The 72,089-nt window shown below is 35.3% G+C and overlaps 3 protein-coding genes and 1 long non-coding RNA gene across 7 annotated transcripts; 1 reads left to right on the forward strand and 3 right to left on the reverse strand.

Annotated features, from left to right (window-relative positions):
* Positions 1-6,565: 6,565 nt before the first annotated feature.
* LOC147530719 (O-Glycosyl hydrolases family 17 protein) lies at positions 6,566-8,751 on the forward strand. 4 transcript variants are annotated; one of them, XM_086650232.1, is made up of 4 exons: positions 6,855-7,290; positions 7,561-7,859; positions 7,989-8,135; positions 8,526-8,751. In XM_086650232.1, exons 1-4 carry the CDS (start codon positions 6,947-6,949, stop codon positions 8,675-8,677), a joined length of 942 nt encoding a protein of 313 aa, XP_086506358.1. In that variant the 5' UTR covers positions 6,855-6,946; the 3' UTR covers positions 8,678-8,751. The 4 variants fall into 4 exon arrangements, with proteins under 4 accessions (XP_086506355.1, XP_086506357.1, XP_086506356.1 ...); XM_086650231.1 differs by having other exon boundaries at positions 6,583-7,290; positions 7,561-8,135; XM_086650230.1 differs by having other exon boundaries at positions 6,821-7,290; positions 7,989-8,751.
* Positions 8,752-9,323: 572 nt separating this feature from the next.
* On the reverse strand, positions 9,324-11,449 carry LOC147530720 (stress enhanced protein 2, chloroplastic-like). Its single transcript, XM_086650233.1, has 2 exons — positions 11,069-11,449; positions 9,324-9,844 (listed from the first exon to the last, which is right to left on the reverse strand). Exons 1-2 carry the CDS (start codon positions 11,372-11,374, stop codon positions 9,575-9,577), a joined length of 576 nt encoding a protein of 191 aa, XP_086506359.1. The 5' UTR covers positions 11,375-11,449; the 3' UTR covers positions 9,324-9,574.
* A 3,429-nt stretch (positions 11,450-14,878) lies between these two features.
* LOC147530721 (protein MIZU-KUSSEI 1-like) lies at positions 14,879-16,044 on the reverse strand. The gene has a single exon (XM_086651042.1). The coding sequence runs from the start codon at positions 16,013-16,015 to the stop codon at positions 15,251-15,253; it is 765 nt and encodes a 254-aa protein (XP_086507168.1). The 5' UTR covers positions 16,016-16,044; the 3' UTR covers positions 14,879-15,250.
* A 27,869-nt stretch (positions 16,045-43,913) lies between these two features.
* On the reverse strand, positions 43,914-44,554 carry LOC147530722 (uncharacterized). The gene is made up of 2 exons (XR_015228329.1): positions 44,280-44,554; positions 43,914-44,193 (listed from the first exon to the last, which is right to left on the reverse strand). It is a non-coding gene; the product is annotated as an uncharacterized LOC147530722 (long non-coding RNA).
* Positions 44,555-72,089: the final 27,535 nt, after the last annotated feature.

Consider the following 72,089-nt stretch of genomic DNA (forward strand, 5'->3'; position numbering starts at 1 on the left):
CGCTTTTAGCTTAAATTTAAGCACTTGTTGTATTAGGGTACCGTTTGGCAAAATTAAGCTGGTGCTTATTTTAAGCCATATTGGGCTTTTTGTATGGAAAAGCTAAAGCTACATGTTGTAGCTTTAGCTCATAACTTTTTCGGGAAGCGCACGCCTTAAAAGGCGGAGTGATGGTACGTAGGTTTAAAAAAAAATAGGGTTTTGGTTGTAGTCCAAAAGGTGAGTTTTTCACTGCCTTCGTCCTCTCTTCATCTCCTTAGTTGTGCAGAGAAAGTACTATCTTCTTTGTCTTTAATTAATGACTTTCTCTCTCACTTGTACTTTTTGTATTATTAATTGATTTCTATTTTGTTTTTTCTCTATCTTGCTTTCCACAACAGCATAAAGAGCACAAGGGTGAAAGGTACTATTATTTTCTCTCTCTTGTTCTATATCTCTCATTAATTAATAGGTAGTGTTCTCTATCTGGATGAATGATTTTTAAGTTTAGGTTGCACATCACCATTGAAACTAAAAGTTTAAACCTCCAATTTTATCAGAAAATTCTAAAGCCTAGAGCTTTTTTTTGTTGAACTAAAGAAAACAAACCCTCAATTTCTCCACCTTTTTACCACATGTAGCACAAACCCATGTTGAATCAACAAAAAAGTAACCAAATTTCAGTTCTAACAAGAAAGTAGAACAAACCCATAAACCCAATTCTTGTAGAAATAGCAAAAAATGAACCAACTCTTGTATTTACTTCTTTTTTTTTACAAGATCAAGTTCTTTAAAGAACTACCCACAAAAGGATTTTAAGAGATCTGAGCTTTGAAGATGAACCAAGCTAGAAAGGGAGAGAAATATACCCAACACCCATAAACCCATAAGTTAAAGTGATGATTTTAGCCTCTCTCTTTCCTTCCTCTCTCTCTCTCTCTTAAGAGAAAGGAATAGACTACTAGACTAGTACAGTGATGGATAAAGATGGGAGAGGGGGTGTCCCATATCTCATTAATATATTTATATAAATTCTAGTGGTATAATACAAAATATATTTACTGCATATTTTTTTTTTGTGTTAAACTTATTCATTGCCTACTTGTTCTAACATGGTTGTTTCAACATGTATTCATACGACTATGTCACACGCTTAGAGAACAAGGATTTTTGAAGAGCACCAGACATGTGTCCATTGAAGAGCAACTGGCAATATTTCTCATGACCATTGGGCATGTATGAAATTTCATTTAATATGTAATTGTTATAAAAGCCTTTTCAGCTTATTTTTGCCAAATGCGTCATAAAAAACTTATGTAACAAAAAATGCTTTTGTATAACATTGCCAAACGATCAAATATAACTTTTTTAAAGCGCTCAAACTTTAAGCGCTAAAAGAAAACCAGCTGCAGAAAAATTCCGCTTATCCAAATGAGGCCTTAGTTACATTATTAGCTTATGCATGAGATCTTTGGGATACTAGTGTTAGACATATTAGATGTCTGAGATTCCGCTAACAACACTAGGGGACATCATAACCCGACATTAAGATCATACAAGAATGACCTAGACTCGTAAAATTGAGTGCGTAAAAGAGTTTACGTGGGAACTCACTTGTACAAACTCTTGTTATTAGAAAAAAATAGTTTATTTCGCCGTCTAAATTTTAGTTTAATGTTTAAACGACAGTCCAAAATTATGGAATGTTCCAAGTAGCATTATTAGATGCGTGATCTAATAAATGAAACCCTTCTAAGTGAACGTGGAACCATTTCATTATATCATCCCTAGTCCAGGTCATCAAAATGGACAATAACGACTCACGAAGACTAGCATGAGAGATTGACAGATACCGCTGTTTATTTGGGTTATAGGAATAATGAGCATTCAAGTCAACTGCATGGGTGTATAGTATGGTACACTGGCAATCCACAAATGAGAGTACTTCAAAAGTTCAACGTCAGGACTCTCGTTAGGAAATTGGAGGGATTCCTTAAAACATGAGTGCTCCACTCATCTTATGTAAGGAATGTGGAACTCTGGTCTCGTTAAATGTCACGCCGTAAAAGGAGGTTATAAAGGCAGAAACCGGGTGAGGCATGATAGACATGAAGCTGAGTGGGAGTACAAGAATGAAATATGTCCTCCTAAGTAAATTAGGATTAGTATCTCAAGGCCACTGGAGGAGCAACAACTGAAAATGCATGGTCGTGCTCAGATGGATTAAAAGTTAATCATTTATTTTGACAGTTTATTCTCTAGATCAAAAAAGTCTGAAAGGTAAGGCGTATCAGATGAAATACGAAGTGACATGGGAATCGAGCATTGCACTTGTTCTAAGTACAAGTGGGAGACTGAAGGATATGTCCTTTCGGTTTCAAGTAGATGTCCTTTCGGTCTGAAGGATATGTCCTTTCGGTCTGAAGGAGATTTCCTTCTGAAGGAGTATCCTTCGACTAAGATGACAATGCGCCCAATTTTTCGAATAGGACAACGATGACCTTATGTAACACCCCTATTTTCTTGATATACCAAATTGGGTGGAAATAATAAAAGTCTAGGTCAGTTTTGTTTAGATGAAATACTGGTGGGTTTAAAAACCCTATTTCTCTTCACTTTTAAGGAAACCCTATAGAAAAGAAAGAGGGTGCAGCCGCTCCTTAGTGATGGGAGAAGGAATAAAGAAGAAAAGTGATGGAAATAGAGTTCTCTAGTGAGAGAACAAGCCATGGTTGTGGTCTTAAAGTCATCTAACGCGAAAAGAGGTAGATTTCCTATCTCCTAATTTTTTGTAGGCTCTTTCAATTTATTCCATGATAGTTATAGTATTGTTAATCACATGAAAGAACGATTAAATGGCTTAGAGACTAGTTTTATCTTGAATTTCATAAAACATATAGAGAGGACAGTATTTTGGTCTAAATTCAACTTACATCTGGTATTGATATATGAAGAATCTCGGTGTGATTCTTATATTTTTGGAAAGGTCTGTTTGTCTACTTTCTAGTAGTTCAAACGGTTTGTTAATCCGAGTTCCGAGTGAAGAGTTACGATAGTTTTCGTACAAGGTGTCAGAACAGTGTCTACTGCAGTCGGTTTATATTAAAATTAAATCTGGTGTAGATATATAATGAATCTAAGTGTTATTATTATATGTTTGGAAAGGTATGTTTGTCTACTTTCTATTAATTCAAACGGTTCGTTAATCCGAGTTCCGAGTGAAGAGTTACGATAGTTTTCGTAAAGGTGTCAGAATAGTGTCTACTGCACGTCGGTTTATATTAAAATTAAATCTGGTGTAGATATAGAATTAATCTAAGTTTGATTATTATATGGTTGGAAAGGTCTGTTCGTATAATTTTTAGTAGTTTAAACGGTTCATTAATCCGATTTTCGAGTGAGAAGTTATGATTGTTTTCGTACAAGGTGTCAGAACAGTCTCCGATGGACGAATTTATTGAGATAATTCACATGGTTTCTGTTCTTTAGACAATGTATCTCCTAGGTAGATACCTTCTAGTGGTGAGCCTATGTTTGTTAATTAATATTTTTATTTGCTTGTTTGAGATTGCGATCCACGTGAGGATCTACTATAAACATCATCCGTCATGTGTTGTTGACTTGAATTGTTTGGTGAGTTTGTTTGTAAGTCTTGATAAGAGTCAATGTTTGTTGTGTATTGGTCTGAGATACCTGAACAAGAGTTTGATGATTGTGTCTTTCGACATAATGTGGTTGTCGACGTACATGTCAAGTTTGTGACCATAAAGGTTTACCTTAGTTAAAGGCATGATATTTTCTATCTGCTGAAAAAAAAAAAGATCGTTGTATTATCAGGGTTAGTATTAGATTAAAATAATACGAGAACCGGAAAACCTAATAATTAATCAAATGACATAAATTATTAGTTTCGAGAGGGATTGGATAAATCTGATATATTATGTTAGTATTCACCGTTAAATTTCAGATAATGTCAATAATGAATATGAATGCAATGCTTCCTTGATTGGGGATTGAACTTGCCTACCCGAGACTTAGGTTTGAGGAAATCTACTGCAGTTGGGTTTTAACCCAGCTATTTTGTTTTTCAGGTAATTATTGTGCACTCATGGTAGGTGTTGCTCGTGGATCCAGGTTGAAGGTCTCAAATCTTTGATTTCAAGGCGGTTAGCTTGAGATTTGGGATTTGGGGCGCTACAAAGTGGTATCAAAGCCGAGGACGGCTCTTCGCTGAGGGTGGGGGATTGTAATAGTCCCACATTGCTTACAAGAGTGTCCAGAGACTGGGCTATATGTGTAAGCTCAAGCTTAGTAAGTACTAAGGCCTTTTGGGTAGGCTTGTGGTGCCTTCGCCAAGGACAAAACCCTGTACCTGTGTGAGGTGGTTAAAGCGGGGACAATATCGGCAACTGCTAAGGCTTGGGGCGTTACAAAGTGGTATCAGAGCCGAGGACGACTCTTCGCTGAGGGTGGGGGATTGTAATAGTCCCACATTGCTCACAAGAGTGTCCAGAGACTGGGTTATATGTGTAAGCTCAAGCTTAGTAAGTACCGAGGCCTTTTGGGTGGGCTTGTGGTGCCTTCGCCAAGGACAAAACCCTGTACCTGTGTGAGGTGGTTAAAGCGGGGACAATATCGACAACTGCTAAGGCTTGGGGCGTTACACCTTATCCGGAAGATCAACTAGCTTGGTCGAATTAGGGGTAATAATGCTTAGCTAGAAGCCAACTACGATCGTCGGATCACTTCGGTGATTCGTGGCTAACATAGACCCGATTCTACAACGGATACACCAAAGAGTGGTGACTTGATCGGAGAGAATTGACTAGAGGGAACTAGGCAAATAGATGGACTAGTACCAGTTTGATAAGCCCAAAAGATTCGAAAAAAGTCCAAACAAACATTTTTTCCCTTCACGAGACACTTTACATTTAAATGTATATAACTATCATTAAATTTTTAGAGGAGAGAAATAAGAATTATCATACATGTAACATTGTGATTTAATCACTTATGAATGAAAATGGTTCGCTTGGTTTCAAAAAAAAAAACAAGTACTTAGAAAAAAAACAGATATTTCTGGTAACATTTAAAGTGACATAAAAATAAGGGTTATTTAGGCCAAGACCCCCATTTATTTAGCTATATTAGGGGGACACCCCTAAAAACATTTTCGTTTAGGCGTTAACCCCCAAAGCTCATTTTCCGTCCAAATAGCCGTGAAGTAGTGGCCGTGCGAATCACATGCTCGCCTACTGACCAAAATACCCCCGTTCTAATTCTTAGTATATGTCCCCCATTTATTTAGCTATATTAGGACTACACCCCCAACCAAAATACCACTTGGAGCTTCACAACCACCTATTTCTCAAGTATCTTCTTCCTCTCAACCATCAACTTCACAACCCGTAGTATCTTCTTCCGAAAGAATAAGTGATGCTTCCAATATTAAAATTTTAGCTATAAAATCCAGATTTTTCTTCAGTTTGTGGATCTGTTGAATCTAAGCAAATAAGTTCTGGTTTCAATCTGGAGTTCACCAATTTCTTGTTTTTGCTTTATTGTCAACTTGGGTTCTGTTTTTTGCTCTGAATCTTGGTTAGTTGTTGAAGGACAATCTGAAAACCGATTTAACATGGATGAATTTCTTCCTCGGTTTCTTTTTCTTTGACTGTTTCTCCTTCTTCTTCAATTTCTTCTACTTCTATTCTAGATTTCAATTCTTCTCTAGCAAAATCTTCTAAAATTTCATCTTTTCTTCGAAACACATGTCTAAGAAATGGATACCAACTCCTTAAAACATGACTAAAAGATTCAAGATCAGGTTTTTGTGAGAAATAATAATAAAACAGAGACTTTTGAAACCAATTACACCATTTTGCGGTACAAACACTACTAGTTGTTCTTCCATTCTTTTTTGGGTTCTGTTTAGTGGATATTATAGCTTGAACTTGACCCATACAAGTAATTTTTGGGTACAACTACCTCGGACTGGTAAAGACACGATCCACCCAATCATCGGAGTACAAGTGACACCTCGGCCAGAGTCACTCGCTGATTGGCTCTAGCTCGGAGAGAGTATGACCCAGTCTATAGCCGAACCTAAGACTTATGAGACAGAGAATGTAACATGGGTGAACCAACCGGAGTCACTCGTGGATTGGATCTAGCTCTGGCCTCTATCTAGGGGTGATCATGACCCTGTCTATGGGCGAACCTCGAAGTTAGTGGCTTGACATGTAACTAGGGTGATTCAACCGATCGTGAGATGAGAAAGTATTGGCTCGGGATAAACTATTCGAGCGGACAAAGTATTTTGGTTAGGGGTGTAGTCCTAATATAGCAAAATAAATGGGGGTCATATACTAAAAATTAGGACGGGGGTATTTTGGTCAGAGGTCGAGCATGTGATTCGCACGACCACTACTTCACGACTATTTGAACGGAAAATGAGCTTTGGAGGTTAACGCCTAAACGAAAATGTTTTTAGGGGTGTCCCCCTAATATAGCTAAATAAATGGGGGTCATTCTCTAAAAAAACCCTAAAAATAAACATTATTGCGCTAACAAGTACTTAAAAAATCAAAATCTAGCCAACGAAGTGTCACAACAAACAGAACCTCTGCGAAACCCACCAAGCTTTCTGACCATCTCTACTTCTTTTTTGTTGCAACATCTCCTTTACTTGGTTTGTGCTCGCAATCTGTTCGATCAAATGTCTAACCTAATTATTAACAGGCCCCACCTATAGGCTATAGTCACTCACCTTCTGATCAATTAATCAAAGGATGAAGAAGCACAAAAGGAAAAAACGGTTACGCCATTCAACTGATTTTGGCGCTCGACTTAAAACAGATAACTGAACTTTAATAAACAGACATCACACAGAGAGAGAGAGAGAGATTTCTAGAGAGAGAGAGATTTCTAGAGAGAGAAAGTGTCGATCTTGTATCACTTAAGAGGAGAAATGGGAGAAGTAAGAAAAGGGTTATTGATGATTGTTATTCTTGAGTTGATGATGGAAATGGTTTTGGGAGTAACAAGTTTTGGAGTAAACTGGGGAACAATGGCGACTCATCAACTTCCACCAGAGATGGTTGTTGACATTCTTACAAGAAATGGGTTCAAGAAACTAAAGTTATTTGAAGCAGAGGAAAGGATTATGAGAGCTCTGATTGGCAAAGATATTGAAGTTATGGTGGCTATACCTAATCATATGTTGGATTTCATTGGTAAAGATTTTAGGGCTGCTTCTGATTGGGTTCAACAGAATGTCACAATTTACACCTACAATGGTGGAGTCAATATCAAGTAATCTCTCTCTCTCTCTTCTTTGTTTTCTGATTACCTTTCTTCAGTTTTTTTTGTAATTCTTCTTTGATTTGATTGTGTTAATCTGCAAGATTTTAATTTCTAGGTCATATTTCATTAGGATATCAAAAAACACAAAATGGGTTTCCTCTGCTATGCCTGATTCTTGAAAATTATAGGTTTCAGATTGTTTGTGTTTTAGGGTTTTTCTTTGAAGTCTTTAGAATTAGAAATCTAACAGATTGCTTGTCAAAAATAACTTTTCGGCAGGTATGTTGCTGTAGGAAATGAACCATTCCTCAAGACCTACAATGATACCTTCTCGAAAGCAACAATGCCGGCATTACAGAACATTCAGAGAGCCCTCTATGATGCTGGTCTAGGGTTCAGAATCAAAGCAACTGTTCCTTTCAATGCAGATATATACAACTCTCCTGATTCAAATCCAGTCCCATCTGCTGGGGATTTCCGTCCAGAAATACGTGAACTGACTATCGAAATTATTCAATTCCTCTACGAAAATGATGCACCTTTCACTGTTAATATATATCCTTTCCTCAGTCTTTACGGTAATGACTACTTTCCAATTGATTTTGCCTTCTTCGATGGAACAAAAGAGCCTGTAAAAGATGGAAACTTCACTTACACTAATGTTTTTGATGCAAATCTGGATACTCTCATATGGGCATTGGATAAAGCTGGTTTTCCTGATATGCCGATAATCATAGGAGAAGTTGGATGGCCTACTGATGGTCATAAGTACGCTAATGTAGCTAATGCCAAGAGATTTAACCAAGGATTGCTTAAACATATATCGAAAAACAAAGGAACTCCGGCTCGAAAAGGTAAGATTGATGTTTATCTCTTTAGTCTGATCGACGAGAGTGCTAAGAGTATAGCACCAGGTAGCTTTGAAAGACACTGGGGAATTTTCGAGTTTGATGGGAAGGGAAAATATGAATTAGATTTGTCAGGAAACCAACAGAATTTGGAACTAATTGGAGCTAAGAACGTCAAGTATTTACCAAAGACTTGGTGTGTTTTTAATGACGATTATGATGACAAGATCTTGAACTTAGCCGATAGTGTTGATTATGCTTGTGCATTATCTGACTGTACTGCTCTTGGTTATGGGTCTTCTTGTAATGGATTAGATAATCGTGGGAATGCTTCTTATGCGTTCAATATGTATTATCAGGTGGGGAATCAGAAGAATTCTGACTGTGATTTTTCAGGTTTAGCAATAATAACCGATGAAGACCCATCTAATGGAACCTGCGTTTTTCCTGTCATGATCGCATATAGTTCATCGCTTTCATTGCAGAGTCGGGCACTTGGTATCTTTCTACTCCTTGTCTTCTTTGTAATTTTTTCCTTTATTGGTTAAATCGTAAGATGATATCCCAATTTGTACAGCAGGGAATCCATTTTACACAATAGAATTTAAGCATTCTTGTTGAATGTCTGTCTTCTGTTTGAGCCTAGAAAGGTTGCATATATTTTTCTGCTGGAAATTGTGCATCTGAACTACACATGTTGATATTGAAAGTGCATCGCCTTTTATAGCTAACTTCCTCGACAATCAACACTATCGCCATTGGTTGATGATAAACCTTTCATTAGGTGGCTTCATTTATCAACCAGTATCTTTCGAGTAGTACTATATCTATACCTAATACTAGTACGTACCTAAAGGTAGCCCCTTTTGTGACTCAAATCTAAAATATGGGGCGGCTCTGATACAAAATATTATGCACTCTTAACATATATAACCTAGATAAAAGCTTAAGGAACAAAAGGATTATTTACTTAGTGATCTGAAACAGAAGATTTTATCTGCTTAGTCGCATGTCGCTTAGGATGACTTTCTGTTCCGGGATTAAAAGATATATTAGCTGGGTCTTTTAGTGGGTTTGGCGTCTAGACTGGTTACAAGGAGAAGCCTAGGATGGAACTAGGTTAGTGAACCGAGATACTGATGAATAAAGAACAATCCGAGAGATGGGTATTGTATCACTTTATCTTTGCAAGTATAACAACAATACAACATCATATATTACTCGAATTACTACCATCCCAATTTTTCATAAAGATGCAACGAAATATCGTTTTCTAATTAGTACTACACGACACCTATTACTTGTATGATTTGTATATAATATGTTACATTATGACCTCACTAGCAACTAGGCGATTTCTCAAGTATCATATACATGTATAGCTACTGGAAAGCTTTCGGTGTATAGACAACATAAGTTTTTGTATCTCGATCTCTGTTAATGATTTAGAGATCATTAGACCAATCACTGAGATCAGTTTCGAAGAACAAGCTCTCTATGAGGTTATCGATAAAAAGATCGATGAATGTATTACATCCGATGTTGAAGATTCGGTTGACTCTAGTTCGAGCACTTGAGAAATAAGCAAAAAGAGCAGAAAATACTATTGCAGCAAAACATACCCCTGCTGTTTCAGCCATCTCTTCTAAATCCATTTTCTGGAATAATGAGTTCCCTGTTATTAGTTCCATTGTCACTGTTCCGGCTATCACAACCTGAAATGAAGCAGATTGAGTAAAAACTGAGTTAAGAAAAAACTGTTGAGAAAATCACATCTTATTTATATTTGGCGAGTGTTACCACGTTATATTGTCTGAATCCGACTGATCTGAATCACGGGACTCAAGTGCACCAAAATTAGTTATTCAAACAAGTTAAGAAGTAAAAAATGTCACCAAATTAATTTAATAACTTTTTTTATTTACGAGTAACTATTTGTTAAATATAGTTACTAATAATCTTTAGGGGTGAACATCGGTTGGGAAACCGACTTTTTGCATCTATACATAGTCCGATCCAAAAGGTTCGGTTATTGTAAATCTCAATCCGAACCAAACTATGCATGAACGATTTGGTTCGGTTGGATAACTGAACCAAATGTTTAAATTTTACCAAGAGCAAAATTTCGAGTTTTCAACATTAAAAGTTACTACAATTATACTTATAACGTGATAAAAATTAGTATTATCTCACAAACCATTAAGTCTACATGTACGTGATTAATTCGACATAGTTTATCAACATTTGAGAAAGATAAAAAAAACAATAAACAATTGAATCTCCACCATCTATCATGTCCAATCATATATTCTTACAAATATAATGTATATAAAAGATTGTAATAAATAGTTTAGTTCGGTTTTTCGGTTTCCGTCAAAAAAATTCATAGACCGGACCAAATCACTCGATTTTGACATTTTTAGTATCCAAACCAATCCGGATAACCATTAGGTCGGTCCTCAAATCGCCCAAATCTGTTTGGGAGATTGGTTTGGTATGTTCGGATACTAAATATACTAACCTAATAATTTTCTTTACTTTACTAAAATAGGGAGATGCTAGAGTGTCCAGCTCGGTGACCAGTAAAATGTCCATATTTCCTCATTTAGCAACAAAAGATGCCAGCACCGTAGTCAAACTTTGAAAAAATTTTGTCTTCTAGTGAATTCCACGTCATATTGGCATTTTACTGGTCACCGAGCTGGGCATTCTATCATTTCCCATCAAAATAACTACTGCTAACATTAAAATAATTTCTACTCTTAATCACCTAAAGAAAGAAAATCATTTGTTTTAAATTGTTAAATTGATACGAGGCCCATAGGAATATAAGTTGATAAAATTTCTTCCCTGATTCTACCATTAGACCCAAAAACAAAAAAAAAAGTTATCCAAGATAAAATCACATAGAAAATTAAGATTATATATTATAGGATTACCATTGAGAGACGACCAGAGAGGATTTCGATGTCATGACTTCTTTTCGAGCTGTCGATGTATTCAGACAAAGAATCAAAGAACGACGACACGTTATACTTTCTACCATGATCAAGATCTTGAAGAAATTTTGGTGATTTGATGACTCCAGAACGATCTGAACCGTAAGATCTGAGTGTACAAACACGAGGCTGAAGCAATACCTTCACACTATCAGGCTGAGAATCAACATCAACTGGTTTCAGATTCAGAACTGCTGGTTTCAACTGTTTCAGTTCACTGTAGATAACCCGACCCGCCGAACCCATTCCGACGATTCTGGAAATTGGATCAAAGGAGAAGGGATTTCTAGAGAGAGAAAGTAAAAGAATCAATCAAGGTTGGGTTTGTTTAGGTACATAGTTTTATTACTTGTTAAATAAGATTCCACGTCTATCACTCCGTTTGATGATGTAATTTTGTGGGGTCCATGTATTATGTGGCACTAGATTAGGCGCTGCCGTCTTTTTCTTTACTTTGTTTGGGTAGGCGGGTAGCCCGGGATATTTGGAGCAATTAATTGACTAGTATCCGTTTCAATTTATATTTGGATCCAAATTTGTGACCATTTCTCCTTTTTGACCTCCATTTCTTAACTACCTCGGAATTCGGCTTCCTTTCAAGGTCGGCACAATTGTTTGGGAGGCCCTAAGCGAAGTTAAAATTCGGGGCCTAATATAAGTACATATTCGAAAAAATAAATAAAATGTTTGATGATGTTTAGATGAGGAATCGAACACTTGACTCTTACTTATCCACTAAGCTACAACTTAACTCATGTCTTAAATTTATTTGAAATATGGTCATTATTTCGAAAATAACATTTAAAATTCGAAATATAAGACCCTTAACTTTGTAAAAAAAAATCTAAAAAGAATACTTTTGGGTGAGAAAATAACCATTGCAAGACGACCAGCTAGCATTTCCATGTTGTGTCTATTCCTTGAATTCTCAATAAACTCGTGTAATAAATAACCCACGTCATACTCCTCATCTACCACGTCATCATCAAGAACAATCCTACGTGGCTGTATCACTTCCGGACGATCTGAACCATAAGAAGATCTAAGGTTATTATAAGCATCTCGAGGTTGTTGAATCAAGAACTTCAAGTTCTCATGTCGTGATGACTCAACTCTTTTCACCTTTTGAATCCCTAATTTCTTCTGTCTCTTAAACCCACAAAAGATAACCCTTGCTTCCAAAGCCATTAGAACTCGATCACAAAATGATATAGATAGAAAGAGAAAGTAATGAGAGAAACCCAACCCAAGAAGGCAAGAACCAAGGATATTTCTCAAAGAGGAAGGCTACACAAAATATAAACAAAATGATTATGACGAATGCAGTGGGACTCGTATGTACACGTGTCACTTGCTTTTAGTTAAGGGTTTCTTTCCTTTAAGGTGACTCTAACAAAGAAGTGTACACAAGAGTGTTTATCAAGTGTGTCAATATAAAGCTTTTCAACAAAATAAAAAATAAAAAAAAGTGTGTCAATATATAAGTGGGGTGGTATTTCTTACCTACCAAATATTTGGGTGGTGGAAATTGTAAGTGGATATTAAGAACTTGCACGCCACTCACTCTCTCCGGTTCTTTCTTGCCGCAGTACTGTCTAATTTAAGGATTTTTCAACAAAAAAAAAATCTAATTTACGGATTGCTAAGTTACAAAATGGTAAAAGAATAAGAAATTTGAAACAAGAAATAAATGAAATTATTAAAGAATAGATTTATTAAGATGATTAAGATGTTGAATAAGAAATACTTCATAAAGGAAGAGGTGAAGTGAAATTGAAGAGAGAGAGAGAGGCCGAGAGAGAGGAAAGGTAAGAATTCAAAAATTGATGAAGGGGAAGTGGGTATCAATGAATACTATCTTCTCGACACTCTTTTCCATCAGACGGGCTTGAGAAATTGATTGAATACTATCAATTTTGTTCGTTTACTAGAAATTAAGTCTATCATCTTCTTGTATGAGATATTGGATATATCTAGACGGTTGAAATTGATGATGTTGAAATGGGTTTCCAAGATGGAGAAGTCGAAGAGAAAGAAACATCGGATATTGGAGAGCAACTGGTCGTGAATGAGGACATGGCATCGAATGGGGGAGGAGAAAGTTTTTGGGTGTCAATGTATCGTCGATTGAATTGGAAGGCCCCGACTAAAAGATAAATAGTCATATTACACTTGAGATTCATTTAAATGATCCACATAAAAACAGGATGTTGTCTTTGTGGTTTCCAAAGTCAACAATAAGAGCATTAATTTTGTTTCGATCATAACCTTTCTGTTTTGTAATATATTCTTCTCTATGACGTACGAGTGATGACCTCAAGAGATTAGTTTTTGGTATGGTGCCTCTAAATGCGGTCTGCCTTTTTGCCCTTCACTCTTGGCACTCTCTGTGGGCCTCAGACTGATCTGAGTTTGTTTGTTCAAATCTAACACGGATTAAGTCCAACTTGTGTCCTCAGACTTGCCTCGTTTATAGGGGCATCAAGAGAGAAGGCAGAATAAAAAGGTGGGGCGTTTATAGACGCTTCCTTTATAGTAAAATATGACACGGACTGTACACAAAAATTTATGAAGCAATGGAAACAACCAAACTGGACCGTTTTGGAGAGTAAAAAAAATTCTCCAGAGAATAAAGATTTTAGTCAAAAAATATTGACTCGAGGGCATATTTTGTTTAGTCCAAAAATTGACCTGATCAAACACTGCCCCCTAATCTTCATCTTCTCTCTCCATATCTCTCTCTCTTTCTTTCTCCCTCTCTATATCTCTCTCTCTCCCCTATTGTTCTCTCTCTCTCCCCTATTGTTCTCTCTCTCCCATTGTTTCGCACCATCTCTTTCTCGTTCTCTTATTATTTCCCTCTTCTTCTCTTAGTCTCTCTCCCTATTCCTCATTGTCTATCTCTTACTATCTTTCTCTTTTGCTGCAACACCTAGACTTTTGAGGGGTGCCACTAGCAAATTATAAGGGCCCAAATAGCAAGACCCTTATAAACGTAAAACCTTTTTGTTTGCAACTCACGTCTTCTCCTTTGTCTAGCCGCGAGAAAGAATGAAAGAGGGCAACATGAGGTTTAGGAGTGGAGGAACCGGAACCGAAAACAAAGGAAATCTAAAGAGAGAAAGTGGGAAAGAGAAAAAAAAATTCAAGGGAGTTGCTAAAGGGTTTGGTTTCTTCGTCTTTGTGCTACAATATCAAGTAGGTTTCTTCTTCCCTAGGGTTTACATACCCCTCTTTAATTTCAAACTTAGATTTGAATGGTTAGAACTATAATATCTTTAAACTATGAATTTTTGCTAGGTCATCATCAAATTAGAACCAATTAGTGACACAATAGACATCTACTATGAATATAAACTATTCTAACAACAATATAGTAACCCTAGACCATTATAGTTGTATTAATGGAGTATATATACACCCGGATAACAACCTAGGCTATTAGGGTTATATAAATAGAGTATATATACACGCGGACAGCAACCTAGGCTATTAGGGTTGTATAAATAGAATGTAAATACACCCGGACAACAACCTAGATGCTAAGAATTGTTTTTGTATATATTATTGATGTTGACAATTGATGTTTGAGATATATATGATGTATTAATTTGCATCTCTAAGCGTATTTATGAAAGTAATCTCAAAACGCTGCCATTGGATTTTATGTGCATTTGGAGTCCGGAAGTTTTAAAGGCACGTCTATAAATTGTTATTGGGGCCTCCCTACACTATCTTGACACCATTAAATACCAAGAATAAAAGGAAATTACACTTCATATAACACAAATAGGCAAACATTTTCTGTCTACTATCAACCTTCAAATACAAGCCTACTAGGTTCTGAAAGGATTCTTCTTTAACTCTTTTCACCTCCCAAATTTACACCTGTCAAACCTACTCGATCAAATTTACTGGACCCATTCCCTAGTTAAGCCCTTTTCATGTCTAATTGGGCCTAACCAAATTACTAGCGCTCTATGGGCCTCTCGGATCAAGTATGCAGAACTTAAGCCCATAAATTCCATTGGTACGTACTGCTTGTACAAGGCCCATCTCTTCACTTCAGAACAAGTAGATAGGAATAATCACAAGTAATCATCCGTTTGTTAATTAGGCTCATCAAATCCTTACGAAAAATATACTAAGCTCAGGCCCATTATTCCCGTCCGGGCCCAACATGTATAGAGTCTCGGAATCTTTTGAACCTGTAACACGTTCGAAATGGGCCCTCATGTATGCTAGTTCCCCGTCCGCCGCTTCATTGTCTGAATTCCCTGGAAGGACACCGGCACCCATTGAAGTAGCCTTCAAAAGCTCCATAATATTGAGATCCTCTTGGGTTGCATCTCTCTTAACACCATAACCATTCTTCTTTCCATTACAATACATTGTCCATAATGGTTCATCAAGAAGCTTTATTCTATCTTTTTCGGCTCTTTTTTCACATTCAAGGGCTATTCTTACCATTCCTGCACTCATTTCCTTTTGCAAAACAAAAGTTTGAATGGCTAATTCTAACACCAATGTAGGTAAACATTTTGGAGTTTCTTGTATTGACAAGCTTACCCTACCTTTACGATACCCGAATAGTGTGCCAGTGATCCGTGAGCCCGTGACGGCTCGATGCCCATCGGGTAGTGTACTGTGTATCATTGGAAGTTTACAAACTGGTGTCATAATGGGAAATGACCGAAAAACGGATCGAAAAACACGGAAAACTCTTTTGTGTTTCTTCTTATGATGATGATTAGGTTCAACTAGAGAGACAGGCTGACTAGACGGCGGTAGCGGTGGTGGTGGAGGAGGGGGCGGTGACGAAGGATCTTCAAATTCCAATGGGCCAGAAGATGTAGGAGTAGTAGTAGAAGGGTTTGCCTCCCCCATGAATGGTTACCTCAAAAGACAGAAGAAACAAAGAGAAGGCATGAGAGATAGAGATGAGACCTAGTTTAGTTAAGTTAGGTATATTTTTTGTGCTTAGGCTGGATTTCCGGGACCCCAGCTGTAAGAAAATTTTAGAGAGATGTATTAGGTCCTAGAAATTCGGTAGACATAGTCAAAGCTCCTCCACCTTGTCCTTCTATATGAACTACATAAACATCTCTGCAAATCTTGATTGCACATTTTTTCCATCAATCTGGACCCTCTTTAAAAACAACACAATAACAATAAGTGGGTTATCTAGATGTTAACATTTGGGCTACTCTGACAAGGGTCGTGGCAGGCAATTTAGAAGACGCCTGTGGTATTTAAATTCGGTCCTTGTAATTTGCAGTGAAAATATGGGAAGTGAAATAACATTTTTACATGGAAGTAATAAACATAGATTTGAAATTATCTACTAGTAAAAAATTATACTAAATTATTGATGAGTTTAAACTCAATGAATGATGTTTCTTTATCATTTGATAAAATTCTTGATTATGTGATAGTCAGAGAACTAACTTGAAATAGCCGACCAAATAATTTACCGTGGTTGGTTCACGACCTCCCTCCATGGAGAAACCAATAATGAATTTATTAATATGCAACACAATCGTGGGGTTTGATTCATTTCATTAGTCAGACGTAACCAACATCATATTCAGTTTTAACACCCTAAATAATGATCTCGAAGAAGTCCCTCCAAAGAGGAGTTTAACACAAAAACATTATATTTTCATTCGGTGGATTTGCCGATTACTAGGTGATATTTTCATTATTCTGGCTATGAGCTTTCTTGGACAAAACTTCAAGAATGCATTTCAGAGAAAAAATTTATGAGCTAAAGTTAAATTGTAATGTTGTTTGATCTCAAGTTTAATAGAATACAAGATACAAGATATAAGACGGTTCTTAAATAAGAGACCCGGCGGTCAAGATGAGTTGCAGAAATAATATACGTGTGTAACACGTGTATGTACGTGACGGATCGAGAAGACGAGATCCGACGATCAAGAAGCATTCAGAATATATTTGAAGATATGTGAAGATATTTGAAGATATGTAATATTAGTATAATATATTCCGAATATCTCTTGTAACTATCTAATGGTAATATTAGATAGATTTTGTATTATTTCCTAGTTTAGTAATCAGAAACTAGGAAACCCTAAACCCTAAGTCATCTATAAATAGGAGAGGGTTCTAGGCTTCAAACTCATCGAGTTATGTCTGACCAATGTAACCGATCAACTCCCACATACAATTGTATGTGGTGAATTATAATAAAGAATTATTTCTCCGTGGATGTAGGTCTTGAGTAATCGACCGAATCACGTTAAATTATCGTGTCTTTACATTATGTCCATATCTAAGATTATAATATGATCGTGAATTTAACATGGTATCAGAGCAGGTTAATTGATCCTGATTTATGCTTCCGCAAATTCCAACTTTTCTTTTAGTTGTGATTATATTATATTTCAATCGTGTATACGATTTGTTTTCCAAGATTAGTCTTGTGATTATGACGAGAAAATCAAGTAGAAGTAGAAAAAAAAAATCAACCAAGAATAGGAGATTCAAAATTTTTATGAGATTATTAAAGTTTATCGAAGACGTAGTTCCTCTCCAGCAAAGGTATGATTCTACATTTATTTTCGATTTTTTTCAGATTTTTTTTCATTTTTTCGAATTTTTAGACCTAAAATAGGTCTGAAATTAAAAATTGAAGTTTCGGAACCAAAATCACGGATCTGGTTCACTTTCAACAACCAGAACCAAATATTCTCCGTTCCGGAATAATTACCCAATTTTGTTAAAACCTGCGACCAAACAACCCCTTAAGAACATGTTGACCAGTCCACTGTCTCTGACTCGTGTTTCTTTACGCACGATGACGTCAGCATGACGTCATCTTTCGCGACTTCCTTTTACCGCGAACTTGAGTCTTCTTCTCCGACGACTGCATCTAGGGCATTAAGCCGATTACTTTTCCGGCTTCATTCCTTCACTAGACGAATACTTCCCACGTCTTGGACCATCCTCAACCTTCACAAACTGTTTTCCCTTTCCATTTTGTGACAAATCCAGCGATCTTCTTTGGTTCAAATCACTCTCTCTCTAGAATATTTCTGTCGGCTGCAACGAGTATGCTTAGATCGACTGTTTCCTCTCTTCGCAACCACTTCTCGACGAACCCTAGAGCTATTATGTCCCTTTTTCCCTTCGATCGACATCATCATGAACTCATTCAAACCCTAGAGTAACCGGAACTCCATGTCTCACCGGAACCCTAGTTTAGTGATCATGAGATACAACTCACTATTAACCGAGTCAACTTAGTTGACCTGTGACTCAGTCAACGGTTCTAACTTGACCACTATTAGACTTGGGGTGCGTTTAGAAATTAGTTAGGCCCGTCTATAACCCGGTCTATTAAGCCCACTTTAGTCGTCTAAAGGCGCTCTTTCCATTTTCCAGTCGAGTAGGTTTGACCCGGCTTTAATCCGTGACTTAACCCGTGACCCGGACCTACCCCTTTCTTCTTCTTCCTTCTTTCCCGCGAGATAAAAACACTAGGAATTGAGAGGGTTCGATTTCCGGCAACATTTTCCGGCGTTTTTTCGTCACCAATCGACTTCTATCATCGATTTGGACATCATATACTAACAACCGACGATTCCCTTTTGATTTGGTGAAGAATCGAGAATTTTATAACCCGAAAATTCATAACTTTTTGGAACTTTCTCTCTCTAAAGACTAAACAATCTATTGAAGGTCGTTTTTGACCGAATTTGATAGCTATGGTCTATATCAATCATCGATTTAGAGTTTCTTACAAATCACAGATGACTTTATTGTGAATTTCTGATTCGGGAAATCCAAATTTTGAGAAATTTCTCAATTTTGATAAACCCTAATATAGAAGTTCCTAAATTTCCCCAAATTAAGTATTTGTGACAGTTTCTCATCCCATTGTTTTGTGACAGCCTTTTTTGCCACAGTTTATCTGTCGGAAATTTATTTTGTGATAGACTTCTAATGTCACCTATAACCAATTTTGTCTAGTTGTGACACAATTTTTCTGTCACTTTCTCTTCTATTTGTAACACTAAAAATAGATTAATTTCATCTAATTTTCTTTCCGGATATCTCGTGATATTTCCAAAGTTTCCAAAGTCATACTTTCTTTATGACGACTTTATTTCTCTACCAAAATTTTGGACTTTCTCTTCAACGGAGAAAGAATTTCTATTTTGGATTTTAATTCCGGAATTCAACCCACGAAATTTTCATAATCATATATTTCTCATGATTATTTTCTTTCTTCCAATTATATTTTGGACTTTTACTTACCACAAATAGAATATATCTATTTTGACCTATATTTCCGGATTCTCCTGTGACATTTTCCAACTCATACTTTCTCTATGATGACTTGTCTTTCATACCAAATTACATTTTGGACACTTCCTTTCACCTAATAGAATATCTCTTCCACGGATAGAATATCTCTATCTTTAATTCCGGAATTATATTCGCGAGCTTGCCTTTTTTGGCAATGAATTTCATGTCGACCATCATTTTGGTTGTTACTTTCTAATATTTTTTGGTATTCCGACAATGATTTCTTGTCGATTTTAAACAAAACAACATTATTTTTTTGTCACTCCTAAAGTTCATACTTGACGTTTTTATACGACAAGATATTGATCATCACAACTTTTTAGTTGTTGACATTTTCTTCATACAATGACCAACTTTACATACATGAGAAAAATAAATGTAATTTTGTTGTCATTGATTTTCGCTCAATTTTTTGACCGTAATTACCAACTTTTAGTTGTGACTTAATCCTTCAATCAGCTTCCAACGCATCCACAATGTAAAGGTTGCAAGAAGACGAATACGATGAATCGACAAGTATTTTTTTCTCACTCCAAGTCGGACACTTCAAAAATTACGTGCTCCAACTTGCGGGGGGGTAATAGAATACAAGATACAAGATATAAGACGGTTCTTAAATAAGAGACCCGGCGGTCAAGATGAGTTGCAGAAATAATATACGTGTGTAACACGTGTATGTACGTGACGGATCGAGAAGACGAGATCCGACGATCAAGAGGCATTCAGAATATATTTGAAGATATGTGAAGATATTTGAAGATATGTAATATTAGTATAATATATTCAGAATATCTCTTGTAACTATCTAATGGTAATATTAGATAGATTTTGTATTATTTCCTAGTTTAGTAATCAGAAACTAGGAAACTCTAAACCCTAAATCATCTATAAATAGGAGAGGGTTCTAGGCTTCAAACTCATCGAGTTATGTCTAACCAATGTAACCGATCAACTCCCACATACAATTGTATGTGGTGAATTATAATAAAGAATTATTTCTCCGTGGATGTAGGTCTTGAGTAATCGACCGAATCACGTTAAATTATCGTGTCTTTACATTATGTCCATATCTAAGATTATAATATGATCGTGAATTTAACATGGTATCAGAGCAGGTTAATTGATCCTGATTTATGCTTCCGCAAATTCCAACTTTTCTTTTAGTTGTGATTATATTATATTTCAATCGTGTATACGATTTGTTTTCCAAGATTAGTCTTGTGATTATGACGAGAAAATCAAGTAGAAGTAGAAAAAAAAAATCAACCAAGAATAGGAGATTCAAAATTTTTATGAGATTATTAAAGTTTATCGAAGACGTAGTTCCTCTCCAACAAAGGTATGATTCTACATTTATTTTCGATTTTTTTCAGATTTTTTTTCATTTTTTCGAATTTTTAGACCTAAAATAGGTCTGAAATTAAAAATTGAAGTTTCGGAACCAAAATCACGGATCTGGTTCACTTTCAACAACCAGAACCAAATATTCTCCGTTCCGGAACAATTACCCAATTTTGTTAAAACCTGCGACCAAACAACCCCTTAAGAACATGTTGACCAGTCCACTGTCTCTGACTCGTGTTTCTTTACGCACGATGACGTCAGCATGACGTCATCTTTCGCGACTTCCTTTTACCGCGAACTTGAGTCTTCTTCTCCGACGACTGCATCTAGGGCATTAAGCCGATTACTTTTCCGGCTTCATTCCTTCACTAGACGAATACTTCCCACGTCTTGGACCATCCTCAACCTTCACAAACTGTTTTCCCTTTCCATTTTGTGACAAATCCAGCGATCTTCTTTGGTTCAAATCACTCTCTCTCTAGAATATTTCTGTCGGCTGCAACGAGTATGCTTAGATCGACTGTTTCCTCTCTTCGCAACCACTTCTCGACGAACCCTAGAGCTATTATGTCCCTTTTTCCCTTCGATCGACATCATCATGAACTCATTCAAACCCTAGAGTAACCGGAACTCCATGTCTCACCGGAACCCTAGTTTAGTGATCATGAGATACAACTCACTATTAACCGAGTCAACTTAGTTGACCTGTGACTCAGTCAACGGTTCTAACTTGACCACTATTAGACTTGGGGTGCGTTTAGAAATTAGTTAGGCCCGTCTATAACCCGGTCTATTAAGCCCACTTTAGTCGTCTAAAGGCGCTCTTTCCATTTTCCAGTCGAGTAGGTTTGACCCGGCTTTAATCCGTGACTTAACCCGTGACCCGGACCTACCCCTTTCTTCTTCTTCCTTCTTTCCCGCGAGATAAAAACACTAGGAATTGAGAGGGTTCGATTTCCGGCAACATTTTCCGGCGTTTTTTCGTCACCAATCGACTTCTATCATCGATTTGGACATCATATACTAACAACCGACGATTCCCTTTTGATTTGGTGAAGAATCGAGAATTTTATAACCCGAAAATTCATAACTTTTTGGAACTTTCTCTCTCTAAAGACTAAACAATCTATTGAAGGTCGTTTTTGACCGAATTTGATAGCTATGGTCTATATCAATCATCGATTTAGAGTTTCTTACAAATCACAGATGACTTTATTGTGAATTTCTGATTCGGGAAATCCAAATTTTGAGAAATTTCTCAATTTTGATAAACCCTAATATAGAAGTTCCTAAATTTCCCCAAATTAAGTATTTGTGACAGTTTCTCATCCCATTGTTTTGTGACAGCCTTTTTTGCCACAGTTTATCTGTCGGAAATTTATTTTGTGATAGACTTCTAATGTCACCTATAACCAATTTTGTCTAGTTGTGACACAATTTTTCTGTCACTTTCTCTTCTATTTGTAACACTAAAAATAGATTAATTTCATCTAATTTTCTTTCCGGATATCTCGTGATATTTCCAAAGTTTCCAAAGTCATACTTTCTTTATGACGACTTTATTTCTCTACCAAAATTTTGGACTTTCTCTTCAACGGAGAAAGAATTTCTATTTTGGATTTTAATTCCGGAATTCAACCCACGAAATTTTCATAATCATATATTTCTCATGATTATTTTCTTTCTTCCAATTATATTTTGGACTTTTACTTACCACAAATAGAATATATCTATTTTGACCTATATTTCCGGATTCTCCTGTGACATTTTCCAACTCATACTTTCTCTATGATGACTTGTCTTTCATACCAAATTACATTTTGGACACTTCCTTTCACCTAATAGAATATCTCTTCCACGGATAGAATATCTCTATCTTTAATTCCGGAATTATATTCGCGAGCTTGCCTTTTTTGGCAATGAATTTCATGTCGACCATCATTTTGGTTGTTACTTTCTAATATTTTTTGGTATTCCGACAATGATTTCTTGTCGATTTTAAACAAAACAACATTATTTTTTTGTCACTCCTAAAGTTCATACTTGACGTTTTTATACGACAAGATATTGATCATCACAACTTTTTAGTTGTTGACATTTTCTTCATACAATGACCAACTTTACATACATGAGAAAAATAAATGTAATTTTGTTGTCATTGATTTTCGCTCAATTTTTTGACCGTAATTACCAACTTTTAGTTGTGACTTAATCCTTCAATCAGCTTCCAACGCATCCACAATGTAAAGGTTGCAAGAAGACGAATACGATGAATCGACAAGTATTTTTTTCTCACTCCAAGTCGGACACTTCAAAAATTACGTGCTCCAACTTGCGGGGGGGTAATAGAATACAAGATACAAGATATAAGACGGTTCTTAAATAAGAGACCCGGCGGTCAAGATGAGTTGCAGAAATAATATACGTGTGTAACACGTGTATGTACGTGACGGATCGAGAAGACGAGATCCGACGATCAAGAGGCATTCAGAATATATTTGAAGATATGTGAAGATATTTGAAGATATGTAATATTAGTATAATATATTCAGAATATCTCTTGTAACTATCTAATGGTAATATTAGATAGATTTTGTATTATTTCCTAGTTTAGTAATCAGAAACTAGGAAACTCTAAACCCTAAATCATCTATAAATAGGAGAGGGTTCTAGGCTTCAAACTCATCGAGTTATGTCTAACCAATGTAACCGATCAACTCCCACATACAATTGTATGTGGTGAATTATAATAAAGAATTATTTCTCCGTGGATGTAGGTCTTGAGTAATCGACCGAATCACGTTAAATTATCGTGTCTTTACATTATGTCCATATCTAAGATTATAATATGATCGTGAATTTAACATGGTATCAGAGCAGGTTAATTGATCCTGATTTATGCTTCCGCAAATTCCAACTTTTCTTTTAGTTGTGATTATATTATATTTCAATCGTGTATACGATTTGTTTTCCAAGATTAGTCTTGTGATTATGACGAGAAAATCAAGTAGAAGTAGAAAAAAAAAATCAACCAAGAATAGGAGATTCAAAATTTTTATGAGATTATTAAAGTTTATCGAAGACGTAGTTCCTCTCCAACAAAGGTATGATTCTACATTTATTTTCGATTTTTTTCAGATTTTTTTTCATTTTTTCGAATTTTTAGACCTAAAATAGGTCTGAAATTAAAAATTGAAGTTTCGGAACCAAAATCACGGATCTGGTTCACTTTCAACAACCAGAACCAAATATTCTCCGTTCCGGAACAATTACCCAATTTTGTTAAAACCTGCGACCAAACAACCCCTTAAGAACATGTTGACCAGTCCACTGTCTCTGACTCGTGTTTCTTTACGCACGATGACGTCAGCATGACGTCATCTTTCGCGACTTCCTTTTACCGCGAACTTGAGTCTTCTTCTCCGACGACTGCATCTAGGGCATTAAGCCGATTACTTTTCCGGCTTCATTCCTTCACTAGACGAATACTTCCCACGTCTTGGACCATCCTCAACCTTCACAAACTGTTTTCCCTTTCCATTTTGTGACAAATCCAGCGATCTTCTTTGGTTCAAATCACTCTCTCTCTAGAATATTTCTGTCGGCTGCAACGAGTATGCTTAGATCGACTGTTTCCTCTCTTCGCAACCACTTCTCGACGAACCCTAGAGCTATTATGTCCCTTTTTCCCTTCGATCGACATCATCATGAACTCATTCAAACCCTAGAGTAACCGGAACTCCATGTCTCACCGGAACCCTAGTTTAGTGATCATGAGATACAACTCACTATTAACCGAGTCAACTTAGTTGACCTGTGACTCAGTCAACGGTTCTAACTTGACCACTATTAGACTTGGGGTGCGTTTAGAAATTAGTTAGGCCCGTCTATAACCCGGTCTATTAAGCCCACTTTAGTCGTCTAAAGGCGCTCTTTCCATTTTCCAGTCGAGTAGGTTTGACCCGGCTTTAATCCGTGACTTAACCCGTGACCCGGACCTACCCCTTTCTTCTTCTTCCTTCTTTCCCGCGAGATAAAAACACTAGGAATTGAGAGGGTTCGATTTCCGGCAACATTTTCCGGCGTTTTTTCGTCACCAATCGACTTCTATCATCGATTTGGACATCATATACTAACAACCGACGATTCCCTTTTGATTTGGTGAAGAATCGAGAATTTTATAACCCGAAAATTCATAACTTTTTGGAACTTTCTCTCTCTAAAGACTAAACAATCTATTGAAGGTCGTTTTTGACCGAATTTGATAGCTATGGTCTATATCAATCATCGATTTAGAGTTTCTTACAAATCACAGATGACTTTATTGTGAATTTCTGATTCGGGAAATCCAAATTTTGAGAAATTTCTCAATTTTGATAAACCCTAATATAGAAGTTCCTAAATTTCCCCAAATTAAGTATTTGTGACAGTTTCTCATCCCATTGTTTTGTGACAGCCTTTTTTGCCACAGTTTATCTGTCGGAAATTTATTTTGTGATAGACTTCTAATGTCACCTATAACCAATTTTGTCTAGTTGTGACACAATTTTTCTGTCACTTTCTCTTCTATTTGTAACACTAAAAATAGATTAATTTCATCTAATTTTCTTTCCGGATATCTCGTGATATTTCCAAAGTTTCCAAAGTCATACTTTCTTTATGACGACTTTATTTCTCTACCAAAATTTTGGACTTTCTCTTCAACGGAGAAAGAATTTCTATTTTGGATTTTAATTCCGGAATTCAACCCACGAAATTTTCATAATCATATATTTCTCATGATTATTTTCTTTCTTCCAATTATATTTTGGACTTTTACTTACCACAAATAGAATATATCTATTTTGACCTATATTTCCGGATTCTCCTGTGACATTTTCCAACTCATACTTTCTCTATGATGACTTGTCTTTCATACCAAATTACATTTTGGACACTTCCTTTCACCTAATAGAATATCTCTTCCACGGATAGAATATCTCTATCTTTAATTCCGGAATTATATTCGCGAGCTTGCCTTTTTTGGCAATGAATTTCATGTCGACCATCATTTTGGTTGTTACTTTCTAATATTTTTTGGTATTCCGACAATGATTTCTTGTCGATTTTAAACAAAACAACATTATTTTTTTGTCACTCCTAAAGTTCATACTTGACGTTTTTATACGACAAGATATTGATCATCACAACTTTTTAGTTGTTGACATTTTCTTCATACAATGACCAACTTTACATACATGAGAAAAATAAATGTAATTTTGTTGTCATTGATTTTCGCTCAATTTTTTGACCGTAATTACCAACTTTTAGTTGTGACTTAATCCTTCAATCAGCTTCCAACGCATCCACAATGTAAAGGTTGCAAGAAGACGAATACGATGAATCGACAAGTATTTTTTTCTCACTCCAAGTCGGACACTTCAAAAATTACGTGCTCCAACTTGCGGGGGGGTAATAGAATACAAGATACAAGATATAAGACGGTTCTTAAATAAGAGACCCGGCGGTCAAGATGAGTTGCAGAAATAATATACGTGTGTAACACGTGTATGTACGTGACGGATCGAGAAGACGAGATCCGACGATCAAGAGGCATTCAGAATATATTTGAAGATATGTGAAGATATTTGAAGATATGTAATATTAGTATAATATATTCAGAATATCTCTTGTAACTATCTAATGGTAATATTAGATAGATTTTGTATTATTTCCTAGTTTAGTAATCAGAAACTAGGAAACTCTAAACCCTAAATCATCTATAAATAGGAGAGGGTTCTAGGCTTCAAACTCATCGAGTTATGTCTAACCAATGTAACCGATCAACTCCCACATACAATTGTATGTGGTGAATTATAATAAAGAATTATTTCTCCGTGGATGTAGGTCTTGAGTAATCGACCGAACCACGTTAAATTATCGTGTCTTTACATTATGTCCATATCTCCGATTATAATATGATCGTGAATTTAACAAAGTTATTGTTTGTTGATATTTAGAAAATGTTGTGAAAAGTGGGAGGATAATCCAAGATCTACGCCATATTACTTCAATTTCAGACTATGATATTTGAGGTCAAACGATCACCAAACCATGGTTCATATCAATTTAATTTACTGTTTACAAACGAGGAATGCGCACAAAAGGGAGGACATCGGCTTGAAGTGTATAGAACCCTTATTCAACTGTTGGTTTACTCTTTCCGGATTCACCGAAGTTTTTATCTACCTGTTTAAATATCATAACCATGCAAATTTGTCTAAGTATAATTAGGGATGGGAATCGGGTCGGACCATACTGTTAAGAATTAGTGTATATACATATTGAAGTTTCTATTTACTTAGTCAAATAACGGGTTCTTAGTTTTTAGTAACAGTCAAGTCATAAAGTATTAGTTACAGAATTATTCGAAAAGTAGTCTAAGTAGTTGCAGTTTTTTTGGAGTTTATTGTTAGTTTTATGACTATAAATATGATATGTATCTAGTTAGTGTTACTTCAAGTAGAAATAAAGAATTCTCAAGTATCTACTGTTTTCTTATCTACTAAGTGTTACTTCTCTTTGTTCCAGTTTTTTCTGTTTTTTGTTTTATGGTACCAGAGCTAGGTACTGGAACTTCAAAATTACTTTCTCTCTTCTTGTCTATCAAGCATTCAAGCTTGTCTGTCTTGTTGGGGGGAATTGAAAGTTGTAGAGGGGAAGTTTCTTATTGCAGTATGGAGTTTGCAAATGGGGGAAGTAGCACAAATCAACAATTCGGTGTTGAGAAACTTGTATGGACAAATTTCAAGTATTAGAGAATGTGCATGGAGGCTTATCTTTAAGGTTGTGGGAACTCGTTATTGGTGAAGCAGAAATTCCAGTTGATAATACGGAAAATGCTGAACCGCGAAGGAAATGGAGGATAATATGTGGTAAAGCCCTTTTTGCCTTGAGGACTTCAATTGGAAAAGGTTTCATTGATCATGCGCGTGATATTAGCTCACCAAAGAATACAGCCAAATTATAATTGCTGGAGAATGAATTAGCAATGTTAACACAAGGAGGTATGTCTATTTCTGAATATTTCTTATGGATTAAGAGTATTTGTTCTGAAATTTCAGAATTAGATCCGGATGAGAAGATCAGTGAAGGTAGATTACGTAGATTTCTCATTCGTAAATTGAAGAAGGAACCATGTTGCAAGTGAAAAGGAAAGCAATGAACCACTCAACTGGGAGCAATGTTTCACCGTAGAAGTAGCTAAAAGAAGGAACCATGTTGCTAAAAAAAACAATCCGTGATGAAGTAATTTTCAACCATGAAAGGGGCAAAGAAAAGTGGATTGTTGATTCTGGTTGTTCTCATCACGTAACTGGAGATGATTCATTATTTTCAAAATTGAGAAAACATAACGAAGAACGAGTTATTATTACCGCTGATGACTCCATATATCCAGTAGAAAATGAAGGAGTCGTTAAGATTGGCAATATTGATACAAGTGTCAATTTCCACGATTTCTTTCATGTTCCGGGCGTGAAGAGAAATTTAATTTCAGTTTTTCAAATTACTAACTCTTGAAATTATGTCTTCTTTGGGCCAGACGATGTAAAAGTTCTTGATAATGTGAAGACAATGGATGCTGATGTTGTTTTGACTAGTAAGAAGAAAGGGTCTTTGTTTGTCTTGGCAGCAGGGGAAGCCTAAGTGAAGAAAACAAGCCAAACGGACAACTCAGGAATTTGGCATGCTCGGTTAGGTCATTTGGGTTGTCAATTATTGCAACAAATTTCTTCTAACAAATTAATAGATGGACTGCCAACATTGAAGAACGTACATGAAGATGTCATTGGTCCAGGATGTCAATTTGGCAAATCACATTGCCTTCCGTTTCAAAGCTCATCCAACCGTAGATAAGCCCCTTTTGAATTAGTGCATACAGACTTGATGGAACCAACAAAAACACCATGTTATAGTGGGTATTCTTATGTTATGGTGATTGTAGTGGTAGATGATTTTTCAAGATATACATGGGTAAAGTTCTTGAAATTGAAGAGTCAAACACTCTTTAACTTCATAAAGTTCAAGAACACCATAAGAGAAGTAGTTTGGGCAGAAAATAAAATGCCTAGGAAGTGACAATGGCAGAGAGTTTATGTCTGATGATTTCTTTCAGTATTGTGAGAAAATGATATTCAAAGACAAATGACATGTCTTAATACCCCTCAGCAAAACGGGGTAGCAGAAAGGAAGTTGGCACATATCGCTTCAACAAGTCTCTCGTGGATACACGACAAGAATCTTCCATGAGAACTTTGGGCTGAGCATATTAATGTGCGTGTCATGTGATAAATTGGTTACCACCTTGGCCAGGTAAAGAAAATACTCCTTTTGAATTGTTGTGTGAACTAAAACCTAATGTAAGTTACTTTCATGTCTTTGGTTCTGTTTGTTATATTCACATTCCAAAAATAAATCGAACCAAACTTGATCCGTAAGCAAAGAAGTATGTTTTGTGGGATATGACTCCAGCAAGAAAGGATGGAGTTGCATGAATCCAAAAACCAAAAAGTTTGTCACTTATAGGGACATTGTATTCGATGAGATTTCCACCTATTATTCAGCCCAGAAAAACTCTGTGCAGGAAGTCATTCTTAGTGATGGTCAAAAGCAGCTAGTTCTCAAAAATAATTTACCAGATTCAAATACAAATGAATCTCCAACTGATTGCCGCTCAAATGGAAATGATCAACAAGTTGAAAGAAGGCCTATAAGGCAGAAAAGACAACCAAATTACCTCAAAGACTATGAGGTTCAATTGTGTACAGGCACTCCATGCTTCTTTGTAGGAGAAGTAGATGAAGAACAAAAAAGCTTCGAAGAAGCCAAAGATCGTCCGAAATGGGAAGCTGTGATGCAAGAAGAGATTGAAGCATTAAACAAGAATCAGACATAGGAGTTGGTGATGAAACAAGAAAACTACAAGCCCGTCAATTGTAAATGGGTTTACCGTTTAAAGAAAAATTGAAATGGAGATGTTCAAAAACACAAAGCTCGACTAGTTGGCTTTTCTCAAAGTTACGAATTGGAGAAAGGTTTAGTCCTGTTGCGAAGAGGGTAACAACAAGAACCATTATTTCTCTTGCAACTTTCCAAAATTGAAAGGTAGGGCAACTTGACGTAAAGAATGCTTTTCTTTATGGAGAGTGGATCGTGAAGTATTCATGGAGCAGCCTGAAAGATATGTTGCGGAGAAATATCCTAACCATGTGTGCAGACTGAGAAAGGCGTTATATAGCCTTAAACAACACCACGTGCTTGGTATGGTAAAGTTGCTCAATACTTTATCTTTTGCGGCTTTAGAGTTTCAGATGCAGATTCTAGTTTGTTTATTAAATCGGATTCAAATATGCATTTGATGGTTTTATTATATATGGATGATATGATCATCACCGGAGATAATGACCTAAAATTCTGTTTGATTTGAGATGCAGAACCGAGGGGAGACTAGTTGTTTTCTTGGTTTAGAAATTAAAAAATCAGATCAAGGATATTGTGTTTCTCAAAGGGGCTTTGCAAGGAAGTTGTTACACATTTTTTTCATGGGGGAGTCAAGAGAAAAAACCATTCCAATGGAGCCACATCTCAAATTGATCAAAGATGAAGGAGAACCACTAAAGGATGTTAGGAAATTTCGGAAACTGGTTGGCAGTTTAATTTAATTGGCTATCACAAGGCCTGAGACTCTGTTGGTGTAGTTTCTCAATTCATGCAGTGCCCAAGGTCTAGTCACTTAGATACAGAAAAAGGAATTCTTCGTTACGTGAAGGGTTCACTTGAGTATGACCTTATGTACAAGAGGACTCAAAAGTTCTGTCTAAAAGGGTTCACTAATGCAGATTGGGCTGGAGACAAAAATGATAGACACTCAACTTTAGGTTATTGCTTTAGTACCGGTTCAGCTATGGTGTCTTGGTGTAGCAAGAAACAATCGGTGGTTACATTATCAAGCACATAAGATGAATATGTGGCAGTAACTATGGCTGCACAATAATGTATGTGGTTGAAGAGGTTAATAGAAGACATGTTCTGCAAACTTGTTTCTGTTGTCGAAATGTGCGATAATGAAAGTGTTGTTAAGCTTGCCTCCAATCTAGTTTTTCATGCTCGGGCGAAGCATATTGAAGTTCGCCACCACTACATCCGAGAGAAAGTATTGGACCAAGAAATTAAGCTAATAGGAGTCTCTACAACTGATCAAGTTGCAGATATATTCACAAAGGCTTTGGTAAAGCCTAAGTTTGAACATCTCAGAGCAGCTCTTGGAGTTCTTGATCAAGGATGCACTAAGGGGAGTGTTAAAAATTAGTATTATCTACGTATTAAAGTTTCTGCTTACTTAGTCAAATAACTGGTTTCTTAGTTTTTAGTAGCAGCCAAGTCATGAAGTATTAGTTACAGAATTATTGGGAAAGTAGTCTAAGTAGTTGCAGCTTTTTAGGAGTTTATTGTTAGTTTTATGACTATAAATATGATATGTATCTAGTTAGTTTTCTCGGATTTCTTCAAGCAGAAATAAAGTATTCTCAAGTATCTACTGTTTTCCTATCTGTTAAATGTTACTTCTCACTGGTCTAGTTTTTTTTTTTTTTGTTTTACATACTGGTTGAGCCAAAATGTCCATATCATAATCTGCCTTAAGCTCCAACTAGAAGAGTACTATGAAAGTGTAGATGATTTCTACAACATTCAGGTTCACCGGCAAGGTAAAAACTGGTAATAAGACAATAAGGAAGTGAAAAGGGATGCAGGGCCAGGCATAGCCTCCACATAGAATCGCAAAGCCCGACCCTCAGTCTTGAAAACCTAGTCGCCAAGGCCATGAATGATCAAGTCAAACTGCTATAGGATGTAGAGTTTAGCTCGCGGAGCAGGGAGATCCAATTGTTTGAAGGAATTGTGAAATTCTCAATGTCTCATAGACTAGTGTGTGGCGTCCACGATGGAAACAGTAGAGTTTGAAGAATCTGCTAAGATAAAAGAATCGGTTTTGGTTGAAGAAAGATAATGAGAAGATTATGAGGAAGATGGGGTTAGGGGAAGAAACCCTCCGGTGGCGAGATAATGTATAAAGATTAATCTAACGACGTTGTTGGTCACGTTATGCAACGTCACGTTGTATTGAGGATAGATGAGCGGACGAATAACACAATAATGGAATCTCCTTGTTAGATTCACAAGTGTACTGATATTAATGACGAGACGCCAATGATGAACATCCTAACCAAATGAAAGATCTTTTCGGAATCAAGAAAGAAGTCTAAAACTCGAAAACTCATAGTAATGAAAGTAATTGAGATTTAGATTTGTTTTGAAAGCTTAAGGAAGGCTTAAAAGACTGAGAGAGAAGGTTATTTGATGGCAACTAAAGCCTATTATAATGAATGCGTCTGGCAGGCCCAACGCCCGAGTTGTAGTAGCATAGTGAAAAATGGAGCATTCTACGACAACATCAAGAGATCCTTTAGGTTACCAAGTAGATTTTAAAAGAATATTTGGGTCGTGAATTTAATTTACCCCCAAAAGTAACTTAAGCAGAGATAGAAAGCGTTCTGACTACAGATGTTATATCCTAAGGAGAATCAAAAGCAGACCAAATCAAAAGCAGACCAAATCAAAAGCAGACCGAATCAAAAGCAGACCAGCAGAGGAACACCTCTTGCTTTTCCAACGGTTTGACATACCTCTTTTGAAAAAGAAATGTTAATTTCGTTTTAGCCCCTAGTTTATGACCAACTCCCCGTTTCGGCCCCCATAAGTGTTCAACAGTTCGTTTTGGCCCCCAAGGGCAAAACAATTTCAACACTTTCTGAAAATACCTTTAGGAGCCAAAAAGGAATTAATTCCCAAAAAACTTAAAAACAATTACCTCATCTCTCCTACCCTCCTCCATTTTATCACCTATATCCTCTACTTCATCTCGCTTTCTAAAGATAGCCGGTCAACCATTTTTTGGGCGACCTTCAAACAAAAAAAGTTCTTTCTTTCTCTTATTTTCGCTTTTTCTTCTCCTTTATTTCTCGTGTTCTTCATTTTTCTTATATTTTTTTACTCTCTCATCTCCGGCGAATGGGACGAGCCCCTTCGCCAGAGGTCTGGTTTCCAGACCTTAAGTCGACCAGACCTCTGGCAAAAAGGCTCCTCCACTTTGCCGGAGAAGAGAGAGTGGAGATAGGGAAGAGAAAGAAGAGATAAGAAGAAGAAGAAGAAGATATCAACCGATTGATCTGGGTGCCATGTGCTTGAATCATGAATATGCACGAGCTAGACTTTGATAGCACCAACAAAGAGGTGGATCCGAAAGAGGCTCTGCCACCTCACCCTGAAACGCGAGGTCGGCATGAGTTGCCTAAGTACCTTGAGCTCTGCACATTTTAAAAGCCAACTGAGGGGTGAATATGAGTCAGCTCTACAACCTGAGCTCTGAAATGGGAAGTCGGTAGGAGTGAGCTTGACCCTTGATCTCTACTCTATTTGAGAAAAACGTTGATTACGTGGAAGGGTAGATATCGCTGAATATCCATTTTTAATGTAAAAAAGTTACGAGCGAACAACCATGATAAAAAAAACCACATTAATCATCCGACCATGTGGTCTTCTTAAAGCCGGTGATTTAGCACCATCATGCAAACATATATAAACGAACACATGTTTTTCGAGAAAAATGGTTTAATCCTTACCCATTGATTTCTCCTTGGCTTTTAACATGCAACAAAACTAACTGGAGCGTCAGAGTGCCTTTGGAGTTACCCATCCCATCATCTAATCATCGACGACAAGGAGGATCAATTGAATTAATGGTAACAAGCATAAGGAGTCAGGATTTGGAATAAGGACGCGCTGAAAATTAATGTCAAGAAAATCGTTTATTTTATTAATAAAAGAACTTTTTTTTATTAATTGAAAATTGACTTATATGATCATAATTGCAACGAGATTACGAATTAGAACAAACGAAACGAATACATTAGATAGTGAGAGAACTTTTTAAATTTGGTATAAGAAAAAATGAAATAAAGAAAAAAGAGGGAAAAGAGTTAAACTGGTGACCACCACTTACACTAACCGGTAGTTCACCACTTAGCTAGTCAAATTACATAGAGTATACCAGGTTTCCTTCTACATTTTAAGTTTAAGTTTTTAACCATTAGATTTAAATAACAAATCTCAACCATCCATTTTCTATATTATTATTAATAAATTTATATTTTTATATATTACGTATCGAATGCGGATATTTATCGAATCAGATATTGGTGTATTCGATATCCAATATGCGATAATAATTATCCGATATCCAAAGTTTTGGATTTTTTTCAAAAGAACCGAATACGGAATGGGTGTCAAACGTTCGAAAATCCATTGACAGACTTACATATTAGTGGGTTGACCCGGGCTGCAGTCCAGGTCAACCCATTACTAGCTCTACCCCTGAACATGGTGACTACCACCACAACACAAACCAGATCTGTGAGGGTTTCACACCGATCTGTTTGAAAGAGAGAGGGAGAGAGCCAAAACCCTCGTCAAATCTAGGTAGGGTTTTACTTTACCTATCTGTCACAGATAGATGGACTGAGCTGAGAGAGACTCTGGGAAAGAGAGAGAGAACCTGGTGAGTGTATATGATAGAAAAAGATATTCTCTATATTTAAAATTAGGAGTGTCCATATTTTGAAAGATATTCTATAGATATTTAATATTAGGAGTTTCTATATTTTGAAGTTTCTAAGTAGTTTAGGAGTTTCTATATTTCTATATTTCTAAATATTGAATTCTAGTTGAAGTCTAATTAGGAGTCCTAGTTAGAGTCTAATTTGTCTGTTTGTAACCCATATATATGGTTGAGTTCATATTAGTTAGGACATGAATCTTGAAGTTATTAATAAAGTTTTATATTAGTATTACGTTTATCTTTGGCTGGCCTAGAGAAGGACTTTAAGGTTCTTATCAATTGGTATTAGAGCAAACACTCCTATCATTCGTTTTCGCATTACTTTTATCTTCGTTAGAGAACCTCGTTTATGGTACAATCAATAGATAGATTGTGTCTCAAAGAAGTGATCGTTTTAAAGGTAAAAGGTTATATTTTACACGGTTTAACGGATCAGATGTAGAGGATGGATTTTTCAAGCTGAACAGTATTTTTGAGTTCTATGACACTGCACAAAACCAAAAGATTCAGTTTGCAATCAGTTACTTGGATGGAAAAGCATCACAATGGTATCGATTGGCTAAAAGAGGTAACTATTTTCGTTCATGGGAAGAGTTTGTCGAAGCGGTTATAGGTCGCTTCGGGAGAATGACGTATGAAGATGCAGGGGCTGCACTAGCAAAATTGCGACAAACGGGGTCCTAATTTGAATATCAAGAAGAGTTTGAGCGTCTTTCAAACATGGTTAATGTTTTACAAGACAGTTTTTTAATGAGTTGTTTAATGAGTGGATTGAAAGATGAGGTTAGAGTAGAAACTAAATCCTTTAGTCTAGTAAACTTACATGATGCAATATCTATAGCTAGATTACAAGATGAAAAAGTCTCTTTGAGTTATACAGATATTACAAGACCAAAACCCTTTGTCAATGCGGAACCACTGAACTCAAGACCATCAACAATATCAAACCAGAATAATATTGAAGCACCAGTAATTCGCTGACTCACATCAGTTGAGGCCGAAGAAAGAAGGAAACAACAACTATGTTACAATTGCGATGAGAAGTGGCATCGTGGTCATCAATGTAAGACACAAGCTTTTGAAAAAGAGAATGACGATAAAAATCAAACTAAAACCGAGAGAGTCGATGAAATGATGCACACACAAGAAGAAGAACATGTGCAGATTTCTATACATGCATTGGACGACCTTGGCCCCCCCCCCCCCCCCCCCCCGCACCACAAACCATGAAGGTCCAAAGAGAAATTAAAAGAGCTCAAGTTATCATTTTAATTGATTCAGGTAGTACACTGAGGAGACATTAAAATGTCTCATCTGAATCTCTTAACTTGGGCTAGTTAGTCAATTTCAAACAGTTACTCTGATGAATTGTTGGTTTCTCTTACTCAGTTGCCTTCTAAAGAGTTGAGCACGAAAAGCGGATAAAAAACGGGAGAGTGACACACAAGGGCATTTTGGTCATTTGAGTGTTCTGGTAATTTTGGCCGACGATGATATTCGGATGGAGATAAGAGTTCAAGATGAACTCGTGGGCGAAAACAGAAGTCAGATCGGAGTCCGAAAGATCGGCCAGGTCAAGGATCGGAGTCAATAATGGTTGACCTAATCAGCTCGCTGACAAGTGGCGTGCAATTTGACGGGGAAGTGAAATTTTCGGTGTATTGTTGGCACTTCAGGTCACATTCGGGATATTTGTTCGGCCTCCACTATGGTGTAACCCAAGCTATGATACTACCGTAGACGGTAAGGATCTGACGGACATAAATCACAAGTGGCGAATCGCGACAATATTTACTGTGACGTACGCAACCTCGATAGCCCAGGCCACAAGAAAGTTCCGCACCACGATTGAGGCGCCCATCCAAGATTTTCAAAATCTTCTAATTCTCTTATCTTCTGTTCGTCCCATTTGAAAAGAAGTCATGGATGGATAGAGACTTTAGAAATATTGGGATTAAAGGAGAGATAGAGTATGAGATCTTCTTTCTGTTTAGAGAAGAGTATGAAATCTCTAGAGAGAGAAAGATATGAGAGAAAGAGCAAGTTTCTCTTTACAAAGCAGAGAACATTGAGAGGGATAAAGAAAGCGGTGGAGATGGAAAGAACACTGAGAAGATGGAAAGAACTTGATTGGTATCTTTACACAGAGAAAGGATTGATTCGTTTAAATAAGTAAGATGATATTCTTGAACAGAGATGGAGAAGTTTGAAGGCCAGATTTCTAGAGAGAGAATACTCTCTTATTCGATTCGTTTTTACAACAGAAAGAGAAAGAAATTAGGGAGATTTCTCTAGAGAGAAAAGGAAATCAGAGAAATCTTATTGGGTTTTCTTTTCTTATATAACATGGAGGAATCATCATCAGTGATTATCTCTTAACCGGGGCATAATCTTCTTATGATCGTTGGTATAGGGACCTTGCTTAGGTGTATTGGGACAAGAATTGTAAAGGGACTTTGGCAATTTTAGTAAGTAGACATTAACTTACAAACAAGTCCATCAAAATATTTCATATTTATTTTAAAAACCTTTTTAAATAAAAATAAGTCTTCAATTAAAAGTTTTGGAACCAACAATATCTAAAACCCTAAATCCCTTTCTTCATCTTCGATGAAAACCGAGTTCCATCTCTCTCTCTTCTTCCAAATCAGGTGAAAAACTGAGTTTCTCAAAACGAATTTCTCCTAGTCTTCTTTCACATTTTCGAAATTTTCACCGTCATCACAGATATTTGGCTATATAAAACAAAACAAACAAATAATTACAAACAATCTTTGCAAAAGAAAAAAAATCGACCAACTAACAGAATTTCGAGCACAGTGGTCGAAATTTGTTACATACTTTGGTACCGAAATTTTGATACTTTTCTGGTAACGAAATTTGTCATTATTTTCGACCATTATGGCCGAAATTTATCATCTTCACCAATTGAAAAGGTGTTCGAAATTATGTCAACGAAGAGATAACCTAAGAACTCAATTTTCTTCAATTAAATATCAAATAAGTATTTTTCTTACCTCTTGCGACAAGTGTTCACCAACATTGTCACTTATTGATTGTATTAATTTATTAGATTGGGAAAAACCATCTTGTGTTAATGAGACGTCATTGTCCATTAATGAAGCATTATCTTCAGTGCATGAAACATCATATTTCATTAATAAATGATCCTCTATCTCTTGAGACATATTAAACGCCCTAAATACGAATAAACAAGGTTATAGTGGTTATTAGTGGTGAATGTATGTTGTTGAAAAGGTAAAAGTAGGGTTTTATGGTGGAGTTTGTAAGGTTCAGGAAAGATGAAGGATACAAAAAATTATTATACATTCTTTCATTGCTATTTTTAAATTTAATTTTGAATCCCTATGAATAAACTATTTATTTATCTTAATCTTTAAAAACAATGTCTCTTTACCAAATTAGAGAAGGGACCTAAAATATGAAAAAGTTGATTTTTGAGAAGGTCCCAATACTATTTAACCATGTCCCTTTACCAACATCCTCTTCTTATCTCTTCTCGGAAGTAAAAGTAGGGAGTTCTTCTTCTCCACCTCTCAAAGCTTCAAGGATATATTTTAGAGAGAGAGTAAGAGTTGGAATTGAAACAGAGAACACTATCATCACTCGGCTTATTATTTTTATCATTTTCTTCTCTTTTCTTCTTTTGTTCTTTCTTTTAGTGAGAGAGAGAGAGAAACATATTAGAAAGACAGAGTATTGAGAGAAACAAAGAGTAATTTTAGTGAGAGAAAGATAAAGAATTGTAGAGACGGGAGGCAGAGAATCAAGTGAATCATATTTATTTCTTATTCATTATTTCTCTGAACTTTTCTTTGCTAACAATTGTGTGAGAGAGAGGGATTAGAAGTTTAAAACAGAGAAGAGAGGGAGTAATTTTGTTGGAGAAGAAGACACTGTTTGGTTCAAAAGTGCTACTGGAAAATTATTTTCTCGAGGGAAGCGTTTGGCTGCAAGAGGGAAAATCGGTGAGAAAAGTTTAGTTCTTCCATAATTTATCTCTTATTCTTTATATTACAAGTTTTAATCTTATTTCATGGATAGCTAACCATCTCTAACTAGGGTTTTGATGAAACCTTTCATGTTTAGTATATAGCTTTTTCATCTTGACGATCTTAATCTGCTCTTATCATAATCGTAGTGATATATCTTTCATTGTTTATGCTTCTAACTTGATCCATCATTATTAGATTAGGTTCTTTTATGATTGATACTTGATAAAGTTGATAGGCAATAGTTAGAACTCCTTGATGTGATAGATGAGTTCGATCATATTATGATATAGTTTTCATGGTTATGCGTCTGATTTGATCCACCATCATTAGATTAGATTCTTTTATGGTCGATGCTTTTTAGTTGTAAGTCATTAGTTAACGTATCATCATTCGAGCAATCTAAATTTTAGTGTCATTGATGATTACGATTTTATTTTGACCATGATAAGGTGGATTCGAAACCTATGCCTGCTCCCTCATTTGAGTTCATTTCCGTTATTTATTTTTTTATTGTCACCAAACCAATTTAAAAAACAAAACAGTGCTAATTCTAGGTTAAGAACGAATTTACTTAGTCTCTTAAGATCGATCCCGGTCTTACCGGGTTTATTACTTGACGCTTGTATACTTGCGTGTGTAGACCTTTTAGGTGTACCCTTTTAGGCCCATCATACACATAATTTTATTGACGCTTCCGTTCCTAAGAAGTTAGGTATTATAATTGTACTTGACAACTCTTTTGAAGTTATGGTAGCAGATGGATCGAAAATTGCTCGTGAAGGGCAATGTGTTAATCTAGAGTATAAAATTAATCCGTATGCCTTCACGGGAAATTTTTATATACTAAAACTTGGCGGTTGTGATATGGTATTGGGAGTAAGTTGGCTACAAACACTTGGGTCAATAACTTGGGATTTCAAGTACTTAACAATGAAATTGACTATACGAGGTAAAAAAATTTGGTTTGGAAGGTGTAAGAGGAAGGAAAGTGAAGATGGCTAACAACCATGCCATGACACGACTCCTCAAGCAAGGATCATTGGGAGTTTTGTGTCAAATTCTTTCTAACCTTGAGAGTCATCTTCATATTACCCAAAATAAGATGAAACAATATGCTGACAAAGGGCGAAGAGATGTAGTATTTCGACTATGAGACTATGTGTATTTAAAGCTACAACTGTATCCGCAAGGTTCCACAATAAGAAGGGTGCCTCAGAAGTTATGTCCAAAGTACTATGGTCCATATAAAATACTGTAAAGAATCGGTCTAGTAACGTATCGTTTGGAATTGCCAGATGGAACTAAAATCCATCATGTTTTTCATGTTTCTGTTTTGAAGAAGGCACTTATTCTCAATACTACGATTGATGATGAAATACCAATTGTCGAAGATGAGAAAGACCGGGTGTTAACTATGATCAAGACCATCCTTGAGGGCAAGTGATGTAGACGCAGCGGAATTAAAATAAGAACAATAAAATAAACGAAGAACTGTAAAGAAAACGATAAATAAACTAAAACTTGATTAACTTCAATGGTTTTTCTCTTCAATATCAATATCAAAATAGACTAGACCTCCTTTTATAGGATAATAGATTTTCCTAGATAGACTCAAACTAGGGTTCCTAAATATTAAAGATACTTAAAACATAGAAACTCCTAAATAATAGAAATACCAACATAAGGTAATTTCCTAATCCTAAACTAACTAGGACCACTAACGTGGCCGACTAGGGCAAGGGCGCGTGGGTTTGCAGCCTTGACCCGTATGCGCCTGCATCAGCTCCCCTTTCCCTAAAAGGTTCGTCCCGAATCATTTCGATGAAGGAAACAATGTGAGCCACACGTATACTCTGAATTCCGCCATGGCGATCCGTAATTCCCACTTCGAACGAAATTTGCAGACAATCGGTAGAAGACAATGATAGACTAACAAACCCAATATAATCCGGACCCCTTGACACGACGAGATTCGTAAAATCCATAGCGTTTTGCCGTTTCCTTCACGACACGGCCCTGCTCGCCAGGAGGAATCTTTGATTCATGGCCGGAGATCAAGGCACAGATCGGTCCGAAGCGAGCAGCGTCTTCCTACCATACCTGAATGCCTACAGAGTAGAAGCTCCATCAACGCGCGATTTTGGAGGGATCCTTACCTTGGTCCCCGGGCGGGCTGCTTTGTAGTGAAGAAACATCCAACAAATTGTGACATCGACCGTCATCTTTTAGTGGGATGAAGAAGATTGCACATACCAAAATATCCTCTTTGAAAAATCAGACCTCCAAAATCATCTTCCAATAAATCACGATTTCGTGTTCACCGGAAGCTAAAAAGTGAACTGGTGGTGAGATACTTTTCTTTTTCTTCACATTACTCTTTTCTGTTAATGTAGCAAGTATCCCATTGATTTTTCTAAGGAGCATTTTCTCGAACACGTTAGAGACACCAATTAATATTCCCATGTTTGGCCTCCCGTGTGGTAAGGTGAAGCTCCATCCACCTCCTTTCATTAATTCCCTGTTTCTCAAGTAAAGACTTTCATGTGATGAAGCCATTGAAGATGATGATGATTCTCTGCCAATTACTTTGTATGTAGGCATCTTTGTAATAGTTTTAGTTGTTTTTTCCCTCCTCTCCACTGAATTTACAATTGACTTCTTAGTAATATACTGTGATGAAGAAATTGTTGATGGAGAAGATAACAAAACATAACTATCATTGGCATCAATGTTAGTAATCAGATCTTTGAGCAGGAAACGTTTCGTCTTCATCCAGTAATCTTCAGACGACGATGATGTTGATAGATTGCTTTCATGATGAATTTGATTGAATTTAAACTGTCTACCGGAGAAGATTTCAGTAGGGTAAATATAAAATACAAAAGCTAATTCAAAGTTAACATCGCAAGTGGGATGATCTCCAGTCTTTGTGTTATGATCACTCGATGAAGGATCATAACGAAATTCTTCATTATCTGCTAACGTCTCAAGCCAAATTAGTTGATTATCTACATATAGTTGAGCTCCCCAATACCTGTTATCTTGTGAAATTTTGCCTTTAAACCTCGTAAAAGTGGTAGCATTATCAAGTTGTGATCGTTTATTTGAAGACCATGGGGTACACTATTATTTGAATACGAAATAGGTTTCTCCCATGATAATGAATGAAGGTTTGTTTGATCATGGGGAGTCGAAACTGTCAAAGCTCCTGGATCTCAAATAAAATCAAAATTATCTTCTTCTATTGCTGGGGAATATTCATCTTCATCTTCTTCAGTTTCAACTTCGTTGAGATCTTCATGTTTAATATCAATAGAAGCATCCTCTGTTAGTACTTCTTTATAGTTGGAATCATCTTTTTCAACTTCTTGTTCTTCTTCTTCTTTAACTACAACTTCTTTGTAATCAACTTCGTCAACTTGTTCAAACTCTTCTTTTTCTTCTTTTAGTACTTCTTCATGGCTGGAAATAAGAGGTTGTGAATAATAATAGTACGGTGGTGGTAGTGTATAATAAGAAGATGGAGGTGATGGTGAATATGGTGGTGAGTACGGTGGTTGTGTATAAGAGTACGGAGGTGATGTGAGACATAATTGATGCGGTAAAATTTTATGATTCGAAACATGGATGTCGTCGCCCGGAATGTCATATGAATCATAAAATTTGGTCAGACATTGATGTTTCATATATCGACTGGGATTTAGATTTGATGAAGGAAAATTACTTCCTTCTTCCTCCTCCGCCATTGATTGAATTTTGTTACTTTTTCCCTGAACTTCTCCTTCAATATCATCGATCTTAGTGATTGAAGTAACTTCGGAGAACTGTCTTCTCAATTCAATTTTTGTTTCTACACATGACAAACATTCATCGAGAGGAAGAAAACCATACCTGAAAGTACTTTTCAATGTATCCCAATCATCAATGATCGATTTTCCTTGATCAATAAGTCTCCATTGCAGGGCATTATATTGTTCATAGATTCTTTCGGACATATGTTGCTCAACCAAAAACACCTTATCTTCGTCGGGAACGTCTTGATTTCTGAATCAATCTTCCATGTATTGAATCCAGAAATTTATACGAAATTGACCTTCGAAGAGTGGAATTTTAGAAATTTGATGAATTTTTCTTTCATCTTCTCTATCACTATAAAATTGAGTTGTATCTCGAATAGGATCCCAAGATAAACGTGGAAAAAATTTCCAACATTCAAGAGGAGATGTATCCATAGATATATATTTTTTTTTTTGTAAAAAAAGTCCAGAATTTTGATGGCTCTGAATACCACTTGATGTAGACGCAGCGGAATTAAAATAAGAACAATAAAATAAACGAAGACCTGTAAAGAAAACGATAAATAAACTAAAACTTGATTAACTTCAATGTTTTTTCTCTTCAATATCAATATCAAAATAAACTAGACCTCCTTTTATAGGATAATAGACTTTCCTAGATAGACTCAAACTAGGGTTCCTAAATATTAAAGATACTTAAAACATAGAAACTCCTAAATAATAGAAATACCAACATAAGGTAATTTCCTAATCCTAAACTAACTAGGACCACTAACGTGGCCGACTAGGGCAAGGGCGCGTGGGTTTGCGGCCTTGACCCGTATGCGCCTGCATCAGCAAGGATGCTGTCAAGGGAGGATGGATGATAAAGAAAGATATTCTCTATATTTAAATTAGGAGTTTCCATGTTTTGAAAGATATTCTATAGATATTTAATATTAGGAGTTTCTATATTTTAGAGTTTCAAAGTAATTTAGGAGTTTCTATATTTCTATATTTCTAAATATTGAATCCTAGTTGAAGTCTAATTAGGAGTCCTAGTTGTTGTAGCCTATATATATGGTTGAGTTCATAGTAGTTAGGACATGGAGCTTGAAGTTATTAATAAATTTTTCTATTATTAAGAGAGAGACTTTAAGGTTCTTATGAGTTTAACCTTACTGTTCTGTTGTTAAGAGAGGGACTGAGAAAGATAGAGAATAGCATCGCCAGATCTTCGCCGAGAGAGAGACATGGACTGTAGAGAGAGAAAGAGGGAGAGGGAGAGGGAGAGATAAAGACGGTAGAGATGGAGAAAGAGAGAGTCTAGGGGTTTTGCCTTTTATTTTGAGAAGGGAGAATGAGAAATAGAAATTAAAGTTAAAAATATTAAATAGGAGCACAAATGTCAAAATTTAAATTCAGATCTAATAACTCAGATTTAGAAAACAAACATCCAACTTTTACAATATTTTAGCCAATTCAGTCAGCGAATTCAGATTCAGACACAAGAAAAAAAAAACACCTAAATATATAAACTACCCACCACATATCTGAACCAAGTTAATTTAGAGTCAGAGTGTACTGTAAAAGACAAGCACTAGACTGTAATATGATCATCAGTATATACTGAAAATATAATTTTACATGTTCTCATACACTGCAAATCAGATAGTAACTTATACTCTACCAAACATATATTAATAATTCTTTCAACACACACGGAAAAGAAATGTATGAAATTGCATGGTCTCATCAAGTTTAAGCTGCATAATGAGTAGATTTGTAGCTATTGTTCTGACCAATATGGCCTGATTCCAGTGGTGGCTTTCCTGGTTCTTTTGCACTTCCACTATGCACCAGTAGGGTCACTACTTCCTCCTGAACCAGAAAATATATTACACCAATAAGAGTGCGAAACTATAGAGAGAAAAACTAGGGTTTAGGGTTTAGAGTATAGTACTTACAGAGGTGACATGGATATGGGTGGTACCATGTAGGCTGTGAAGATCTTCAGAAGTAGTAGTGATCATACTCAGTTTTTGTGTATCATGATCATCTGTAACTGTGAGAAGTTGTGTTGTAAAAGCTGATGATGAATCAAAACCTAAACATTTCAATATGAGATTTTTGACTAACTCAACTATGTTAAATGGATAGGGTTTCGTGTCTACTAGTGTTCCATCCATCTCTCTCTCCCCCTCTTTTTCTTCTTTCTTTCTCTTAATTGTTTGAGGGTGTCTCTTTAGCTTGTCTACTCCTCCATAATTCCTTTTATACAATGGCAGATTCCGGATTTGGACGGAGGGGAAAGAATCTATATACCCAAACAAAAAAAATATTACAATAATTAACAAAATAAAAGTTATCAACACAAATATATTATATTGTATAGAGTATTATGGATGTCCATTGAATCAAGGGCGAAAATCAGAATTTTACGTCCGATAGAGCCTACCCATAAACTTAAAGAGTAGCTTGACTATGTATATTAATCTTCTTCTTTTTTTTAATATTGACTACAATGGTCTTTACAAATACATTGATACATTTTTCAATAAAAAAAAGACATTGATATATCTATACGATGTGATAAGCACGATAACTGCCAAATTAGTACTGCCCTAAAACCCAACGAGACTAATGGTCTAAAGCCCGACGAATTAATGGCATAAAGTCCAAAGATATTACTTCATTCATACCTAAGTTTAATATTCCTAGATTAGCACTTCCTTAAGATCCAACCTAAGAACCTCCGTATTGCGGATTAGGTACACTTACCAACTGCCCAATGGATGTATAGTTTATAAAGCTAAAATTCATTAATTATATTTTAAATTATATTTCTATCTTAAAAATCATTCATCATATGACATTTAATGGTCCTTAAATGTCTTTTTCATTTCTAACCATTGTTTTCTCTGTTAGTTGTGCATCTGCTCTGAAAACTTAGAAGTCACATATTCGATTTACGGTTGAGGTGGGAATGTCATTTATTGACTTGTGTTAAAGAAATAAATAAACTGAATGGAGGAAGGAACTTTGAGATCCCTAACGATAACCTTAAGTATCTTATTCAATGAATGATGTAATGTTGTATTGTGATGTATCCATGTCACATTGGATTGAATAAATCTTGCCGTAGTCTATGTAAAAACAAGGATTTTTGAGTGAGAGGCCCAAAAAATGGAGGGTAAATAAGCATTACCCCCAACCCAAAAAAAAAAATTAGAACCCAGTCTAAATTGTCAGGACAGCTCACAGTTTTCTAGTTTTTATTTTATTTATCCATCTTTTACCCCTCCACGGGAAAGTTCTATGTTTTCTGACAATCTGACGGACGACAGCGAAGCAATTAATTCCCCGTACATGACTTCATGTCAGAGAAACATTCAGATTTTCTGAAAATTCAAAAATGGCGCCATTTTTTGACGAAATTTCAGCCAATTTTTTTGGATCCCTCCCATTATATTTTGTTTCAACTCCCTCTTTCTTCTTATTTATACATCCAAAAATCTTCTTCATCATTCTTATTTTGTTTTTCACATTTTATCTTCTTCATCTCTTTCAATCTCTAAAAACATAAATTTTCTTTTCTTTCTCTCTCTAAAAGTTTTATTTTCTTATTTTTGGATGTTCATCATTCGTTTTTGTTTCACATTTTATTTTCTTCATCTCTTTCAATCTCTGAAAACATCAATTTTCTGTTCTTACTCTCTCTAAAAGTTTTATGTTCTCATTTTTGGGTGTTCATCATTCTTATTTTGTTTCACATTTTATCTTCTTCATCTCTTTCAATCTCTAAAAACATTAAAGTTTTCTGTCTTTCTCTCTCTAAAAGTTTTATATTCTTATTTTTCTTCTTCATCACTCTTATTTGTTTCATATTTTATCTTCTTCATCTCTAAAAACATCAAAGTACATAACCAAATGTCCAGTGCACAGAACCATTTCCGGTACAGGAGAAAATTCCCAGTTCAAAAGTGTCCAGTAGTAAACCAAATGGCCAGTACATAGAACAATTCCCGGTGCACAAGAAAATTCCCCAGTACAAAAATGTCTAGTACATAACCAAATGGCGAGTACACAGAACAATTCCCGGTACACAAGAAAATTCCCACTACAAAAATTTCTAGTACATAACCAAATGGCTTGTACACAGAACAATTCCCGGTACACAAGAAAATTCCCAGTACAAAAATGTGTAGTACATATCTAAAAAATGACCAGTACACTAAATAGTTCCCGGTACACAAGAAATTTTTTTTATACAAATCAATGAAATACTACCAAAAATGAAGACATTTGTTGAGATTGGAAAGAGATCAGAAATAAATCTGGAAAAAAAGAACGAAATTTGTTGAGATTGGAGAGAGAAATATGTGTGAGAGAAAATAAAAAAGAAATAAGAAATAAATCTGGAAAAAAGAACGAAAATGGCAAGTTGGTAAATTTTGTAATGGCAATTCTGTAAATTCGTGGAAAGTACAAGGTTTAATGTCAGGTGCGTCAGACTATTTTTCAAAAAAATTCGCATTTCCCGGGAATTTTCCGGTGGCAATTTTGTGAATTTATGGAAAGTACACAGTCTGATGGGAGGCGTGTCAGATTATTTGTCAGAAATTTTCGAGTTTCCCGGGAATTTTTCGATGGTCGTTTCGTAAATTTCAAAAAGAAGAAGGGTGTTTCGGAAATTCCACCCCTAGCCTGACTTTTTTGGACCTGCCCCTCATTCTTTATCTGCAGTGGGCCTGATACATATTGTTGGGCTGATTTTGGGCCTTTTGCCCAACCCCTCTAAAAACAATCATCTTAGAAATTTTTTGGAATATAAATAATTATAAATGACTGCGATTATATTTACTTTTAAATAAAAGAAGGAAAATGAATAAATTTTAGAAAGATTGAAAGGTTTAAGTACGTGAGAACAAAGCACATCGATAACGGGTGAACTATATGTTGTTTAAAATCATATTATATTTGAAAATGTAGGAAATAATAGAAAGTTCGACAACTTAACATGATAACAAATAGAGAAAATAAAACATTCAAAAACAAATAACCAGAGATAAAATTACAAAAATCGAAGAGATTTATATTATAAATAAACATGAGGTTTATGATTTTCCTCATCCAAAACCTAAATCTTTCATCGTTTCAGAGCTACAAAACTCTAAAGAGTATAGTTTCGATCCTATTTTGCTTCCGCTTAACCGGCCGCGGTAGCCGCTTCCATGACTACTGTTCGCCGGATTCATAGTTATTTTTTTCTCCTTTATTTTCTTTTCTAGTTTTTTAATTATCTCCATACTTCTCAATAAATTTAGTCAAAGTTTATCGTCGAAGTTATTTTATATTTTAGATTTCAATGGTGGAGTTTCTAGTTATCAATATTATCGATTCTGGGTTTGAGAGGTTCTTTGTTATCAATGATGGGCATACTATTATAATGGGAAGGAGATCCATTAATGTTTCGAGAGTTAAATTGGTGTTTAAGTAAGTTCAAAGTTAATTCAATTTTGGTGCACGATCGATATCCATAACGGACAGTTTTCGCCAATCGATAATATCGACTGTCATTGTTGTCGTCGTTTGGAATGCAAAGTAGATGTCTCCTCATTGGTGTTTTTGCTAGGTTTGTCTTCACAAGACAGACGTCTCGTGTTGTTGCCATAAGCTTCTGAACCCAGTGTGATTATGCTCACTAAGTGCAACCTTTCACGTTGTTATTATGTCATTTTTGTTCGTTACTGCAATAATATCTTATTGATCTACACCAAACAAAATCTTGTTGACCAACCAATTTCATGATCGCCTTAAGGAATAATGTGTTAAAGAATCGTCTCATCAAGTTATTTCTCAAATTGAACGTTCGGTTTAATCATCCGTTCAATTTGCGAAAGGGTAATAAGGGTAAAAGTGGTACTCAAGTCAAATATTTCTACCCAAGATACAAATCAAGGAAATATTCTCATGTATATATCCAAGATATGAAAAACTAACCTAAATTGACATATAAAGGGAGTAAGCATCATTCAACATTAGCAGACAACCATAAAATTCAAAATGAAAACAAAGAAAAAAAAAGTAACTAAAAGATATGATCCTATGCCCTTTTATACTTGAATGTAGGAATGGACTTTGAGACCCCCAAGGATAACCTTAAGTATCTTATTCAGTGAATGATGTAATGTCGTACTATCATGTATCCATGTCACATTGGATTGAATAACTCTTGCGGTAGTCTATGTAAAAACAATCATCTTCGAATTTTTTTGAAATATACATAATTGTAAGTTACTGCGATTATATTTACTTTTAAATAAAAGAAGGAAAATGAACAAAATTCTAGAAATTGAAAGGTCCGAGTACGTGAGATCAAAGCACATCGACAACGGGTGAACTATATTTTATTTAAATTCATATTATTTTTGAAAATATAGAAAATAATTGAAAGTTCGACAACTTAACATGATAACATTAAAACATTCAAAAACAAATAACCAGAGATAAAATTACAAAAATCGAAGAGATTTAAGCAAAGGGTAAGAGAATGACATAGAGGAATTGGCCAAAAAATACGTGGAAGAAATTGATGCGGCTAAGTATAAAGGTGACAGACTAAAACGGGCAAAACAGAAGCAACGGGTGTCGGAATTGGACGAAATTTTGAGGGATGGTGTGAAATAGCCTTCCGCTCATTCGTTATCGCTTCGTCACATCCAACCCACTTTGTGGGTCAAATTCCATCGTTTAGATCCTCAAAAACGGACTTTTAGTAGTTTTTACTGTTTTTAGTAAGTATTTTTACTTCAGGTATTTTCTTGTTTTGAGATTCCGGTGTTTTATTTTCTTCGAAGTTGTTATCTGAGTTTGATTAGGTTACGGAAACCCTAAGTCTGTATAAGGGGATCTAGGAATTGTTTTATTCATTCATTATCAATAAAGTTCAGTATTTTAGTTTAAATCTTCTTAGTTTCGGTTCTATAATCTTTGGACGAAGATCTAAGACTTTTTCGGAGTTTCTCGTTGCGTGAAAGAAAGAAAAGAAGAAGATTAAGAAAAAGAACGATAGTATTGTTATATTCTTTGTACGTGAAAAGTATCCCAAATTGACATAGAAAGGGAGTAAGCATCATTCAACATTAGCAGACAACCATAAAATTCCTAAAGAAAACAAAATAAAATAACAAAAACCATCAAACTACAACTCCTTCTAGGATAAATTACGGAATGTGCATAAATATTCTTACTTCTGTTTTTAGAATTTTTAGTCACAACTCACAAGTTGAATTTGTTATGATTCACATATACTTTATTCCAGGGGTGGCCTATAGTTTAAGATTTCTTAAAGCTTTTGGAAATTAAATAGTAGTAGGAGGAACAAACCCAATAATATATTCCTATGAGTGGGTTTTAGTGGAGGAGTCATTGTGCCTTTTTCATTTGATGAAGACATACACTTCATTAATGGACGTTTAAAGTAAATCCATCATTTGAAAAAAAATATATTTGGTTTCATCTTTCATGGGCGTCATGAATAAAAGCTAGGCCTCATTGCCAACTTCAATTTCTTACAACCACTTCTTTAAGGCCATTCCATTAGAGAAAAAGGTAAAAAAAATTATGATACAAAGTATTAAATTAAGGTAAATTGCGAATCTTTTATGTGACAAATAAGAAATGAGACTCTTAATTTGGGACATCTAAAAAAGGAATAGTGGACTCTTAATTTGGGACGGAGAGAGTAGTTATGTTCAGAATACCTAGTTGGGATTGAAAGAGAGATTTGTGACTGCATGGACTAACGGGGTTATACGCATTGGAAATACTACAACAAATCGTGTGGAATGTGCTCATTCCAAATTAAAGAGATACTATGTAACTCCAAAAGTAACTATGTTACGTGTTGGGAATCTATTCATATCATGACGGAAACCGAGACAGGTGAAATTATCTTTTGAGCACATTCGTATTAAGGTGAACGAATGCCATCAAACCAAGTTTATGAAAGAGCTGCGTGGTTATGTCTCGCACGCTGCATTAGATCTTTTGGTGGATGAGATCGATCGTGCAAATGGGATTGATATTAACGTTCAAAATTGCGAATGTGTTCTAAGGTATGTCTATGATCTCCCTTGTGCTAATGAGATGGTATCTTTTATGAATCAAGAGAAGGTATGTCCTAAGGACATCATTCACCCCCAGTGGTCCAAGCTATCGATTAACCCAGCTCCGGAGACTTATAATGATCTCGGCACATCACATGAGATGGAGCACCTTTATTTATTGTGGGATAAATCGAGTGGTCCTCAGCTGACCGCAATACTTGAGAAGTTGAGAGAAATTTTTTGTCTGACCCTGACAAATTAGTGTGAGCAATTGCAACAAACAAAGACCAAAGGGGCTCCGAAACAAAAAAGATTGAGCAAAAAATAAAAAGAAGCTGCAAAATCTACAAAGAGGAACCATCTGCTTTTCAATATGCTAAGTGTGTTGATGAATATGTTCCCTGCCATCAGACAGTACCTAAAGTTAACAAAGCAACCAAATCCAATGTTGAAAGATACAAAGAACAAATTCCGTTAGTTATGCATCCATTCTTGGATGACATTATAGATGTGTCAGGTGATGGTCATTGTGGGTTTCATGTCGTTGGTAAAGAACTAGGGTTTTCCATAGAAGATGGTTAGAAACAAGTACGCGAAAATGTCATAGAAGAACTTGAGGTACGTCACGCACTCTACAATGATATTTTTGGACAAAGAGATTACACTCGGACATTAAGTGTCGCGAACAACTTCAATTATACATATCTGGATGATTGGTTCGACAGTCACCCGTATACTAGTATGGTTGTGGTGACTCTTTACAATTACATATTAGTTCATTTGTCTTACGATTGTTCGACAACTTTCTTACCTTTACTCAGTGGTCCATCTTCCAAGGGTTATAAAATTGTATGCATTACATATAGTGTTAAACTCGCAAAGGAATCTCTACTCCATCCAATTGCACCTCAATGGGCTAGCTATGCATCGCTAGAGGCAATCGGTTGGATTGATTTTATTAGAGGTAGAATCGAGGTAGGAGAGAAATCTTTACCCCCATATTTCAAGGGAGCCAAGTAATGTGATAAATTTAAGTGATGATTAAGGTGTATTGAAATACCGGGTTACAAACTTTTTGGTTTAATATATGAATATATTCAGATGATGATTAATTGTCTTCGTTCTTTACCTTTCTTTAGTTGATATTTTAAACATAAAAGTCGAAGAATTTTTGGTATTTCTTTGTACTTCGGCTCGCGTATTTTTGGTTTTTTCGATTTTTATGTTTACAATACTAATTTAAAAAAAATACGCTTTGGCCTTCAAAATTACTTCTAATTAATATATTAAAACTTGTTCAAAAAGAGTAATGATATTCATACATCAATCAAACATTATGATAATCACTGTTAAAAAAGAAGTTCAAAAGTTATAATAGGTGTTTCAACTTCATTGCCTTTCTGATTTCCTGGTTTTCTTCAACGTAGCTTTTCTGGACGATCTTCTTCGGTCGGGCTCTGGTTGAGATTGATGAGGACATTCTGGAAGCGGCATTTCAGCCCTCGCCTTACTTAGGATTTCAAGCCCTAACCTAACGTCAGACGCTTGAATCGCTACAATGACACGATCAATTCCATCTCTCTAAAAAGAACAACAAGATATTTTAAGACCAACTTATAGCAAAAAATTCAAAAGTAAAAAAAAAGAATGATAAATCGAATACTCACGTAGTACGATACTGAACCTAAGTACTGGTCCGGTCTATTAGATTTGTACCAATCTGGGTTTTGTACAAACGGGTGAGATACTCTCTTGAACCAATCGTTATAATGAGCGCTAGCCTCCCACGGAGCCAAATATACCTTTTTCGGGCTATCATTGATGTTTAGTAGGTGATCTTCCCAACACCGCCAATAAGAAGCCACATTACCAAAGTTTTTATAATTTCCGTCCTTCAACACCTTCTTTGGGTGAATCGGTTCTTTAGGGATGACTTAAACCAACCCAAACTGTCGTAACACCCTATCAGGGTGATAAGGCTCGGCAATATCGTTCACCGCGGTGCATCAGGTGTAAAAAGAGTATTCCAGAGGTGGTAGTGCAACGTGAGATAATAAGGGACGATATGGGTCCCAAATGACCTACATGATACAAACGTTTAACTGGTGCTTCCCAGAGCAAATGCCTTGTTGCCGGGTATTAGAGAACACAGGAAGAATAAATAAAGTATTTACATTTCTCTCGGTTAGACCGTCCAATTGTTCATGGGTGCTTCCTAGAGCACATGCCTTGTTGCCTTTCATGATGTGTTCCTCCCATCTATACACCCGAGGGATGTTATATGTAGGAACATATATTTTGGATTGGGAACAAACACCCCAAGGTTGAAATGTTCATCGATCCACGCCTACCAATTTAAAGTTAAATATAAAATTGTTATTCACTACTCTAATACAATAAATAAATAATCGAGATACAAAAATATATAAGAAATTACCTGAAATAAAGTAAGGTAACCAGCTAATTGGTTTCCTCCTCTCGAAGCAAAACCAAGTTGTCTATAAAGATGGGCAAGCACCGCAGTTCCCCACGAGTAGGTAGGAATATCATCTAAGTTCTTCAGATAATGTAGATAGATAATATGAACCTTAGTTGCACTCTTAGCAGAAAAAAAAAGTACAACCAAAAAGATGCAGGAGGTATGCCCGTGCAGTAGCATCTTTGACAAGGTCAGTGTCACCCTCTTCCTCCCCACTGCATTGTTGTCTCAACCACTTAAGCTCCACAGACTTAGATTTATCTAAGTGCAGTTTCACATCTTCGTAACCTAATCCTAAATAACGGGAGACTAGTAATACGTCTGAATCTTTTGTACCATCATCGTCATCATCATCATCGTCCGCATCTTCATCATCCGCCTTCGACAGAACAACGGATAGACCTTCAATTCGAAGACCACATATGTGATGCACAACCTCTAACGTGTTTGTCATCTCCCCGAACGGCATCTGGAAAGTATTTGTATCCTCGTACCACCGCTCTGTAAATGCCGAAAGTAGAATCTGATCTAACTTGACGTACGAATATTTGGCAATGTGGGCCAATCCTGTGTTCCGAACTCTCTCTTGAACACTTTGACACTCAATTTCCAGGTCCCACCCATTCTTCTTCTCAAAGAGTACCCACAACTACGGCAGAGGTAGGGTCGGGAAAACGGTCTGAGAATCCGAAACCTGGCCCAAACCGCCCGATCCGAGGCGACCCGGAGACCAAAGGAGATCCGGCGCGGGTTTACCCGCCCGAAATTTCGGGAGGGCGTGGGTGGACATTGGGTAGGGGGTCTTACCCGAGGTCCGACCCATACAGACCGCCCGAAATTCAAGCCCGATCCGCCCGACCGAAATTCAAGCCCGACCGCCCGCGACTTAAACCCGTGACCCGTGACCAATCGCCGCAACCAATAGCCGAGCCCGATACCCGCGACAGCTACCCGAGACACAGTTCTTTAATCCCTTTATGATCCAACGGCTGAGAATCATCAACCGTTGGATCAAAATATTTAACCTATAGATACCCTCTCAAAAGACCACTCTCCCTAAACCTAAACTAAAACCGCCGACGACCACCACTCCCGAACAATCGATCCACCATATACCACCACCATTACACCTGTAACAGTAACACCACCACTCCACAACCACCAAATATAATAGATGAAATTTAGTTTAATTTTTGATATTTTTAATTATATTTTTTTATGTATATTATTTTTAATTAAGTTTAATATAAACGGAACCCAAAGCCCGACCCGCCCGAGCCCGTTAGAGCCCGAACGGGCACTCGGGCATAATCGGGTCGCGGGCTCCCACATGCTCATATATACCCGCCCGATATCCCGATCGGGTGGCTTGCTATGCCGCCCGAACCCGCCCGTGCCCGAAAATCATGAGCCCGAGCCCGCCCGAGCCCGCCCGAGCCCGCCCGATTCCCACCCCTAGGCAGAGGCATTGTTGTGTAACTTCAGCACTGACCTCTCCTGAAAACAAAAAGAAATTGTTTTAGATTGATGATTAACAAAATTCCTATTATATATTATATATACTAAAATTAGAAAATAATATTTGCTTACCAATTTGTTCCAAATCGTGAAAGCAACATGATTCTTGAAACACGGTAGCAGCGTACGATCTGTCGGACCTCCAGAATACGGGTCTGAGAATGAAGATGACCCCCTACTTCTGTTTTTGTTGTCGAAACAGAAGGCTTTTCCTCTGAAGTTTGGTTCTCATTTCTTCGCCTTCGTTGTTGCTTACGACCTTTTTCACTCACCGTCGGAAGAACACGTGATGCCATAATAACTAAAGACAACATATAATGAAGATTAGAGCGACTGAAATATCCTTCGATTAGAAAAAATAATAATAATTATAGGTCAAGAACTCGGACATCGGTGACCTCTCTAGAATGGTCACGGACAGGGTAATCCGTGACTTTTCAGCCAGTCACGGATTATCCTATCTGTCACGGACTGAGGAAGTAGTCTGTTTGGGCCTTCACCCAATCCGTGACCAGGAAGATCAAAATGGATTGGACCAGTCCGTTCGATGCGTAACAACAAAAACATGAAGTACCAAATCGACCTAGGGCAGACCCAAAATCTTGACATAAAACCCTCCAAATGTGTTCGAAATTACAGTGAACAACATTCTAAACAAGTTATACTATTATATTGATGTCTACAACCATTCAATCAACAAATTAATTCAAGAAAATCATAAAAATTTAGTATTTTTGAACCCACCTTAAAGGAGCAAATCGAGCTTGGTTTGTCTTTACCAAATATTCATTGATTCTTTATTTTAGAGTGTAGAAGGACTGACTTAGAGAAATATTTGACAAAATCGAGTGAGATTTGAATGCGGGGGTTTGCTTTTGAGCTTTAGAGAGAAAATAAAGGTTTCCCCAAATTCGTTTTCAATTTGTGAGATTTGGATAGAAGTTAGGGTTAAGCTACATGAGGTCGGTGCTAACAGAGAAATTAACTGTTGCCCCTGCTGCTAATAGAGTCCGCTCGCTAACAGTTGTTTGCCTGATGCCTTTAGAAGCACCCAAATAAAATTACTAACTGAATATCACAACAATACTTAGGTTTCTCAACAAAAAAAACAATACTTCGGGAACCGTGAGAACTACATATATATGCCACCACATTCCCTCTTTACTCATAACAAATGATCACCTATAGAGCAAGACTAATATGATATTTGATCTTTGCCTACTTTCTTATTAATCATAGATACACAAATATTTGCCACGATTGTTCAACCTTAGATCTCAGTATGGCAGAGTAGATGCACTACCAATTAGGCTACTAATTATTGGTGATACCTTCCTACTTTATTTTATTTATATTAATGACGTAAAAGATTATTTATATTTTAATAATTATTTTAAAACTTATCTGACTACTAAATTTTATATTTCAAAACTCAAATATGTATTTTTATTCAAGGGTATGTTTGAGGGGGTGAGGTCGCATCGGTCTCCCTCGAATTACAAAAAAAAATCTTTGATCGAGGGGCCCCTAAATTTCGAACTAAGTCTAATAATAGCTAGACAATGTAAAATGATAAAAAAAAATGTGTAGCTTAGTTGGTAACAAATTACAAAATAAACATGAGGTCACAAATTCAATACTCTCCATTGTCTTCTTTTTTTTTTTCAATTCGTTGTTACCTCGAACTATTAGGAGTAACAACAACAACTATTAATTATAGATAATCAATTAGATTTATGTGATTCTTAAATACACAACTTAGATTCATCCGAGAAAAGAAAAAAAATTCAAAATTAATCCATTTTTATTTTTGCTAAATGCGTTACATTTTAAAATAGAAATTTACGTTGTAGTGTGATCCGAGAAAAGGCCTCAAAAATTTTTGCACTGGACTTCGGACTTCTCAGTCACGCCACTAATTTTATTTATATAAATATTCTCAAAGTTTAGGTAGCCAAATAAGGAGGATCTGATCCTGGCACATCTGTTACCAACGTTTGTCCATTTTTTTTTTGTTGAAATAAGGATTGGCCATGTAGAAAGATGTAAAGAAATGTTGGAGTACCCCACTCCATTTACATCTCAACATTTGGCATCAAAGTAGGAAGAAAATCATTAAAATTTTAAGCATCCAGTATACATAGTAGACTTCAAAGTTGGTGATGGAAACAAAATAAAATAAGAAGTTCAACAAAAATTAAAAAAACAAAAAAAAAAATAAGAAGGATACCTAATAATTTGTCATATGAGGAAAAGAGGGAATATTTTGTCCATATCTAACTAAACTATACTTTTAACAAAAAAAAAAAAAAAAAAAAAAAACTAAACTATCACAACCAAATCTATGATAGATTTGATTAATTATCTGTATATAAATAGTTGGGTGCCTTGCGCCCACTTTTTAACTTTAGGCCCATCATCTACTCGCACACCACTTTTTCACCTGTGTTCTCTCTAGCAAGGGCGAACCCACGTAGGGGCCCGTGGTGTCACGGCCCCCACGGTCCAAAGCGAGTTTTCAATTAAATGAGGTAAAATCAGCGGAGTTGGACTCCCTCCACCCTCGCCTTTATTGTTTTTTGGCTAAATTTGTTTGTAGCCCCTAGCTTTCAATGTATTATCAATTGGTCATTGTATTTCTTCCTTATGACTTCATACTTTCAAATAAGTTCATGTTTGGGTCATTTTGTTGTTTCTCGTGACCTTTGACTCCATATTATAATTATGTATTCTTTTTTTATTTCATTTTTCTTACATATATATATACTAGGTGTCTCCCGCGTCCTACGGACGCGGTAAATCCCTTTTAGCTAACGCTTTTGTTATTGTATCCGTCTTGGTCGACCACGCCTCAGTAGTGTGTGTATCTCGAGGTTGTGCATATCCAAATGCGAAAATACGTCACGGATTTCATTTCTACACCATCAAACATCATACAGGGATCTGTAATTCGCATATTCTATGCGAATCACAGATCTTTGTGTCATCCTCGATGTTGTAGAAATGAAATTTGTGACGTATTTTCGCATTTGGATATGCACAACCTCGAGATACACACACTACTGAGGCGTGGTCGACCAAGACGGATACAATAACAAAAGCGTTAGCTAAAAGGGATCTACCGCGTCCGTAGGACGCGGTGGACACCTAGTCCAACTAAAAAAAGATTCTTTCGTCACTCTATAGGACCAAGTATGCGATTTCCAAGCTATTGAAGTTTATTAAAAATAATATGTAATCAAAGAAGTGTCACTGGCTATTACTTAGAGACTCTAAAGTAACCTATGACTACTTATAACATACACTGCATACGAAATAAGGTTACTATATTCAAATTAACACGAAATAACAACAAATTGTAAAACCAAATTAGAGTAATGTTATTCCAGTATAACCCATTGTAAAAATTTACACATTAAAAGTTTACATTATCTACAATTTTTTTAGATGAAGATTAATGAACACTAAAGATGTGAAAATATTATAAGTACGGAGGATGTATTTTAAGTCCAAAATCGCATGATCAATGAGTCTAGAGACCAAAGATAATCTGAAATAGAAAATAAATCCACTCAAAGTAAATTACATGTCTATCCTCTCATTCTCTTTTACTGTCTAACCTATCCTAAGTTAAAAAAAAATAACCTAAAATAATATATACCATAATATTTAGAGATTCATTAAATGATTTCCTCAAAAACAAACTTTCCTTCCGGAAAAATAGCTGCCTTTACCGTTTAGCAGAATACTTTCTTTTATATTTCTATTAGAATTAGGCAAAAGCAAACCGAAGAGAGAGAGAGCATCGTCACTTTCTAATATATGAACTAGGTTTTGATTTCATCCATCATCGACACCCAAATTAAACCGAGTGAAAAAGGTGAAAGCATCGAGTGGGAGAGAGAGAGAATCGATTGATGGTTTCATTCATCATCTACAGTAGTGAAGAGTAAGAAAAAACAAACGTTAAAACAAAATGTTAAAAATGTTGTTAGACTCGATAAGATTCTACCAGCATAAAATTTTATTAGAATCAACCTATTGTAACAAATTCATATCAGATGGTAACAGAATCAAGAAAATGCTAGTACAATACTGAAAATGTAACAAAAACAATTTCACATAATATATTTTAATTACTAAAAAGTATTTGTTAACCTATTGTAACAAATTCATAAGATGCTAGCAAAATATTCTTGCTTTTTAAACTACTGTATTCAAATTTATTCAACCGGTGCTAATACAATGTAAAAGTTGCTATTAGAATCAATAAGATGCTAGCTAAATAGTATTTGCTTTTTAAACTACTTTATCAAATTCATTCATCAGATGCTAGTAGAATGTAAAATATGCTAGTGGAATCAGTAAGATGCTAGCAAAATAGTTTGCTTTTTAACCTCACAAAAGAATTTGTAGATGTTTAATTGGATCGAGGTAGAGATAAAAAGCAAATAAAAAATTCATACTTTCTTGAAGTTCAAAGAACATAGAGTTACAAAGAGAGAAAATCGTTTTTGGGAGAAAGCATCTCGTTTTAGGTAAATATTGGTTGAATTGGTAGGTTAATTTAGACAAATATCAGTTTTGGAAATAATATATTTTCTTGAATTCAAAGAACATGTAGTTAGAGAAAGAGAAACTCGTGTTTGGGAGAGAGAGAGAACTAGTTTTAGGTAAATATCCATTTATTTGGTAGGTTACTTTAGAAAAATATAAGTTTTGGAAATAAAGATTAACATTAAATATCCACCATAAATATTCTTTCATAAAATTACTAAAAAGTATTTGTTTACCTATTGTAACAAATTCATAAGATGCTAGCAAAATATTCTTGCTTTTTAAACTACTGTATTCAAATTTATTCAACCGATGCTAATAGAATGTAAAAATTGCTATTAGAATCAATAAGATGCTAGCTAAATAGTATTTGCTTTTTAAACTACTTTGTCCAATTCATTCATCAGATGCTAGTAGAATGTAAAATATGCTAGTAGAATATGTAAGATGCTAGCAAAATAGTTTGCTTTTTAACCTCACAAAAGAATTTGTAGATGTTTAATTGGATCGAGGTAGAGATAAAAAACAAATCACAAATTCATACTTTCTTGAAGTTCAAAGAACATAGAGTTACAGAGAGAGAAAATCATTTTTGGGAGAGAGCATCTCGTTTTAGGTAAATATTCATTGAATTGGTAGGTTAATTTAGACAAATATCAGTTTTGGAAATAATATATTTTCTTGAATTCAAAGAACATATAGTTACAGAAAAAGAAACTCGTGTTTGGGAGAGAGAAACTAGTTTTAGGTAAATATCCATTGATTTGGTAGGTTACTTTAGAAAAATATAAGTTTTGGAAATAAAGATTAACATTAAATATCCACCATAAATATTCTTTCATAAAATTTATAGAAAGAATAATTGTACTAACTCAACTATTATAAACCTTTGGTTTACCAATGGTAAAAAAATATTTATGAAAGGGCAAATTTGAGAGAAAATTAAAGGATTGATGCATGGAGCCCACCAAATAGTGAATTTTTGGACTTATTTTACATTTTCGGTTTATTTTGGTTTTATTTTATTTATTGATTTAGGAGTGGATATATGACTAATTACCCCCCCCCCCCTATTTTTGGACCTTAAACTCAAAAATCCTTATAAGTATCCTATATATGATTTTGAAATTAGGTTCTAGATTTGTTTATTTTTTTAATATGTAAAACATTTACCGGTTTGGTTAGAGAGAATTAAAGGGGGTAAAGAACAAAAAAATGAACTAATACAAAATAAAATAATAAAAGTTTTCGAATTTCAAATACATTAAAATTTTAACATATTCACGACATATTTCACAAAATAGCTAGAACTAAAAGAATTCTGAATCTTCAATTTGTAACTTCCTCCATCCTTTACAATAATGACTATTTGAATGAAGTCTTGAAAATGTTGATAAAAAGAAATAATCCAACAAAAGATACATAAGAATAATTACCTAGGGCGAGAATTGTTTTCAACAACAAAAAGAGAGACAGAAAATAAATTTTAAATACAATTACAATAAGAAATGAAGAGAGGGGGATAAGAAAATTGAACACTATTATGAACTTGGTTGTAACATTTGAGCTATACGAAGATTGTTGTAGTAAATCTTGAACTTCTATTAATAAGCATTTTTCATGGGCCTGCAAAGTCAAACACCTAAATCAATTGAAAAGTAAAAGGAGAAGAATGAGAACTTGGTGATATCTCTTAACAACAACCCAAGGAAACAATTAAAACCCCAAGGAAACAATTAAAAAAATAATCAAAATACATATAGAAAAGAAGTACTATTAAAAACAACTTGACATTGAAGCACAAAGAGTCAAAGAGAAGAATCAAAAGATGTGGAAAATGATTACCATAAACCATGAAAAAGAGAGAATACAGGGAAATGGAGAAAGAGGATATTACTCTTTTTTATGTCTTCTAGACCTCTACCAAGTTAATGCCTGAAAAAGGAAAAAAAATAATAAGAATATAAGTAGATAAATTGAAGTCATGATCAAGTTTCAAATGAAAAGTTACCTCCTCTACATGAAGAAAAAATTAGGGAGATTTGCTGTTTGGATCTCCTTTCTTATAATTGACTTGCTGTTTGGACTCCCTTTTTCCAGTGTTGGACTTTGGACTCCCTTTCGACGGAATCATTCGAGAATATTCCGTTTCTAAAGTTATACTTAAAAAAATAAAAATTCCTACTTTACCCTTACATAGTCAATATTGCAGTTTGGACCCCCTAATTTATTTAACAAAAGTAGTTTGGATTCATCTTCTTCTTCTATTTAACTCATGTTCTTCCTCCATTTGAGCAAAATCAAGATAAATTTGCAACCCATCAAAAAACAGGATTCAATGAAGAAACATGAATCCCTAAAATCAAAGGGTTACCACCCAAAATCCCATTATATCTTCCTAACCCTAGTTGAAGTAATGAAAGTAAACTAGGGTTCAAACTTCTAATGGATCAACAAAACCTGAAAATAACTCATGAATTCATGGAAGAAGACTTGTTTTTATAATCAATAGTTTACTTGTTGACTTAATAAACCACCTATTAATTCATGAGTTTGAATTTTAATTTGTGGAGTCCAATTCTTTACTAATAACCCTCTTTCATATTCTCTGCAAATTCCATTCTCGAATCTTTCTGGTAACCATTCTGATTTAAATTCATCATTTACATCAAATCTAGTTGGATTTCTAAATCCCCATATGAAAAATTTATCACTTACTTCAGATCCCTGGGTATGAATTTGCAGATTTAACCATATTATGAGAGTTGGGTATGGAAAATTTTGATTTTGGATGGAAGATACGATAAAGTAATAACATCATCATCGTTATCACCGACGGTTAGTCTGTGAGGAAGATGAGTCCAGATTGAGTTATAGATTGAAATGGTGTATGATCCACATATATATTTATACTAGGTTCCCACCGCGTCCTACGGACGCGGTAGATCCCTTTTGGCTGCGCCGTCATGTTAAGAATATTGTAACAGTTAAATAGCCATTTTACATTTAGAGAAAATAATAATTATACATTAAACAACCAAGAGGAGCAATCAAATACTAATCTATTTACATTTAAAAAAAGAGAATTACATGTAGAAAAGAAAAATAATATTTCATTGTATATTTAAAAAAAGAGAATTACATTTAAAAAAGAAAAATAATATTTCATTGAAGCCTGAACTATAAAATAGATGTGAGAGATTGTCTTTTTCTTACAGTGAAAAAATATCAGTCTGGCAAGAGTCCTATTTATATATTTTTCGAAGTAGTTACTTTGGGAAGTTTTTCATAAAAAAATCGATCAAGAATGTGAAAGATAGATTTTCTCCCCACTAATTTCTCAACCTCCCACGTATTTTTACTCAATAGAAAAAAAAGAGAGAAATATATGGGTAGCAGTTACTCTAACTAATTTTAGTTGATTTACATAAAAAAATCGATCAAGAATGTGGAAGAGAGATTTTCTCCCCACTAATTTCTCAACCTCCCACGTTTTTCTACTCAATAGAAAAAAAAAATATATGGGTAGTAGTTACTCTAACTAATTTTAGTTGATTTACATAGACACCCTTCTTGTAGTCTATTTACATAAAAAAAATTATATCATCCGTCGGATGTGTTCCCAACCAAATCTCTAAAATAAAATGGACGGTCAGACTTATCCCCTGGATAACCGACTGACCTGTTTTAATATAATAGATTTACATAAAAAAAAAATTATATCATCCGTCGGATGTGTTCCCAACCAAATCTCTAAAATAAAATGGACGGTCAGACTTATCCCCTGGATAACCGACTGACCTGTTTTAATATAATAGATATATTAATTCGTGAGGAAGACGAGATCCGAATGAATAACCGACGTCAACGGCGAAGACAAGAACATATCGGATATGATACGATTGGTGGACAGCCATTGTTGGATTCAATGATGATTTCCATTCTTCCTCCAACTTTTGTTCCTCTTCCTCCTAATTCATTAACAAAACCATTCATGGATTTGAAGATGATAAAGTTGTAAAGACTAAGAACAGTAACAAAGTCACCCAAAAATGATGCCATGGGTACTATTGTTAATTCTAGAGAGAGGGAAGGGTAAAATAGTCCCGTGTGTTTTGGAGCAGTTATATTTAACATTTTTTTCAAAAAAGGGAGTCCAAAGTGCAACACTGGAAAAAGGGAGTCCAAACGGCAAGTCAATTATAAGAAAGGGGGTCCAAACAGCAAGTCTCCCAAAAAATTAAAATGAAAAGTTAAAACTAATTAAGATTAGAAAACTAAAACACCATGATAGATTTCAATCTCACGGTGAAAGACCATTGTAAGATATAGTAAGTGGGTGATAAAGTGGTCGGTTATCTTTGAGAGATTTTAGGTAGTTTGATGAGAGAGATATTTAACCGAGAGAAATTAGTTTTGATTTCCTACCCACTAATTTCTCTCCCTCCCACGATCTCCTCCCATTAAGAGAGAAAACAAAACTAATTACGTGGTTATATTTCCACCCTACGATGAGAAGATCTATGCTGACAATCCAAGAGATGTGAATATCCGGAGATAAATCAACGGTCGAGCTCAAAAAACACCATTGTGTTTTATATAATATATATACATATATACATATATGTGTATATGTATGTATACATATATGTGTATATATATATATATATATGTTATTTATATATATATATGTATATACATATATATATATATATGTTATTTATATATATATATGTATATATATATATATATATATATATATATATATATATATATATATATATATGTTATTTATATATATATATGTATATGTTATTTGAGGTTATATTTTAACTTAGTTCCCATTATCTCTCTTTTCTTAATTTTTTTAAGAACGTAAAATGTGGTGATCATTATCATTTAGTCTTTGTAATTCTCCCTTATGATTCAAATAAGTTCATGTTTGAGTCTTTTTTTCTTTTTCTTTTTTTTTTATTGAAAGGATCTTTTTTTCTTATATATATATATATATATATATATATATATATATATATATATATATATATATATATATATATATACTAGGTTCCCACCGCGTCCTACGGGCGCGGTAGATCCTTCTTGGCTAACGCCGTTGTGGTATATCCATCTCAGATTTGTCGGTGAGTTGCCTTTTGAGAATTCTTCGAGTGTCCGTGTACCGTGATGACATTACGTTAAGTCGAGCTTACATGAATAAGTGCATGCACGACGGCGCACATTTTCACACCTTCTAGCGACATGTGGTTACCTGTCATCTGAAATCAGTACGTGATTTCATTCGAAATCAGTACATGATTTCAGATGGCAGGTACTCGCGTGACCCCACATCGTGTGAAAATGGGCACCGTCGTGCATGCACTTATTCATGTAAGCTCGACTTAACGTAATGTCATCACGGTACACGGACACTCGAAGAATTCTCAAAAGGCAACTCACCGACAAATCTGAGATGGATATACCACAACGGCGTTAGCCAAGAAGGATCTACTGCGCCCGTAGGACGCGGTGGGAACCTAGTTATCACGTATTTCATCGTAAAATCATTAAAAGTTACAGTGAAGTTGAAACGGAAAACTAAAAAAATTACTACATTAATAGAAGTTGAAACGTAAAAACAACCTTAGTTTTAAAAGACATTCATAAGTTTAGTTTTAAAACCTATAACTTCATTAACAGATGAATTAGATGTCATCGCTTCTTTAATATTTAGGGAAATCCAAATATAAATTTGTAGAGATCTTTTAGATTTTTTTTTTCAACTTAAACCTAAAATACGTCGTCCTCGAAACAAATGAAAGTAGAAAAATCATCTGGTAAGGCTTTTCTTCGAAGACCTGAGCTCTCATAAAAAATTTAACCAAAACAAAAAGAAATCCGAAAAGCAAGGTAAGAAATTGAGGGAGGATGCATTTGTTTTTTATGAAAAAAATATAACTAAACACAATATAAAGAAAGAATCTTATTGCTACCAAAATATCCAAACACGAAAAATATACATGAGTACATTAAATAGTTCGGGTAATTTGTCCCATCATAAATGCTCATAAACCAAACAAATGCTCATATCCCATCATAACACAAAGACCTAACATATAAAAAAGTCTACAGAATATATAAAACCGTAATGACTTTCTCTCAATGGTTACGTTTCAAGTAGTAATAAAGCAAGATGAGAAAAAAAAAAGACAAAACAAAAAAAGAAATACAATTGGTAAAGATTATATTGAAATAGAAGTCAGACTTAATGTGGAGCACTCGAAGCAATTGGATTCGTATCTCACCATGGAAGATGCAGTTCGATTTAAACTTGAAAATGAGAATATAAAAACATTTTTTTGTCAAAATTAAGAAAAAAATTCAGAATGTAAACAGCTCAAACAACCCAAATGAAGAAAAAAATAATAATGTAATTAACTAATTGAAATGAGAGACTAACTAATACATTTGAAGAAAAAGTTAATAGTAAATAATGCAACTACATAAACAACAATTTAGAGAGATAAGAAAAAGTTAAAGTAAATAATGAAATTTAATGTATGTAATTATCATATTACAAATTTAATCCAAACCTTAATAAAAAAAATTGATTAAATTATCATATTAAACATTTATATTTGAACTACGGAGAGTGACAAAGATATTGAATCAATTTTAAATATACAATAATTTGTTTTGATGAAGTGCACCACCTTGAATAGAAATGGGTTGACACCGAGAATGAAACCATAACATGTAATGGATAAGTATTACCACCGATTAGTAATTAATAATAGACTTATGAATTTTTAGTAGATTGATAAATGGACACGGGAGATAGTCGTTAGTAGCTTAACTTGGACTGCTATTTGAGGGAGAAATGATAGATGGTTGTATAAAGACTAACTCTTCTTTTCTCGATACCTAATGAAAGATTATAAAGTGAAATTACACGTTATTTGTCATCTTCATTAATCAAATTCAAATTCTTCTTTGCCACATTTTCTTAGCAAAAATAAGAGAAACATTTTTTTACAACAAATTCATAGAAAATTAAATAACTAATGGCAAAAAATTCTCTAAAACTTTTAAAGAAAAAAAAATATAAAGACTTTCCAAGATGTGGAGATAATCGTGGGACGGAAGCAAAATTCATGTATGGTACTATTACTGTCCAATCTATAAAAAAAAAAAATCAAGTTAATGTTCTTTAACCTTTCAAAAGAATCTAGGTAGACACTAATCAAACCTACAAAGATAAGTAAGAAAATGATGAAAAAAAATCACCAAACATTATAAAGAGTGAAGAAAATTAAAAAACAACAGGGAGAATCCAAATCAACATGGAGACATCTGATAAGTAAAATGAAAATGTACTTACATATGGTTGATGAAAATCTGCAAACAAATAAAACAAAAAGAAATTAGAGTTAATTTTTCAAAGATAATTCAAATTTTAAAGAGAAAAACTTAAACTTCTCATGTCATATGAGAATTTTGGATAAAAAAGGTAATAAATGTGGAATTAATCTCTGAAATTTATCTCTCCTAATTATAATCGAAGTCCATAGGTAGTTATAACAAATTTATCTCTCCCACGATATTCTCTCAAATGTTGAATTTAAATTTCAAAAGAGAAGTTAAAAGAGTCAAAGAAGGTAGTTATATTTGTAAATAAGTGGGAGATTTTTAAGAAAAATTAAAAACTAATTTTGTTTTGGACGGTCTTAAAATTATGAAGAAAAAATATAAAAAGATTTGACCTAAACTACTTAATTTATTATTAATCACTAAAAATAAAAATTTACAACTAATACAATATCCATAACTGTGCAAGAGTAATAATGAGCAACATAAATCACTACTTAATTTTTATGAATAACATGAAATTATGAAGAAAAACGAAAAGGGAGATGCTAGAGTGCCCAGTTTTTTTGGCATTTTAATGCCCAGATGTGGAATCACTAAAAGACAAGGTTTTTTCAAAGTTTGACTACGGTGGGGACCGCTTTTGTTTCTAAATGAGGAAATATGTCACCCTCTAAGTACCAATTTCTAAGTCACTCTATCATTTCTCAAACGAAAAAAATGTATGAGAAACAACCAATCTTCTTCTTGATTCTCTTTTTTCTTTAGCTTCTTTTCTGTGACTTGAATTCAATTGATTGCAACATTCTCCTATAATGTAAAGAAATAGAGAGAAACCATTAAAACAAATAAATTGCAGAAGAGAGAAGGAGACGATTAATAACAATTACCTTAATAAATTCGGAAGACTAAAATAATTCATCAAAACAAATAAAATGAGAACCTAAAATAATTCACAGAGAGATTAGATCATTTTGGGAGAAAAATTTGAGAGATAAAACAGAGATGAATACGTTTTATAAGTGGAAATTAAGGGAATTTCCTGTGTAGTTTTTAACTGCCTATCTAAAAACGTGGGTAGTTCAACCAAAATTCGTGGGATAAAAGACATAACTAGGGTTAGATAGTCTTTGTAATTAAGAAATTCTGAGGAGAAATCTAACGGACCTGAATATCTCATAGATAAATCGACGGTCGAACTCAAAAAACACCATTGTGCTATATATAATAGATATTATATTTCGGGTTATTTTTTTTAACTTAGTCAATTCTCTCTCTTTTCTTAATTTCTTTAAGAACGTAAAATGTGGTAATCATTATTCAAGACATGAAGGACTCTCATTCTTTTGACATAAAATTTACACATTATTTTTAGTATAATTCGAATGTATATGAAAATATTTATTTTTATTGAGACAATAGTAAATACAACTCACATGTTAGCAACAGTAGAATGACTTGAGAGTGTAGTAGGTATAAGAGACATAAATCAATCGCTCGAATGCCATATCTAAATTTTTGCACAATTTAAATTTTCTTTTTATAATTAAAAAGTGCACCCCACAACATAAAATTCATGGGTCCGCCACTGTCTCTAGCTGCTCTGAATACTCTTTGATTTTTTTTTCTTCCTCTTCGTCTTCTTCTTCTGCTTCTTCTTTTTCCATTTTCAATTCCATTTTTATGGACATCATCTATAGTTCGTTTATTGAAGAAAAAGACTAAAAAAATGCTCGATCTATATTTCTTATTAGAAATCGGTTATAAAATCTTGTTTTTTTATTATTATTCAATCTTTTCATCTATTGTTTGAAAAATTTTCAAGCGATGAAATCTTTAAAAAGTGTTTATCATCATTATTGTAAGTAGTAATCAGTTCTCTCAAATTCAAGATAGTCTAAGAAAAGTGTGCTTATAGAGTGTTTTATTCAAACTGGATTCATCTAGAGCCAGCCGGGGTCAGAGGGATTTACGGCCCTGGTCGAGTTAAAAAGTCACAAACTCCATAGCAAAAGAAAAAGTGCATGAATTCAGAAAGACTCCCAAAGTAACCGCCCCATTTAAGGGCCTGCCGCAAACTGAGAAACCAAGAAAAATAAACAAAAAAAAAATCTTATTTCTTTCTTTACGCTTAAACAAAAAAAAATTGACTTATTTCCTTTTTGGCCCCCTATTTTTCATAAATTCACATTTGGCCCCCTATTTTCAAGTAAATGCCACAACTACCCTTCCTAATTTCAAAATAAAACTATCAAAAAAAGATTAAAAATATTTTAAAAAAAGAAAATTTTCCGGGTAGTTATGGCACCTACTTGAAAATAGATGAGGTGGAAATATCTCTTTTTTTGATATTTTATTTTGAAATTAAGAAGGGTAGTTGTGGCATTTACTTGAAAATAGGAGGTCAAATTTGAATTTATGAAAAATAGGAGGCCAAGAAGGAAGTTGGTCACAAAGTAGGGGGCGAAAAAGAAATAACTCAAAAAATTTATACTCGACGAAATCTTTTTACCATCTCAATTCTCCGACATAGAATTTTCTTAGAGAGATTCACCGGTAAGCGACGTTTGCACCGTGAAGGAAAGAGTCGACGCATGATTTCGCCTTTTCATGCTTCCAATTTAGAGACTGGGGCTTTTGCCTTCCCCGCCGACTTTCGCAACACCCTTGCTACTCGATGCGCAACTGCACATCCTCCACGCCCTAACGCAGCACAGACCAAATATCACCATTATTGAACCTGGGGTCGTGTCCCTTGGACGACCCTAGTAATGGAAACCGATGTTCACCTCCACGCGAGGCCTCGAGATCTTTTTAGACGACAGTTCTCGCCAAGAAGAGCGAAACCTTCTTACTGTGTTCATGCTCGGGAGCACTCTCTCATATGCTTGAAAGAAAGTTAGATACAATCTTTATACAGAGTCAGCTGACTCTAGCTAAACGTCTATAACAAAAACGTGAGGCGCCTATAGAGGCACATGGATTTCATCCCAAATGAATTGAATGACCAACTAAATATTAGAATTTTGGATCTGAAGTCCAAAGGTACGAGAAATGTTATGTACACTTACCATTTCTAGTTGCCACACTCACATTTCCTTTGACTTCGACAAAAATTACCTTAGCTGTGAGTTCATATAACAAAATGGTAAGTGCATTTAAAATGTCCCCAAAGGTAATTAGTCGTATATATGCCAAATCAATAAATCTTGAAATGAGAATCGTATGGGCAAAATCTCGTACCATAGTTGACAAGGCACGCCTTCTGAAAACCCTCGATGGGTCTAGCCGACACAACGAAAAATATCGACGGCCACGACACGCCTAGCCAGTAAACTTCGTTGGAACTAGCAAGGCTTGCCAACCTTTAGAATGCAAGGCCAACCTATCTCCGGTGTTCAGAAGCAAAATTCCCATCTACACGTCGACTTATCAAACGACCCCTACTCATGTGGCTAACACTCCCCGCTTAACAAAGATTGAAGATCTAGCCAATCTTATCCAACCAATGAGAGATCAAGCAGCAACTAAAGCCCATCAAAGGGCTATCAGCGCAATTCACATGCCATAAGCTTACGTTCGGATCCGTCTGATAATAGGCAGCTTCGCGACCTCAGCCACTAAGTAACAGTCCTAAAGGATCACTGCATACCTTGGTTTTTTTTGCGTATCCCCCAGCGCTATGGCACAGTCATTAAAGATTTCCCTCAGCGGTCTAATTGAGGCCTTTAAATACTTGCGATCCTCGCAAAGGCCTTACCTTGTAACACCTTTGTAATCGGCTCTGCGCAATTAAAACCTCCTCACCCCTACATAATGAGGACCACTTGACAAGAATACGGGGATGGAGGACTGACATTATTCTATCTACCTTTGTCTCTCAAAAAACACGCCGCAACTCGAACTCTCTTCCAAAAGATTATACACTCCCACTCGATCCTTATGTATTCGTATTACTCGCATCCTTACCTTCAATAGGGAATCAGGGATGCATTGAGAATATTCAATTATCATTAACGCCTCTTTCTCACTGACTTTAGGTCTCTGTCTACTCACATTAGTAAAAGCACTTCGTAAGACCGAGTCCCACGACCGTTAATCTCAACTCAAAAGACGAGGACTTCTTTCCTCACTCTAGCTATCTTATTGATTCTCTTTTTATCATCACTGAATAGATCGTCGGAGTCCCTCTGGCCTAGACCACCCCGTGTCTTAAGTCTTCATGATCTACTTTCTGTTTCTTTGTTCGCAGGACTCTATGCAGACATCGTTGGCATCTGCAAATACAAGATCCAATCAGACGGGCCTGATTGTTGGCCCAACTCATTGACCTCGACTTTTGACCGTATACACTTTTCACTACTTACAGTTTGGCACCCACTGTAGGGTTCGACAACTAAAAACAGAAGAGATCATTACAATGGAAGGAAATATTGCCGCAACATTTGGTATATATCTTAACTCACCTCGTTACACTGACAAATTAGATGCACTAGAATGCCAAAAGGCTCAAAACTTAAGAGAAGAAAACGCCCAGATGAAGATCCGGAACTTGCAGTTACAAAAGAGAGTTACGGAAAGAACTGTATTTTTGTTATCGTGGGGGATTTAGCGATATCCCTCCGTACTAATGTCCAATTAGCGATACTCCTTTTTTAATTAGATATTAGTGAAACTCCTTTGTTTGCATTCAAAAGTACGAAAATAGTCTTCCACTTAATATATTTTCTTTTTTTCTCCTCTCATATCACTACGGTTGGCATTACACTCTAACATCGGTCTTCCCATGAATTTTTCTATCTAATATGTAAGTTCACGACTGACATAACACCATAACTTCGACCTTCCCATGAATTTTTCTATCTAATTTGTAAGTTCACGACTCACATAACACTCTAACTTCAGCCTTTCAATGAATTTTTCTATCCAATTTGTAAGTTCAATTAATAATATCCAATTTGTAATATTCAATAAATATTGTTGTTAAAGTAGAAAAAAGATGAACCAGAGAGAAAAAAATAAGTATGAGAAATAAAGATTCGTCTGCAAAACATAATATCGAAGAGGTATGAAAGATCAAAGATAAAAGATAGATAAAACAATAAAGATAAAGATGTTTTCATACTTTTAAGTGAAAGAAAAAAGAGTTTCACTAATATTCAATAAAAAAAGGGTATCGCTAATTTGACATTAGTGGTGAGGGGGTATTGCTAAATTACCCTCTTATCATTTGTCTAATCAAAGGAACTGTGAATTGCAGAAAAAAAAAATTTAAAGGAGGTGAAAGTAAGGGGCGTGTTTCTACGACCTTTAGCTAATTCATGTTAGATTCGGGCATATGAGTTGAAGTAGTTAATGTTAGATGTTATGCATTTGAAATTCTGCTAATAGTATTAGACTACATCGAGCCCAACATGTTATCTTTGGCATCTCTTTTAAGTTGGTATCGCACGGAAGATTTAGGGTTAATTCCGTTTTGGCCCCCGATTTGTGACCAACTCGCCGTTTTGGTCTCAATAAGTGTCCGGCAGTTCGTTTTGACCCCAAAAATTTCCTAATTGGCCCCAAATTTTTTTCAACCTCCCAATTCTACCCCCATGACATTTCTGTAATTTATTTTTTTTCTTTTTCTTTGTCCACCTCAACTAACAATTACCACATCACCTCTGTCCACCTCACCCTTCTTCTCCAGCGAAAGGTTGTCGGCCACCGAAAGGTGGCCAGCCGGAATTTTTTATTCCGGCCGG

This window comes from Eschscholzia californica, unplaced genomic scaffold (genome assembly GCF_041429995.1).
Source record: "Eschscholzia californica isolate CP2 unplaced genomic scaffold, dmEscCali1.0.p SCAF_6, whole genome shotgun sequence".
NCBI lineage: Eukaryota > Viridiplantae > Streptophyta > Magnoliopsida > Ranunculales > Papaveraceae > Eschscholzia > Eschscholzia californica.

What these genes read in the sequence shown, in the direction of transcription:
- LOC147530719 (XM_086650229.1), top strand. Translation starts at nt 6,947, where the DNA reads ATGGGAGAAGTAAGAAAAGGGTTATTGATGATTGTTATTCTTGAGTTG. An exon ending in AATGGTGGAGTCAATATCAA is followed by an intron (nt 7,291 to 7,560) that starts GTAATCTCTCTC and finishes ACTTTTCGGCAG; the next exon opens with GTATGTTGCTGTAGGAAATG.
- LOC147530720 (XM_086650233.1), bottom strand. Translation starts at nt 11,374, where the DNA reads ATGGGTTCGGCGGGTCGGGTTATCTACAGTGAACTGAAACAGTTGAAA. An exon ending in TCTCTGGTCGTCTCTCAATG is followed by an intron (nt 9,845 to 11,068) that starts GTAATCCTATAA and finishes GCTTCATTTCAG; the next exon opens with GTTGTGATAGCCGGAACAGT.
- LOC147530721 (XM_086651042.1), bottom strand. Translation starts at nt 16,015, where the DNA reads ATGGGGGAGGCAAACCCTTCTACTACTACTCCTACATCTTCTGGCCCA.